Genomic DNA, 62830 nt, shown 5'->3' with positions numbered 1-62830 from the left:
CACCCTTGGAGACTTAACCCCTGGGTCATAACTTTGAAACGGTTAAGATCCCCACCCCAAAACTATATATACAATTGTTGGGCATAAAGAGACGAATGCAGTCATGATATTAGAATTGACCCAAGGGTCTGCCCCACCCTTGCAGACTTAACCCCTGGGTCATAACTTTGAAACGGTTGAGATCCCCACCCCAAAACTATATATACAAATGCTGGGCAAAAAGAGACAAATGCAGTCATGATATAAGAATTTATCCTGGGGTCTGGCCACAACCCTAGGGACCTAGTTTCTGAGTCACAGCTTGGAAACTGTTGAGATCCCCACCCCATAACCATACATAAAATTGCTGGGCATAAAAAATCAAATACAGATATGCTACAAGGATTGGCCTTGAGGTCTGGCATAATCCCTTAGATCTCATTTGGAGAATATTTTGCCATGATTGCTTTGATATCCAGGTGAGCGATACAGGCCCTCTGGGCCTCTTGTTTTATTCATCTATAGCCAGAACAAAAAATTAGGCTTCAGCACAAAATCCATGTTTGGGCATATGAGAATAGTTTCATGAATTCGTGCCCTGGTACTTCAGCAAGCTACAGAATTTTCAATAATAATATAAAGATTAATTATGAGCTAATGCTAGTACAAATGTACACAAAAATCACACATAAATCCTAATCTGGTGCTGGTGTTCAGCAAGCTACACCAAGAAGAGACTTTAGTGTGATCATAACATAATATGAAAGTGGAGATATTTATGTGCACATATTTTCATGCTCATTAAAGCAACACGAAAAACAAAACAAATTCGCTTTTTTATTCCAAAGTGCATCGGGCTTATTTTTTCAATACATAACTTTATGGACTCCAATAAAAAATATCCTTGATCCGATAAGCTTCAGGGTAAGCAAGTTCAAATGTATATTGTATTATGGAATAGCACTTGCAGATCAATTGTTCCGACCTTAAATATTGTGTAATCAATAGTTGTCATTTATGCATAGTCTAGACAAACAACAGGACGATAACATCAAAAGAGTACATTTCACGGCACTGTGTTTTATCTTTGAGCAAGATACTTAACTCCCCTTGTTCCAGTCTACTCAGCTGTAAATGAATGTCGTTGGGCAGTGCTAGAATTGTAGAATGCTAGCTGTTAGCGTCGAAATGGCAGCTCTGGCTGTATGCTCCCCAGGGAGTTAAGGTATTGGCTGGTTGCAAAGGCCCTATAACCACGGGTAATGATTTGTGAACTGCTTTGAGACGACCTACGAACTAGGTTGTGTTGAAGCGGTATATAAGGACTTCAAATGATTATTATTATTAAGAGCCAAAAGCAATACCCTCAGAATTGTAAATAATCAGAAATGTCAAGGGTATAGAAAATCTTGGGAGCAGCAACAAATAGTTATATTTAATAATTTGAACATTTTAATAATCACATAATACATATAAAAAGATTCTTTATAGCGAACGCTCTCGTGTGAGCTTTAAGATAACACGTACAAATACACGTGAAAGAAACCCAGTCAAAATCTACCATGAAATCCAATAGACCTAGCAAGTCAAATCAATAATTTGGGAAATCGCGCGTGCACAAATTCCGTTCATGGAAGCCGCCATTTTGGATCCACCGGATGTAGAACAATTTCCAATTAATTTAATCTATTTGAATACAGAAACAAACAGTCGCAAATAACGTTTCTTTTCTTTTTCAGTTTTAACGATTTCTATGACATAATGTTGATTCCTGGCCCATTTCTAACTATCGAGAACAAACCCAGCACACACAGATAAAACCTGCGTACAACGTCATCAGACATTATGACGCCATAATCGATATTTTAGCGCGTATATATTTTATACTGATGATAAGCGGTGTGGTTTAGTAAAGCAGTACGTGTAATAAAGTATAAATGTCAGACATCTTTGTTTTGAAGTTCTGCTATAGGCTACACAATGGGTATAGTAACATATGAAATACATGTAGTTTATTTTACAGTCAATAGGAAAATTCACAATCATTAAATCAAATGTCAGTATGAGCCGATCAGTTTGTAAAAATAACAACGCCATTATTATAGAAAAGGATCATTGTTTGAGTGCAAGAAATCTGGTCTTGATTTGTCCATGCAAAAGAACAACATTACGCAAGATACATGTATCTGTCAGGAGCAATGTTACATTAAAGTGGGTGCAACAATTTTGGTATAGTTGATCAGACAAAACCGTGTAGACATACAGACAACCTGAACCAGTATCGTCCTGGAGTATCGAGGATGTTATACAGATGAATCGTCCTGGAGTATCGAGGATGTTATACAGAAGAATCGTCCTGGAGTATCGAGGATGATATACAGATGAATCGCCCTGGAGTATCGAGGATGTTATACAGATTAATCGTCCTGGAGTATCGAGGATGATATACAGATGAAACGGCCTGGAGTATCGAGGATGTTATACAGAAGAATCGTCCTGGAGTATCGAGGATGATATACAGACGAAACGTCATGGAGTATCGAGGATGTTATACAGATGAACAGAGAGAAAGGTTGATTCTAGTTTAACCTCCTCCACTAACTTTGTAACAGGAGGTACAATAAATCACACAATCCATCCCATTTTCTGGATATTTATTATTGTCATAACAAATTAACAGGACATTACATCTGCAAGCATCAAGCTGAGGAATCCACTCTTTACATGTCACTGACAATCCATAGGTGTAAACAATATGACATCTACAGTTTCTTATCATTGTTCAAGTCCTAATTCTTCTATTTAAATTCCTCTGCAAATTGAACACTTGAGTTCCTGGTCCAGATGTGACATACAACAGGTGGATCTTATCTATATCCCGAAAAAGCTGGATTGGACCTGAATGAAAAGCAAATCAGGGAAGACATCAATACACGGAACAATTTCTGATAAACAAAATGATAACCTACAATAATAGAAATGTGATGAAACATCTAGCCATTGTTAGGTACAGGTAGAGCGGTAACAAATAGATAGATTAACAGGGGCATAAACAGTTTGGAAATGCAGCCATACAAATGAAATAATATTATGGATCCCTTGTCCCACTGTGTTATTTCCTATATACAGTTACCTCCCCTTAACTTCCGTTAGGATACAACTGTAGTATGATTGTGCTATGATACTTCCAATGACCAAGTAGCTCAATCAATTACAGCAATGGTATATCAATCAGAGTTTTAGGGTTCAAAATCAGCTAATAGAAAACATGTAAATAACATCAATATCACAAGTAGGTTATGTCAATATCACATTGTAATCAAAATTTTATTTATATCAATATCACATGCAATGAATGTCAATATACCATGTCATTAATGTCAATATTCCGTCTTTGCGTATTGCAGAGTTATCTTCTCTTGTGAGCAGGTATTGATTGTTACGTCATTGGTTTGTGTGAGAAAATTACGTTGTTTTCTCAAAAATTGATGACGTGCCTCTCACAAAAAAATGACGTAATAATCAATACCTGCTCACAAGAGCAGATAACTTTGCAATACGAAAAGACGGAATACCATGGTTGACATGAATATCATACATATATAATGTCACATGAACACAATGACAAAGTCAGGTGTAGGTAATGTCAACATTACATTAGAAAATATTGTCGCAATGTCATGCAAAATAGTAAATATTTATGGCACCTTACCCAAATGAATTATTTCCGGTTCCAGCATTTCCAAATCCTGCAAACAAAAACAACATCATTGTATTTTTATCATTTTACACAGAACTATAACACATACAAGAGGCCCTCAGGGCCTGTATCAATTACCCGGAAACTTTTGGCAAGCAATGGTATATATGGTTATAGGTAGGGAATCTCAACCATTTTAAACTTGCGATCCAGAAATTAAGTCCCTAGGGGTAGGACCACACCCAAGGTTAATACTAATATCATGATTGTGTTCATCTCCTGAAATCCAGCAATGGTGTTTATGGTTATGGGGTGGGGATCTCAACCATTTCAAAGTTATAACCCAAGAAATAAGTCCCTGGTCAGATCTCAAGGTCTATTCTAAATCATGATTGTGTTGATCTCTTTATGCCCAGCATTTGTATAAATGGTTATGGGGTGGGGATCTCTAATGTTTAGAGTTATGACCAAGGGAATTTTTCTCCAAGGGTGGGACGAGACCCTGGAGCCATCCTATAAGCAATTTTTTATTTGTCTCTATATAGGGTGGGGAACTTAAAAATTCTTTTAGGCCCATCCCACAGACCTGGAAATCAGCCCTTCAGCTGGTGTAATTTTGAATCCTCAACCACTGAAGAATGCTCCAAACCTAATATGGTTGATATCCATCACTGAGTTCCAGAGAAGAGGTTGTTTAAAGCAATATATTTACACTCTTGATGTTTGTTCTAAACATGAATCTACCAACTGAAAACAACTGCCATTAGACCATGAATACACTATGAATACATCTCGTGCAACCAGTCAGCTGATTTTACATACAATGACAACTTCATATATAGTACCGTTTCTGAGAAGATTAATCTCCCCTTCTCCGAGGTTAATGTAGTTGGATAATAAACATTACAAAAATTAAAATGGTGCACCTTTGTACTATTATTATTATTATTATTATTTTTAATTTGAAATTTAAATATATTTTTTTATAACATTGTCATATTAAATACCGGTACTGACTCCGATTCGCAATCAGTTCCTCGTGGTCACGTCCGGCTGTGTTATCCACGTGACATCAACTTTCACATTAAACCCAGAGAACTTTGTAATGACACAGGGCACTTCATCCATCAACTTATAATCATTTACATCTGCAGTTTTCTTGGCAAACTGCATGTTCAACGGCTGTACATTTAACCTCAAATGAGCTCTATGGTTGATCCATCTCTTAGGTTCAGTAAGGAAGTCACTTAAAGTAATATGGCAAAATTACCCCTTTTTGGCCCTGACCCCAGGGGGTCAGCCCCTCGACTTGTATGATTTGGAATCCCCACCACCTAGGGATGCTTCCAGTCAGTCAAATTCAAACTGGAACACTGACAGGTCAGTAAGGGCCCCGTCAATAAATCCCCCACAATCATCAAGAAGCAATCTGCCCATATAGCTGAGCTTGACGTTTGACATTTGGACTTCAAAAAGAATCGAAGGAAGCAAAATATTTAACATGTACTATGATGCGAGGCTTATTTCCTTCCACCTCCATATTTGCTAGGCTAACAGAAATGTAAATACCGGTGCAATACTCATTTGTTAGCTTTGATTTGTTTTATTTCACCATAAATACCTCCCCCATCAAGAGCCAGGGTCAAAGTCAGTGTTCCACTTTGTCTTTGACCTTTGACCCCAAATTACCTTGACCTTTAACCCAGTGACCCTTATCTTTGGTCAGTTGACTTATTCTTTGATTCGGACCAACTTTGCTTCATAATATCATAACATGATGTTCATTAGTGAAAAATACAAAACTGGACCTTGACCTTGAACCTTTGGACCCCGTAACCTTGACCTTTTGTCAGCTGACTCTGTGTTAAGTTCTGAAGAACTTTGCTTCATAATACCATAAAAAAATGTTCATCAGTAAAAAGATACAATATCTGACCTTGAAATTAAGACAGTTGCTAAATTCTGAAATGCTCATTAGTGAAAGGCTACAAAATTTGACCTTGACCTCTGACCTTGAGTCAGTTGACTCCTTGTTTAATTCTGATCAACTTTGCTTCATCATGTCATAACACAATGTTCATCAGTGAAAAGATGCAAAAGTTGACCTTGACCTTTGAACCTAATGACCTTGACCTTTGACATTGACATTTTACCTCAGTGTGTATTTTTGTGAACTGAACATCTTGACCAAGTTTCATGTAAATCGGGAAATAATTACCGAAGTTATCGGCCAGGAACAAAATTTGTGTACGGACGGACAGACAGACAGCCAGAGTGATTACTATAGGGCACCCGTATCTCTGATACGGGGGCCTAATTAGCAGTTTAGAAGAAGTTGTTATAAAAAACAGTTGACAGACGGATGACAGATGCTGCTTTGGTCCTTCTGACAAGGTAAGCTAGTAATCAACATCAAAAAAGGATTGATGCATATGTATATGCTAACAATCTTGATCAAGAAAACCTGTGGATTCAAAAACCCTGCACTATATCAAATTATTTTGAAAGTATATCAAGGACTATATCTCTGACCTTGAGAAGATGTAGATCCGAATCCAGCACTAGTCCCTCCTCCAAATCCTGGTGTAGTACTGAATCCTCCTCCCCCTACTCCTACTCCTCCTCCTCCACCTCCCTCCATGGAGCCAAAGGTTGGTGTATCTGACGAGCCTGCAAGGCTCCCAAATGTTGGGCTGTTGGAACTGGCAAATCTGTACACAATATGAAAAAATACCATAAGTACATTGATCTCATTGCTTACTTGAAAGTTCAGTATACCTTTCTTACTGTTTATCTTTGTATATGAAAACATCACCATAAAGATTGCAAGAAAACAACATCTGACCAGTAGGTCAGTCCCAACTTCATCCATAATAGCATAGCAGCTGATAAATGTTCCAGGATACATAAACTTTAGATTAATTACTATTAGCCAAATTACATCTGAAATTATTCATATTTTGTATTTCTTTTTATTGATAGTATATATACATTTCTTGCCCTTACTGAAGGGAACCCTGATTTACCAAGGTTAATCATGTTTAACTAGGGCAAATAAGGGCAATAAATACTATTTTAAGAGAGGCCCAGAATAAGGGAAATGTGATCGAGAAAACTTGAGAGTATGAAGGGGAAATCATGTTTAATGACACCCTGTCATGTGACAAGTATCATCCAATCAGACATGTTATAAAGATGAGGTACATGTATAATAAAAAAAAATCTTTTCTATCAGATGATTGATTTAGATACCTAACTTTCGAATTCAGAACTTCTTTGATGCAGGAAAATAGCTATAATGTTTGATACTGTTGACATATTACAGCTAATCAGAGGGAACCATCTATAATATCTTCACTGAGATGACTTGCTGTATAGCTGGAACTATTCACAGTGGATTAATTACCTATTTACTGCTGTAACACCCAATCAACCAAATTTCAACTTGTTTTCCATGCTGTGGCAGTCTTCCTATCAGTTTGATTTTAAATGCTTCTCTACCAGGGTTGTTATAAAACAACTAAGTTAAAACCACCATCATTTTGATGTTTACATACTTTTATTGAAAGATAAACAACCTGCTGTAACTCATAAGATTATTACTTGATTACCTGATTAACCTGTAAACTAAGTGTACCTAGCACACAATTTTAGCCCCACAAAATCAAACAACTACATTGTATATAGTATAAAGCAAATGTAGGTTTTAAGAAAATGTGTCGAACTGTCATGGGCAGCAACACGATGGAGCGGTTTACTGTACACAAAAATTTACCCTGCAAATCCTGTACCTCCCGGGCTGGTACTAGCACTGGTCACAGGACTAGAAAAGGAGGCTGCACTTCCAAAAGCTGCTCCACTCCCAAAGCCTGGTGGACTACCAAACCCTCCGAGTGTGCTCCCAAATGTAGCGCTGCCTCCAAATGATGGTGCCGCCCCAAAACCTAATAAATTCGGAAAGTTTTAATTTCTTCACTTCCTATTTCTTTCTCACACTCATGCCTCATGAGGTGTACAGAAGAATTGTAATCAGTCATACATCAGTTTTCAATCCCTCATAATCATTTATTTATCTATCGTCTATATTTCCTTCGTTTCAATACTTTTTTTTTTCAATTCTCAATCCCTACAACATTACACGTGTAATCATTACTTCATCAAACTAGAAAAAAAGCAATCCTGAATTACCTTGCCCCTGTGACTGGTTGACCCCGAAGCCGGAAGATCCTACCCCTGTACCTCCCATGGCAAATCCCCCCGAGAAGGCCCCACCAGAAGGCGAGTTTGGTCCTGATCCAGTTGTACCAAATCCTGTACTCGTCTGGTTGCCAAATAGTGACGCTGTGGAACATCATACAGAACAAACGTTTTACCAATCTTTCATAATTCAATCTACTATCTCAAACACTAAGCCTGACTCTGTAATGCTGAACATTTTTCGCATATGACAGTTCATCTGATTTAGAAAGTTTAATATTTGCAATTTTATTTCAAATCTAATTGTGACAAAACATGTGTGGCACTGCTTATTTAATTAAATGAATAACATATGGATATGCAATAACTTCGAAAACTGAAAACTGATAAAGTTTTTTGGTTTAAAAAATAGTTTGAGAATTTCAGGATCACAAAAGACTTCACTTGGTAAGTTCAAGCTGTGTCTAAAGTAAAAGAGTCTGTGCTACACCAAACATTGCTGTATACTTCAACGTACCTGTACCAGGTTGGTCAGATGATCCAAAACTGGAGGGAGAACCAAATACATTGGTGTTGGCCTTTTCTGCACTTGGTTGCCCTCCGAGTCCACTGAACAAGCCGCCATCTCCAGATGCCTGGTTTTGAGAGCTGGACTGTGTTTGGCTGAAGGGAGACTGACTTGGTGATTGGCCAAATCCTGCTTGAGTTGTAGCTGCTTGACCAAACAAGGTACTGTAATAAAGATATAAAGCTACTAAGTGATTTCTGTTTCCAGGTGCAGATGCAGGAAGTGTTTACAGCATTTTTTATTATAACCACTAGCATTTCATGAAAGCATTAATTTTCGTTAGGGATAAATTTCATTGTTTTTGTATGGGGATAAATTTGTTGGGATTATATTTCGTGGAATCAATTTTCTAAACCCTTGTATTTTCTTTAGTAAGTAAGAAGTTTAAATTGACAGGCGTGACGACACCGTGCAGGTAAATTTAGTACATGTAAGTTCAGGCGAGATTTACTCACTTAATGAGTATCGGTCAAATCCATCATGCTCTATAGCTTATATACAAAGAGTGATGTACACATAATGTAAACTTTGTAGACTCACGTAAACGTACATGTACCTTGTCAGTAGTTTGACGATATAAAAACTGAATTTCAAAATTTGCAATAAAATTAATAGTTTATGAAATGTTTTTGTTTAGTTTATATTTCATGTGTTTAAAATTTTGTTGGGATTAAATTTTGTGGGTTTTTTTTTATAAAACTACGAAATAAACGAAATGAAATTCCCAACAAAATATCATGCTTTTAGAGTATCATGTATATATCCTTGCTGCTACAGCCAACTCAGAGGTGTAGGATTGGTTAACATTTCTATGCCTAATTGTAGAATATTACATGGACAAAACTTTTGCAGACTTTCACTACATGACTTTGACTTCCAACATCCAAAACCTATTAGATAAATAATTATATATTTATAAGCTCAAGCCTGGGGAAACAATGTTACTTAGAAATGGATACACAAGACTAATAGAATTATATCAGCAAACCAACACGTTCCACATTCAGGACATAACACAGTGATGGAGTAACTCTTAAGAGCATTTTTTGTTGGTACAGATTTTTGCTTTACCTGCTTTGATTCGACTGTGGAAACGTCGCACTCGTACCAAAGCTAGGACTGGTGAATCCTCCAAATCCAGTGGAGGCTGTACTTATGGGTGTACCCCCAAACATGGAAGGGGCTGATGTTGTTGAAGTAGGTGTGCTACCAAATAAAGGCTTAGAAGCTGAAGTGCTTCCAAATATGGGGGCTGATTGAGACACTGCAGGTGCAGATCCAAATATTGACGAAGCTGATGTCGATGCAGATGTCCCCCCAAACAAAGAGGTTGTAGTAGAAGTAGCAGAGGATGAAGCACCAAATGCAGGTGTAGCTGAGTTTGCAGTGGTCACCCCAAATATGCTCCCTGTACTTGTAGTTGAACTGGGTGTTTCAAACATGCCTCCAGGTTTTGTAGTGGAGGCAGTTGTTCCAAATATGGTGTCAGTACTGGTGGTGGAAGGAGCTGTTCCAAACAAACTTCCTGCATTGGTGCTGGAGGTGGCAGCTGTTCCGAACAAGCCCCCTGTACTGGTGGTGGAGGTGGCTGTTCCAAACAAACCCCCTGTACTGGCGGTGGAGGTGGTAGCTGTTCCAAACAAGCCCCCTGTACTGGTTGAGGTAGCCGTTCCAAACAAGCCCCCTGTACTGGTTGTGGTTGGTTTACCAAACAGCCCAGTGGTCGCTTGAGTTGGCTGACCAAAAGCACTAACTGATGTTTCTGACTGACCAGACACATCTCCTGGTGATTGAGTATCAGGCTCTGGACTGGTTACCTCTACCCCAGCTTCTGTTTTTCCAAACAGTCCAGTGGTTGCACTTGTAGTAGGAGTGGAAGTTGAGGAAGAAATCTGAGATACACCCGCTGATGCAGAATTTCCCGACACAATGCTACCTCCTGGTATAAGCGTTGTAGGTGCTGTTACTGCTGGTTTTACAAACAAGCCATTACCTGTAGCTGTGGTAGTTACGCTGGGCACAGCTGAGCTTGTTTGTCCAAACACAGGAGTAGAGGAACTCACACTAAAACCTGGGAAAGAAGATGACACGGTGGAGGCAGGTGTAGACAGAATGGCTGCTGTATTGGCTGTGGATGCAGCACTGCTGCCACCAGCTTTCAAGGCAACAGAGGTTTGGACTCTGAACAAACTGCCTCCAATTGATGTTGATTGTCCAAATACTTTCTTGGGCTCTTGGCTGCTTCCTAATTCTATCAAAAGAAAAAAGAATGTTGATTTTTTAGTTCTTTTAATATACAGGGAATTTATACCATAAGCTGTTTATGTTGAGTATTTTTGTTAAGAATGAACATAAGAAACCTGATTTTCATTTGTTCATTTTGGACAACTGATATTTGAAAGATTTGTTCCAATTACCATTCTAGAAATCTGCAAATTATAGTGTATCAAACCTTGAACTATAACTGACCTTGTTTGAGAGTTCCTGCGGCCGAGACATCAGGTTTTGATTGTGGTACAGGATTAGTGAATGAAAACCCTGCAGCTGCTGTACCACTCGTTGGTACTCTGGGAACTTCCTCCTCAGACAGGGCTGACAAAGCATTCAAACAATGTTAAAGAATGTTAAATGTAACTATTTCAAAACCACTATTGATAATGATCCCTTTTCCTTTAAATAAAGGCAAGAAATTAAAACAAAAGAGAATCCCTCCCACATGATTAGTGGACAGGTGTGACTCTTTAATCTTGACCACAATAATCTTACCAGAGGAAAGAAATTAATGTGACCATACTGTACCATATAAACTAATCTGTGGATAAGTTCAGGAGATATCTGCTATAGAACCTTTTTACTTCAAATGTTGTAAAGTGTAACCTTTGACCCCTTAAACTTTTACCGTTATCACCAAAATTGTATTAGGTTTGAACTTAAACCAACCTATGATTTCTTTTGGAAGGACTTGTGAGTTGTCTTGTACACTAGCTTCTCAGTAAGGATGGAGGATGGATACACACATACATGCATGCACTGTTCAAGCGATTATTATATACCCTTCTGCTAAGTGGAGGGGGTAGGGGGGTTAAAAATATCAAATATCAAAGAGGCTGTGGCTCACCTGGTTATACAGGTGTGGCCTGCATGTTTTGATACCTACCTTCCAATAACAGGGGACTGATAGTTGATACTTCCTCACTTGGCCTGTCTGTGTTTTTAGCCATTTGCCCTCCGAAGTTGAAACCCGTGTCCTTAGCTACTGCTGGACGTTTTGTGGCAGACACGGAGAAAGCTGATTGGTCAGACTTGGTGGTACTGGCTGATGCTACACCTGGTGTTTTAACTCCAGTTTCTGGTTTAGAGGTTCCACCAAATGCAAATGCAGACCCACCAGCATTGCCACCAAAGGTGAAGGAGGTCTGGGACTGTGTTCCACTGCTGAAGCTGAATTCTCCTGGTTTTCCACCAAATGTTGCCACCATTGGACTCACTGTAGTAGCTACAGTACCTGACACAGATTTATTGGTGACAGCAGATCCAAACAAGTTTTTGTTTACATTTCCAGATGTCTGAGCAATATTAAATCCAACAGCCTTAGGCAGTGAAGTGCTATGGCCTGGAAAATAAAAAAGGCATCTTAATTCAACTAGAACACTGACAGGTCAGTAAGGGCCCCGCCTTGTGGCAATATATCCCACATAATCATCAAGAAGCAATCTGCCCATATAGCTGAGCTTGACGTTTGACATTTAGACTTTTAAAAAAAAGCGCAAGGAAGCAAAATATACATTTTACAGTACTATGATGTGAGACTTGCTTCCTTCCACCTCCATATTTGCTGGGCTAACAGTTGATTTATTCTTTAATTCCGACCAACTTTGCTTCATAATGTCATAATAAAATGTTCATCAGTGAAAAGATGTAAAATTTGACCTTGACCTTTGAACCTAATGACCTTAACCTTTGACCTTGACTTTTACCTCAATGTGTATTTTTGTGAACTGAACATATTGACCAAGTTTCATGTACATCGGTCAATAAATACCAAAGTTATCAGCCAGAAACAAAATTTGTGGACAGACAGACTGACTACTAGAGTGATTACTATAGGGCACCCGTATCTCCGATACGGGGCCCTAATTATAGTTTAAGACTTTTGATTTATTTGTTCTTTTCCAAGTTTCTTCTTGCATGTGTTCAACATTATTCATTATCTATCATCTCTCTACTAAAACCATAGGTCAAATGTTTGCCCTACCAAGCACAGCCAAAGTCAACACTGTGTAACCAAAATATGTTTCCTGAATAAGCCCCTGGTTGGGAGCATGTGACCAACTATAGTGCTGAAAAATAACATTTGTTCAGATTCCTGATGTTAGTCTATTTATAGCATCCTTGACCTTTACTTGTCACCTGCATGTAATAACCCCAAACCAAAAGAAATATTCCTCTTTCAAGCTAAAGTATAGAAACCTCCAGACTTTCAAAGAAGTAATATTGTCTCCTCTGTTCCAAAATGTTACATAGGTTATCTGATATTACCGCTGTTTAAATATTCACCTTTAACAAGAATGTTCTCATTGGCTTGTTCTGTCATGGTATATTGGGATCCAAATCCAATACCATTCTCATCTTCCTCTTCCTCATAATCATCATCATCGTCATCATCATATGTGTCATCCTCTTCATCCTCTTCATCGTCTTCCTCATCTTCTTCTTCATATCCTGTGGATGAGGGTGGTGTTATGTCTTCCACAACTATGTGGCCTAGGTTCTTCAGTCCCCCTTTAACATAGACAAGTGGTCCTTTGTACGACTTTAGTAAAAGGCAACACAAACTAAACAAGCCATTAAGATTGATATGTCTTGCCTGTGCCCTGCTTTGACCATCAATGTACATATCAGATAAACTAACTTAAACGCAAAAACTTAATGTTGATGGAGATGCTGACAAAGTCAATGGACCATAAAAGGTAGGCCACATCCATCATTCAATGCATGGGTTGAGATGTACTACCTAAGATGCATCTGTGGTCCAAGTTTGGTTGGTCTAGCACTTAGGCTTTCAGTGAAACTAACTTAAACGCAAAAACTTAATGTTAACGCCGCTGTCGCCAGAAAAGCACCACCTTAGTCTGCTTCCACTACTTTGTGGCAGCAAGACAATTATACTACAACCTTCTGTCTTATAATCTCTTACAGGAAGATTTTTAATGAAAAAAATATTTCTTTAGTAATATTAAATGAAATATTCTATAATCCATGTTTTTAAGGTAAAATCAGTGAATTTCAGATCATAATATAAATCAACTTTAATCATTTTACAACAATTATCAAACAAATCATATCAAATGTAAATATGAATTTAAACTTCATTTATGTAACAACCATTATGAAACAAGTTAGTTCAACTTATATTAATCACTCTTGTTGTCCTGACTGTTAGCGCCTGGGGGATCTTCATGTGGAAGGAAACCAGAGTACCCGGAGAATCCCACGTGGTCGGGCGATTGACCCCATACCTTTTACGTCCAATCAGGGAATAGAACCCCGGCCGCCTTGGTGAAAGGCAAGTGTGCAATCCACTGCGCCACTTGACCAGCGATTATTTTAGATAATATTGATAATGGTTTAATAGGGCCATCCTGGAAGCAAATGTGCATTCTTCTCTTTATACTCAGCAATTGTATGGTTATATGGTGGGGATCTCAACCATTTCCAAGTAATATATTTTTTTTGGCCCCACCCCTTAGCTCAGCGGGTCAGCCCCACCATTTGTGCATTTTTGAATCCCTGCCTCCTATGAATGCTTTCGACCAAATATGATTGGTATCAATGGCATAATTGTACAGAAGAAGTCGTTTATAGCAATATAGCCGAATTGCCCCCTTTTGGCCTCGACCCTCAGCCCCCTTGGGGGTCTGACCCACCATTTGTACAATTTTGAATCTCCACTACCTAGGGATGTTTCCAGTCAAATTTATTTAAATTCCAATCAGTGGTTAAGAAGAAGTAGAAGTCGTTTGAAGAAATTGTTGACGTAAAGACGACGGACGCCACAGTATGGCATAAGCTCACCTTGGTCCTTCGGACCTGGTGGTCAGCTAATAACACAATATTATTAACCAATGAAAAGTGTTGTTACATCACAAATATGGTTGAGTTATACATACCTGGGACAGCTGAAGGAGCACTGAATGTGTACTTGGATGGAAGGTTGTTGTTACCACTCAAAGGGGGCTACAAATAAACACCATTAAGATAGTAAAAAATGTCAAAGTAAATAGTCAATAATGCAAGTTAATCCAGTTGTGTGTATGTGGATGGGTTAGTTATTCAATGTTTTAGTTGTTGCACTTATTGTTTAGGGGAAACATAGTTCAGTTGGGAGGCATATTTTTCTGAATGTAGACCTCAGGAAAATTATTTATCATATTTTGATAAAAAGAAATCTATCACTTTGTAACCATGTTTTGACTGCTTTACAGAACATTATCGATCATATTTTGACAACAAAAGATTATTAAGAGTATTTAAGCTACAAGGCCTTAGGGTATTTCATATAAAATCTTTAATTTATAATCATGCACATAAGAAGGAATTGTTTCCATAATTTGACTGGAAAAGGTACATTTTTTACCATGTTTTGTCTATAAAACATTACTTTACCACATTTTGACTTAGTAACACTGTTAACCTGTTTTGACAATAGAGCATAATTACCATATTATGCCTGCTCACATCCCTTGTTCCAGACTGTCCAGTTATAGTCATGGGAAGTTTGCCTTGTATGGTGGACAGGGCTGACATCTGACCACTTGGCATAAACATCTGACCACCAACGTTTCCCGCTGTATTCATGCCACCAGAAGACATTTTATTTCCGGTTGGTTGTCTGAACGAAGTGCCATAATGTTTGGACCCTCTCTCAGCTGAAACACCATGACAACCTTTATTCTAAGGTCAAAATTTCATAAAGAAAGTCACACGAGGTGAATAACTTTGAACGGGAAAAGCATGTTGCTGTATAATTCCAAACAAAACATGTAAAATTTAAACTAATTACTATATCGGAACATTTCCATTGAAATTTGCGTCTGTCTGATCTAAAAGGAAGATATCTTTTAATCTCCTACTTCTTCTCAAAATGAGTAAATCTCTGTCCACAGCTGTTTCAACTGTTTCAATGCTGAATCGATATCAGGTTGATTCACACATGTTAACGTCTGCTCTCTTCCAGCCCAAAAGCTTGTTTATGTATCTACAGAATAATTTCATGACACCTGGATCATTCCAACCAGTATATGCAACAGCAGCCCCTGTTAATGGCTACACACATACCTATATGTTTTTGGAAGTTTTGCTCCGGTGCATGAGCCACAACAGTCTCTTCTGGGTCATACCTCCGTCGGTCTACAGCAGCTATACGGGACATTGACAAATTCTCTGGAAGCAACAAATTAACATACCATTTTCCAAAAACTTTGCCACATGTAAGGTTTTGGTTTCACCTATGAATCAGAAAAATTCCAAAGTTTCCGAACATAATTCTAATGTTATTAAATTGTAATATCATGTCATACATGTCAACTCTCTCTTATAACTAAAATCTCAAATATAATTCTGATACAGTATGCAATTACATTGAGTTCATAGAAAATGCTATGATGCATTGTAGATATTTTCTACTTTTGTTCCTACCTGGCCTGGTGGACTTAATTCTGGGTACTGCACGTCTAGCTAGGTGGTCACGAAGGCGTGCTTGTTTCTCCGGACTTGGAGCTTTATTGCTGATCTGTGTGGAGGAGAGGCTAGGCTTTGGAGTATCATCCACATCCAACAGACTATCTGCCAGGGTAGACAACTCTAAATCTCTGTTAAGAAAGAAGATAGGAGAATGTTTTTAAGGTTTATGAAACATATATAATATTTGAAATTACTTCCACTTACCCCTGGTAACAAAAATTTGTTTTCTTCATTTCTCAAATATTTGAAAAACAAATGGTTTTACTCATATCTGTCAACCTAAGAAAATTGTAATGTGCCATGACCAGCATTGTATAAGGAAAATGCTGGTCAGTTTGATGTAATCTCTTATTTCTTCTTTCAGCTCTTAAGGAGGGTCACCCCCCATACAGTCAAACTGCCATAAATCAAACTTCAAATATTCAAAACTTGATGTGTCAAATTGAATTGCAACTAATGACAACAAATAAATTGAGGTAAAACAATTACCAGTACCTGTTTGAATATCCAAATATACCTGGGTCATTTTAACACCTAAACTTGCTTGCTAACTATACTAGTGTATATATACATGAAACATAATTTTGTATATATAGATTTCAAATTAAATGCATTCCATCAATTAACAATCATATTTTGGGGGGGGGGGCGCGGGGCCAAAAGGGGGCAATTCGGCTATATTGCTATAAACGACTACTTTTGTAGAACTATGCCATGGATACTAATCATATTTGGTCGGAAGCATTCATGGAAGGCAGGGATTCAAAATTGTACAAATGTTGGGGCTGACCCCCCGGGCTTAGGGGTGGGGCCAAAAAGTCTCAATGTTTCCAATATTTCCTGATGGTCCAGCAAAGTGAGAATCACCAAAGTTTGACTGTATTTGTATACTAGTAATTTTTTATCTTAATGGGCTAAGGATGCTACAACTATAAACTCTTTGAAATCTCTTAATGAAACGAAGTTTATAGCAAATCAATCAAATTGACTCAAGATCAACATGAGCTAAGGATTACTCGGTTTCAAAGAAATCTGCACAGTAAGTTGGGGAGAGGTCATTTTAAGCAAACCTGCTAATTTAATAGCTTTTGATACCAACACTGATTAGATTCCAGTTGGGCGAGCCCCTTTTTGTATATAACATTGAACCCCATGGGTTGATGATGCTGTCATCAGATTGTGGTAAAATTCTGCTCAAGAGTCGATGTTGCTAATGCAAATGTTGACAGAGGACAGATGACAACGGAAGAATCACCATGGCAGAAGCTAACCAAATACACACTACAGTGACTACACACTAAGTGTAGAGTAATAACATGTATGCTGGTCAAGTTTACAAAATCCAGGTGAAACCTGTAGAATCTGGATCACCTTACATGTAAGGTTGCTTGGTACAGCAAGGATGAACCTGTAGTCATGATAGGGGATTTGATTGTATTCCAAAGTTAAGATTCATTGTATATACCTCAAATGAATTTCAATAAATAGAATTTACTTAACCACAATAGGCTTTGGCAAATTATACATAAACACTCTATAAATGCCTGTACTGATTTCATATTGTATGTGTTTTACCAGTATCCAACCTTATGTTCATAAATCAAACAGATTTACTAATTTAAAATTTCATTACATACCTTGATTCATTATTTGAAGAATTGGAGTGTTGCCATGCTGAAGTTTTATTGTAGAGTTTAAGCTCCTTCAATTTCTTTTCCAAGTTGTTGAGGTTAGACTTTTGGTTGCGTATCAGAGAGCTGTTACTCTTCAGGACGCGATACATCACATCTGTTGTCGGCGCCTTGATCCTGACAAAGAGAATTGAAATGACAATGAAACACATGACAAACCCAGAAAGCTATGTGCAGACTCAAGATCTCAAGACTAATTACATTTATGATATTTTATTTATACTGTCAGCAATGTGGGTAAGCAGTAAAACATCAATAAGTCAAAAACTTATGAAAATAACCGTAAGACATGTAATCTGTAAGGTCTTGGTACCTTATCCACAAAAATATATGGCTAACATTTGAAACCAATAATTTAAATCTGCACATTATATATATCGGGTCATACTTGTTTCTGTTTCTGTCCCTATTCTGATGTTCTTTCCACTGTTGATCTAAGATGGCGTCCACGTCTCTGAGGCCCTGGTCAAGCACCTGGTACTGCTGCTGTAGCTGCCGGAGGTGGTCCAGACTGGCAGGGTCCAAGGCCCGTGCTTTTAATAGATGCATGTACTTGTTGTCAGTATTCCGACTCTCTCGTAAACGGCACTCCTCCACCATGGCAAATAAATCCAGACACAGTGACTTCTGCTCATCAACCTCCTTAGTCTGGTCCTTAGAAAAGTAACAAAAGCAGGTTTAATACTACCACATCAATTGTTTCTTTATCAAGCAAATTTCAAAAGTACAATCAATTGACAAAAAAATAGTTAAGAAAAAAACTTTATATATTTACAACAATTATTAAACATGTTTTTACAACTTGAACCCATGACCCAGTGGTGGAGGGCTCGTGATTGTAGACAGTCAGACGCCTTAACCACTCACTCACTACAGCCCTCTTGATGTACAGAATGAGAGTGGAAAGTGACACTGTCTGATACCTCTATCCCCAAGTTTTCATTCAAATTCAATAATTATGGTAAATATGGACCGACTGACAAACAGGGTGCTAACCTATAGTTTCACTGGGACTAATCACTTAGTAAAACGAACTAATGACTCCTATGAATAAAACTGCTAACTAAACTCTAGGCCTTTGTGAGGCCTAGATTGACGGTGAATTTACCTTCGTTGTTGTTATGATCTCTGATGAAAAGTTGGTTAACTCTTCCACCTTTCCTCTAAGCTGGTGCATCTCCGATCGACTGCCCACCAGGACTCCGCCATTACAGGTTTGGGCCCGAAACTCTGACATCTCCTCCTCAAAGTGAGCCAACTGAGTGGTCAATAAAATATATCAGTAGTCAATCGCTCACCTGCATATTTAAGATTCTTAATGAAAGCAGTATGGCAAATGAGATCTTAGGATTGGGCCAGTCCACTGGAGAAATTGTTGACAGACAAACGGATGATGGATGCCACTATCACTTGTCTATAACTAGCACCTGTCTTTATCTACCACCTGTCTATAACTACCACCCATCCATAACTACCACCTGTCTATAACTACCACCCATCCATCCATAACTACCACCCATCCATAACTACCACCGGTCTATAACTACTACCTATAAATACCACCCATCTATAACTAGCACTTATCTATAACTATCACCTGTCTTTATCTACCACCTGGCTATAACTACCACCCATCCATCCATAACTACCGCCCATCCATGACTACCTCCTGTCTATAACTACCACCTGTCTATAACTACCACCCATCCATAACTACCACCTGTCTATAACTACCACCCATCCATCCATAACTACCGCCCATCCATGACTACCTCCTGTCTATAACTACTACCTATAAATACCACCCATCCATAACTAACACTTATTTATAATTACCTGTCTTTATCTACCACCAATCTATAACTACCACCTGTCTATGACTATTACCTTTCTATAACTACTATCTAGCTACAACTACCATATGTCTATATTTACTATCTGTATATCTACCATCTATGAATCATGACATCTGAAAGTAATCTTCTTTTGTTTATAATAACCACTAGTGTCCAGTTTTGCTTTTCTTCTTTGGTCATCGTTTTAGATCACCTAGTTTTTATCCAAAGAACACCAGGAGTTATGCATTCAAATACATCAAATTATTGTCAATATATAACTATTATCAAACATACCTCCTCCATGATGCCCTTTGTGAAAGTGTCTTCTGAATCACCTGATCTGGGGGTCTCAACTGCTTGTACAGGGGCTGGGAATGACATGACAGAGTACTGAGTATTATAATTTATATATAATAAGCATGACTGAGAAAATGTTTAATTTTGTTCATCTTCATTTTGCAATCATTTGATTTCAATATAGTTCCAATGCAGATGATAATTAACTATATAAAGGTGGAGGATAAGTTTTCGATACATTTTGTTATCTTCACATCAGTTAGAGAATTAATTTTATCTGTTTCTGAAACATAGTAAAAGTATTACAGTACCTAGTCTGCTCTCTTGAACTCTTCCAATTGGCTGGACAGGGGCAGTTGGTAGACGATTACCGGAAGGAGGTGTGAATGGTACTGAAGCTGTCGGAACAGGTGCCTTAGAAACAGAAACAGCTGGAGCCTTACCTTTAAACTGAGATGATGCAGGCTGGCCCACACCTGCTGCCTGTCCAGTCAGGTTTGGCATAGCTGCAAGTTAAAATGAAAGTAAAAACTTTGTGTCTGTTGGGGAAGAAAACACAGAATAATTTGAAATATATTCAATTACATATCCTAAAACCTTGAAAATAAGATTGTATCTCTAAAACTAAACCACAATAGCTAAATAAGCTGTCATTAATTTAAGAAATCCAGAAAACCCATTTACTAAAGTAATAAATCACTAGTTTTTATTCCATGTACCAGGCATTTGAAGACATTATTAGGTGCCTATCAACACCTCTGTTACATTTTAAACGATATATAAAATAATACAAATCACACAGATCACTTGTAAAATGTCAAGCACTATGTGCACGGGATGCTTATTTTCCTCTTCAAATATATATTCTGAGCATATCTGAATGAAATTTCATGATATAATTTGTATAAAGCCTGATGTTTTGTCTGGAAAACCAGAAAGAGTCTTTATTAAGAAGTTTTGAAATTCTCATAGCCTAGTGGTCCAATGTAAAAAGTACACTCAACACATCCCCCTTATACCTCTTTCTGATGTGTACAGTAAACAACCTAATGAAGCCCTACACCTCTGCTCAATGTTAAAACAGCTGGGATTGGTGCTTTTTGTACATAAAGAACCAATCAAAAGATTCCCTTTGTTTAACTGATGATATCAACCAGTAACAGGTTTTATAGAATGACGTTTAGCGGCATATAATAATAATGTACCGGGTATTTATGTAAGTGATCAAACACGTTATGGTATGCTATCTCAGGGTTCTGTGAAAATAACTCCTTGATGATTAACATTTTCAAATGTATGAAAATAAGCCTACAAGCTAAGATACCTTGACTATATACTAGGGAAATAAGCTGCTGTTTATTTTTGACTTTTTAGTGTGCACATCTTACCTGTAATGATATATACATGCTCACCCTACTTTTTAACTATACATGTTATTTATATAATGATTTACTTTGTAACAATATCAACGTGTCATATGTTTGTGCACTCTGTAACCAGCTTTAACCAAACAGATAGCCAACAGATGTCTGATGCTCTAGAGTAAAGACATACAGAAACTGAGCTCTTACGTGTTGGGGTGGTGGGCTGTGACATTTGAGGGTTGATGAACCCTTTAAACCCTAAGGCTGACTGAGGTGTTACAGTTGGTGTTGAGCTCTGAGCCGATGTTACAAAGCCTTTAAATGCATGTTGCTGTTGGGGTTGTGCATGCTGAGTCTGTCCTATCCCGGGGAATGCTTGTGCTGCAGGTGGACGAGTCTGTTCTGGTCTCTCAGGGCGTGTTCCTCCTGACAACTGTACACCTGGGGGGATCACAGGACCTTGAGTACCGGGTGCAACATTGGCAAAGCTTGACCCACTAGTCTTGGAAGCTGAGGGTGATGACACGCTTGATGTAGTAAAACTGACTGTCGGTTTTGTTGAATTAACACTAAATCCAAAAGTGGATGTCGGGGCAGGAGCAGTGGGGGTAGTACCAGCAGTGCTTGGTGCTGCTCCAAATATGCCGTTTGATTTGTTATCACTAGTTGTACTAGGTACACCAAACACTGATGTGGCGCCACTGGAAGATGATGTCTTAAAACTGAAAGCTGAAGACCCTCCACTTGGGGTAGAGCTACCCCCAAAGTTGAACCCTGAAGACGCATCGTTCTTGGACAGGGACTCACTGAAGCTGAAGGTAGCAGCCTTAGATGTTGATGTTGGGGTGCCTTGTGAAAAACTGAATGGAGCTGCAGAAGCCACTGTGGATGTTGTATTTGTGCTTGCCGGAGTAGCTTTTGTTGTGGTTAATCCTCCAAAAGACGTACCAGGTCCAAATGAGGCTGGGGGGCCACTGCCAAAAAGTGATGGGGCTGTGGTTTTGGGAATTCCAAAGGATGAAACAGCAGCCTTAGTGGTAGCTGTCGCATTTGGGTTCACAAACTGGAAGCTTGGCCCTGTAGTTAGCCCTGTGGCTACTCCTGTAGATAGCCCAGTGCCAGTACTGGCCAGTCCAGTGGTAGCTCCACTGCCAGTATTAGAACTGATAGGAGCTCTAGCAGCATCAGTCTCTAACTCTCCTGTCATACAAAAATAACTGTAAGTTAAAAATACATCAAACTGAGTGAAACCATTATACATTGTTATTTTAAGATCATCCAAGCCTTTAAAGTGCTCCAAACTTCATTTAGTGTATTTTCATTTAAAAGACAAATGTGACGAAAATCTGCATTTAATTTTACACAAATACTCACACGCTGTCTAAATCTTTGTTACTATTGCCACCATCATTACTTATACTTTAAAAAAAAAAAAAAAAAAGATTGCTGTTAATATGAACTTAAATCTCTACAGCAGTAGATACAAATTTATATGTGTCTTTGATTCAAATTGTTCCTCACCTCTGGGTTGTCTCATCCCGGCCGTGGTGAGTGGTTTGGGAGGCTCTGTAAGGATGGCTGCCCCACTGTAGGTGTTCATCATGTAGTATGGTACTAGTACCCCGTCTGTGGACAGTAGGAGAAGGATGGGGGACGGAGGGTGACTTCCCTCACCTAATTACAGTAGAAGCAAGAAGAAGCTCATTACTTTATGTAAGACACTGCATGTTATACTTAACTGAGAAGCTAACATCTCCACACAGGCCACATTTTATTGTTTCATTTGACTAGGGGAACTTCTCAAAAATTGTGGTGATGGAAACATGATATGTAAACCAACCAGATAATGCAATGAAGAACTAGTTAAATTTTACCGGTTTTTTTACAGGATGTTGCATATTTATAAGGCCCAGACAAGGTTTTGGTGATTTTTTATTGACCTTTGACCTTGAGATGACATAGTGACCTTATTACTTTATATACATGCACCTTGTAACTTCTTTGGGTGATGTAAATATGTTCTTGGTATCATGAGGTAAGTACCAGTTTAACAGTCTAAACATTTTATTACAAGCAGCTAGAGGACACTACTTATGGATCTTCCTTCATTTCCAGTGGTGACAAAAATAAAATAGCAATATTCACCAGGATATGGCATTCTATGTCGAGATATTTTATCGTTGACAAAATATAGAAACACAAAGATTTCCACTGCTTTTAACTTGCATTCAAAGAATAGGTTACTTAATTGATATCTTGACAGCAAATATCTTAATTGCTTCATCATTGTCATGGAAACAAATAACAGCCCACTGACCTAGTAGTATAGGATGCTGAGAGGAGTAGTCAATCGCAACACCCATTGGGAAAGTGTCAAAATGGTTGTCTGTCAAAGGAAGCTCGGCCCGAGCTGAATCATCAAGGTTCCAACGTTCCCAGTCACCCTGGTGACAAAACAGTATCAATCATTACAAACTCGCAAGTCTAGCAGCAAATCTCAATTTTCTCTTTAAATCATTTTTATGGTAAGAAGTCACTCAATATTTTTGCATGATTTTAATAGGAATATTCATAATTTAATACAAAGAAACCTCTGAAAAGCATATCTCACTGGGATCAATTTGGAACACAAAGTTCCAACATATACAGAAATGAATAATAAAGTGAGCAGGGATGAAGACTAGTTTGTACAGAATTCTGACACCTTGGACAAAATTTAACAAAAATATTGCACAGGTTACCATACTAACCAGGTTCAAAAAACCTCTGCCAATGGTGTACAAGAATAAAGGCAATTTTGAAAAAGAAATCTGCAAACCTGACCTATCCACTGTCCATTGACCTATACAATGCACATAGACCTAAACACTGTACATTGACCTAAACACTGTACATTGACCTATACACTGTACATTGACCTATACACTGTACATTGACCTATATACTGCACATTGAAAGTTTCTAAATGCTAGGCTTCAGGTTTGTGGAGTTGTATAGAGGAATTTCGTGTATGGTCTATAAATAGATTCTCGCTCTTTAGGCTTTGATCTGCTTTCAGTTGATGTTCACTGGCAACATGAATGCCAACTGAAAATTACAATTACCATAAAACGTGCTAGTGCTTCACATTTCGTTAGTCAGTTCTAGATAAATACAAGTTGGCATTTATATGAACTAGTGAGAACAATTTAACACTGATATATAAACCAATTTTTTAACATTTTAATCTAATAAAAAGAATAAAAAAAATTACTAATCATAATTCAGCATTTAATACAAATAGGTGTAAATATTGTGCATGTTTTTCAATTGACTAGAACAGCTGGGGAGGGTCAGTGTTATCCAACATTAAAATCATGTCATAGTATTTATCAGAATTTGGGCCCTGACATTCTCAGCTGATATAAATACGTAGGCAATGTGATCATACATTGGTAACTGTAGAGATGACTTATACTCACTTTTTCACTCTGGTGTTTCCCAATAACAGATATTTCACAAGCATTACTTGAACAGGCAAGTAGCATGTCCCTGGAACAAAAACACCCAGTTTATTCATGATCATCCTTAAAACTTGAAATGATGTAGTTCATTGATCAGTTGGCAAAAACATTCCAACACTTTTAAGCGTTTGTGTGTACTTCAAAGCTTACCACAGTAATACATGATTACTGATTGTTTCATTCAACAGGAACAGACCAACAAAGAATTCAAAGTACTATGATTCTCTCCTCCAATGTCAGAGCTTTCATGCTCACCATCTTCCTATTGTACTGGCGCAGAATCAGGGATTCAAAGCTTTTGTTTACAGTGACAGCAACTCACTTTTTGAGCAAGTATTTTTTTAATAAGGATCCATATTGCAGACTTTATGAAGAAACACACTGAACCACAGCACATTCTCAGTTAAGGGGAGATAACTTTGATAGGATTTCGTAAATTTACTGCACCTCCACTAGGCTTGGTTTCCAGTCGTTGTAAATATGGTCAATGAATTGAGAGTATCTTCTCTTTAGGATAGAAAAATGTTCATTGCATAAGGAAGATGGTCGCTAATTACAGTTAAATTATAAAGAAATGTGTCGGGAGGATATCAAAATGGTCGCATAAGGAAGATGGTCACTAAACAAGAGAGGTAGCTTGAGCATATTCGACTGATGAACACTTGATAAAAGTGGGATTAGGTTTATCAGAGGAATGGAGTCAAGCCCAATGTCTAACTAAGATGTTGTATAGACGGATGTACAGACTGACAGATTGACCTGAAGGAAAAGGCAAGTACACTATACTTAATTTCCTCTGTGGATGGGGGCATGAAATCTAATTTCCTTTCTTGCGTGTTTTACAGATCTAAGATCCACTAATATAGCTATAAACAGTATATCTAACAAATTTCACACTCACCATTTTGATAGAACTTGAAACAAAAGCCTCCTCTCTCGCTCTTCCCCATTTCCAAAGCAAGGGTCCTCAAAATTCTGGTAGCGGATGGGCCCGTCTTTCTGCAAGTTACAAGGCAGGCACGTAATATATTTGACAGAAAATTCTACAAGGATAATCAATAGGATAAAAAAAGTGTTCTACATGTTTTTTGTTTAATTTCATGAGTTTATACTTTTAAAAGTAATTTGCTTCTACAAATAATTTCAAGTGATAAATATGACTGTGATGCTTACAGATCCTCTGATAAGGACAATGTCAGGCTGGTCACTTGGCTCAGCACTGTCAGGGATATAGGCTGTCAGAAACTCAAATGTGGACAGCCAAATAACACCAACAACTGCAATACAATAGATTTAAAAGGGATGTATATACAGGTATATCTATGTTTACTACAGCACCCATGGCATTTTGGAAATTCCACCAGGTAGGTTTACTAACTGTCTCTGCACCCCTGAAATATTGTAACAGTAAGCACATATATTTTATCGGCAGTCTTATTTTAGTGCTTATCCTGCTTTAAATTTTGTGCTAAATGATGAATGCATTAATGGAAGTTCGTATATATTGTTCTTTATTGCATATTTTTGGTCGCGCCAATTCATCATTGCACTAATCTGTTAAAATTTGATAAAGTGCTAAAACTTGAGTGCACTAGTAAATAAGTATGTTAACAGTATGTCATGACAAAATCAAAGGCACGCGGTTAGTTATTTGATTGGTTTCAGGTGAAAAATACTGACCAATTGCAAGGCTAATACATAGCTTTTGAAGATAACAGTAGAGTGATATCAGATTTCAAAGCCAGTCAATTTGACCATTATAGTGCTGCCAAATTCTTTTAATGTACATCAAAATATCAAACTAGTGTATGTGTATCATCCACAGGTGGGGGCGCACAGAGCCTGACAGGGTCGCAGAGTATGTAAGAAACCGTAACCCCGGGAATGTCAAAGATCCATCCATGATGGTTTAATATTTTACATCTTTTCAAAAGCTTGGGTCATATGATGATTGTCAGTGTATAGAGAATTGATCCATTCAAGGACGAGGAAAGTAATGATGCAATGAGCCACAAACATATTCTATATATGAAGCATGCCAATGTTTTACAGTGTACATAAAATATGTGTATATTAACTTAAGAGTTATAGGAGATAAGAAGGTATGGTTGAAAGCACTGAGTAATAAAGGTCAGTGCTATTGATATCCATTCTAACAGGCTAATGTAGCAGGCCTACAGTTATACTGAATGGATATCAATACAGGGTATATATTTTATACTACATGTAGTAAACACTTCATAGGAATAAAAATCACCCAATATGTCCACATCTATGTTATAAAGAATATTCTCGATTTCAGAAGAATACTTCATACCACAGAGCCCTCTTAAAACAATGTAATTTGCACACGTACATTCTTCTTTAGCCTGGTTGCTGCCATGATTTGACCTTCTAGGCAGGCCTTAGTCACAGTACAATGTTTCTATATCAGTTGAAATAAAAGTCTGAAGATTGATGTCTTACAAAATGAAAATTTGTGTATAACAATATTTATCATCCCAAATTTTTTGGTTTAGTTATATGGGCAATTTGCAATAACATATATGTGGAAGTTTTCGGATTATACAGGAAGTGAAAACATGACAGATATTTAATTTCCAACCTCAAACTAACCTTTGTAGTTGCCCCTAGTCAGTATATCGGGACATACCCATTCCCGTTTCTTCTTCAGCTCCTGATCATATTGTACCAGTTTTCCGTCTGTCGTACCAACAACTAGCTGCTTTCCCCGTGGACTCCAACACACTATAGGCATGAGTATACTTTGAATACTTGTGTCAAAAACATGGTTTTAGTTTGGATCTTATTTTAACATAAATACACAAAACATAAAAGTCTGTATGTCAGCATGAAAATGTTTTTGTTTCGTGACGGTCAATATTTGTTTCTCACACATTCAGATAAAATAAGAAAATTTAATGTAAATTGTGACAATCTCATTGTGAAAACTAGAAATGTTTGTAAATATTGCATATGTCCTGCTCCAACTGTGATGGAAATGGAGATAATAAAAACTTCTAACCATATGCATGGTCACAGTGACCTATATTTCTCATTAAGGTGTAGTACTCTTATGTATATGTAATTGAATGGGTCAAAGAAGTAATATTGACGGTATAATCCCATATAACACTGGATCCTAATGGAGGTATGTCCGTAGGATACAAATTACTTCAAATATTATATGGGGCAAAGACGTAATTCCAACAGTGGGGACAAGTTTAGGCTAAACTTGTCCACACTGTTGGAATTACTTCTTTGCCCCATATATGTAACTGAATATACAATTTGATGACAGCATAGTATCAGAGGAATGGAGCTTTACACAAAGTCTACAACCAAGAGGAAATGTCGACAGATGGACATATGGACAGAAGGCAAACACTTATGAAGCAGGGGCATACCTACAATGATCTGCATTGATCTTTATCACATGTGTTAAAATTTATAGATATATATCAAACATGTAGGGAACATAGTAACATACCACAGTTGGCCGATGATGCTTTTATGGTTGCCACGATAGTGAGTTTGTCAGAAATATCGTACAGACTAATACCACCATCAGTCTGTACAGTTACAAGAGTGCTTGGCTGGACAGGATTCCAAGCAAGATCCTCAAATCTGGTAGCCCCACCATTGGTCAGCCGAACCGTCATAAAGCACTGGACAGGTGTCGTCTACGGGTGAAAATAAAGCGATTATAGTTACTGAGCACAGCTTTCATAAGACCCTATAAAGCTACAGAGTATGTTTTTTTCAGTCCTAAAAACAAGCTTTGACTTTTAGGTTGGAAAATACATGTCTATTTGACACGTGTTTTGACCTTTCAAAGTTCAGGGGAAAGGTGTTTCTCCAATTTCTTCTAAACTAGTTATCATTAGGATAAGAAATTGACATTGTTTAGTCCTCTCCAGTATAATTTTCACTGCTTTGATCTAGAGGAGCCCTAAGTTACCAATTTCTGTTTTTTTGGCAAAATTCCAATTTGAATTGGCTATTGCAGCGTAAAGTCCTACCATTGCAAAATTCAAACGTCCAATTTTTCCTATGAATGCCCCAATCCTTCTTTATCACTCATGTAAAGGTTAGAAAATATTTCAAATGCTTTGAAAAAATGTTTGTATATATCCAGGAATTACCTTGTCAGCAAAAGCTCTGACATCATATAAATAGGCCTGCACAAGATCATCTCTGGTAACTACCACAGCCAAGCTCAATTCGTCAGCATTGAGGGAAATGAATGACACAAATCCTTGAATTGTTATATCAGCAACCAACGGGAAATTGTCAATAATAACTGTCATCCGGTCTCTAGCATTGGCTTGGTCAATCTTACTGAGTTCTGCAGGCTTAATGACCTTAAAACCTGAACAATGTAAAATGCAAAGGCATCAAAATTAATCACTGACTGCAGTCCATGAACAAGACACTGTCATCGATATCCCCCACTCGCAGTGCAAATGTTATCAATAACAATGAAGCGTAAAATACATGTCAAAATCAGCATCCCCAATATGCATTCAGTAGAGCTTCTGATAATTCTATAATAGTAAAGATACTTTCTGCAAAATCAATAACCATCAAGTTTCTTTATTATTTCAGTATGTTTGTATTGAATGTAAGGAGAATATTAGATTATAACTGTATACATTGTACAATAATGTTGGGCACATAAGTTTTTCAAACAAGAGGCCCATGGGCCTTAACGGTCACCTGAGTCCTACAGTATTTATTTTTGTTGTTGAAATATGTACCAATTTGAGTAAAAAATAGTTAAGTATAACGTTAACTTAAGTTGGTCAGGACCATGAGCTGATCATTCCTAGACCGAGTTTCAGTTAGATCGGCCTATTAGAACTTGTTTTTAAGTTTGAAAGAGTTATTTTCAAAATAGTGGCCATGGCAACCAAATAATTGTATTTCTGATCGACCTGAAAAATAACAACACTTTGTCAGGACCATGAGTCGATCATTCCTACAAAGTTTCACTTTAATCGGCCCATTAGAACTTGACTTTAAGTTTGAAATAGTTTTTCAAAATGGCAGCATCGGCGGCTATATTGGATTTCTGATTGACCCGAAAAATAACAACACTTTGTCAGGACCATGAGTCGATCATTCCTACAAAGTTTCAGTTCAATCGGCCCAGCAGAACTTGACTTTAAGTTTGAAATTTTGCTTACAAAATGGAGGCCTTGGCGGCCATATTGGATTTCTGATCCACCCAAAAAATAACAATACTTTGTCAGGACCATGCATACATGCCATATCTTACGATTTTAGCGTGAGATTCACGAAAAATAGCCTTCCATTTTTCATGCTTTTTATTTCAAATATTTTGATCTCACGAAAAATCGTCCCATGTAATATCCGCCATTTTGACCTGGTAGTTTATAGTTACATATATTTATAGTTACATGTACATGTATTTAACATACCTGTGTCATACCCAACAAAGACGAGCCCATATCGTGATGATGATGCCAGCAATCTTGACTTGTGTTTTGGTAGATCTGATGGACTGTCACTTATTCTAAATCTGCATAACTGCTGGAATTTAAAATCCTAAAACACAAAGCAGATATTCATTGTTCAGGTGTTTAAAACATTAACCAGAGAAGCCAATTTATAACTGATAATGCATCAATTCGCCTCTACAATTATGGTAATTATTTCCCCTGCTTCAGTAAAATTTCATCAAAAACTTCAAATAATCTAACAACCAAAATGTTGCGTCAATATATTACTATTAAATTATGAGTCAGTTCCTTTCAATCATTATGATGATATTTTAAACCTCTTTCAGAGAAAAATTACCCTAAATGCACTCATATTGAAACAATTTAAACAGTTTATTTGTTAGTATCAGCAGTGTCCAGTTTTGATTTGAATAGAAGAAAAACTATAAAAAGTTGTGTTTACCACTATTTTACCTGCTCATTTACACAACTATTTCCCCCATTTTTAAAGTTTAAACACTGGATAAAAAAGCTTCTTCGGTTTAAAACAAATGACATTGTTTCTATGGATTCTACACAAATGAATAAACACAACAATTATAATAATTGAATCTAGATACCCTGTTTTTCAGTAAGATGTCCGACGTTACAGAATTTTCTTGAATACTACAGGTGTTGTTTTCTTGATATATTAGACAATTTGATATATTTAAATATACTGAGAGACAAACCCTCTATAGTCACTTGCTGTTGATTAAACAAGGTAAACTTAAATTCAAATTAGTTAAACTCTTTAAAAATTAATTATAAAATAGAACACATGACTTTATTTATCCAACCATGACATCGTGTAACACATACATTTAGTCAATCAAACACTCAGCCCCGACTCTGAGATCTCTTGTTACTCCACAAACATATCTATGTTTTTCCCATGTTCATATACACACTCAAGTGGAAATCAGTAATAATAAATTTCTCATCATGATAAATGTGAAGTAATTAATCCGACATTTACTTTTATTCTCTCCTTTCTCTCACTCTTATAACCACATGCACATGTCTGTTAATACACCCATAATATTATAGTATGTGTGTATTGACAGACGAGGCAAGTACATGTGCTCTAACTTCCTGAAAATACTCACACACACTTCATTCTTACTGGCTAACATTGGCTCCTCACTCTCTCTGAGTCAAGGCTCACCCTGGACCTAAACAAGAGGTCCAGATGGCCAGTATTGCTCACCTGGATATTTAAGCATTCATGACAAGATATTCTTATTGAAAGAAATACTGCAAACAAACATGCTAATGGCCACATATCATTACACTAGGCTTATTGGTTATTCAGAAGAATTTCTTCAAAGGTTTTTAACACTTTTGAACCCTGTGACCATTACAGAAACTCAAGATTATTTTTTTGCTTTAAATCACTCTATATCTAAAGCATGCTACGTATACTAACCTCATGACTATTCAGAAGAAAAATAATATATAGCACTGCATGCCAGCATGCTAGTGGCAAAATATCATCATTCTAGGCCTTATGGTTACTGAGAAGAAATAATTAAAAGGTTTTTACTTTTTTGATCCGTGACTTTATTTTTCATTTTGGGGGGAAAAATTTTTTGGGGGGGGGTAAATACTATCAGTCTCTCCATCTATGCAGACGATTTTTCAAACTTTAAGACTGACGAAATAACTGAAACTCCAGCTAGGGATAAAGAAGGGACTATTCACTAATTGTATGATTGTAAGCACTAGTTAACAAATGTGGACATCCTTTTGGTCTGAAAATGAATCTGTTTATTAACAGGAAGTTGCAAAGGCGTGACTAACAGATTTGTCGGATTCGGGTTGTGCAGTGGATAGCGCACTTGTCTTTCACCAAGGCGGCCGGGGTTTGATTCCCCAATCTGACGTGAAAACTTTAAAGGTACGGGATTACCTGCCCGGACACATTGGCTTTCTCCGGGTACTCCTGTTTCCTCACAAATTAAGACCCCCCAGTGCACTAATATTAGTTGGAATAACATGTTTCATAATTGTTTTAAAATAGATAAAGTTTATATATAACTGATCGTGACCAGGATTTCAAGAATTACAAAAACAAATGAGGCTTTAGCAAAATAATTAAAAAAAAAAAAAAAAAATACACATGAATAAATCCTTTGCTGTAATTCAGGTAATATGGCAGTTACTAGGATTTTGTATTACTATTCAGAAAAAAATCTGTCTTTTATCTCTAATATATGCATTTTAATTTGTATGAGGCAAGTAGAAATTGTCTTTGGGCAAGTGGATTTGTAAGGTCAACTTGCCCTGGGCAAGTGCTTTGAAATATGATTTTACAACTCATTAGAGATTTTAAACAGTTTTGATGTTCTTAAACCATAACTGTGATTCTAATTTAAAAAACATTTCTCAATTTCCTTCTAATTCTAAGACATTTCACAATCGGAAATCTAAATAGAGACAGACATTTTCTCTGACATGATAATAAGTGCATGAACCTTCATACAAGAAAAAAATATATATCGTAGAAACACTGCACTGGCATTAAATAGTGTACATGCTGTGTGTTTGGCTATAGCCACTAGGGACTTATTGTGTTATCCGGGGACAGCACATGTACAGTGTCCAACCAACTGAAATTCAAACATTTTTTTTTATGTTTCATGATGTCTACCAAATATTATACTTCATGATATATGGTACATCATACATCAATTTAAAGAAAAAATATTTTCCTGTCAATTAAGACTGCTCCCGGCGTAATGTTATGACAAAAAGGCATGTTAACATGGTCATATTACTCAGGGGGGGGGGGGGGGGGGGTTNAAACCTTGATTATTTATTGCAATTAGTACAACTTATTCTATTCATATTATTACGAAAATTATACAATCTTATATAATATATTATATAGTCAAATTCTTAGGACCTTTTGTTGTCTAAGTAATTAAAATCTTTACTAGAGGATCCCATTGGAAATAAGCTGCCATCCAGCTTTCATGGGATATCCTTTGTAAAAGCTTAGTCATCATGCAGATACATTGTATTTATTGTGCTCCAAAACATGTGATATTAACCTTGATGTGATAATCTAAATACTGGGATAAATCTGTGATTATTATGCAATTGAAATCTGTGATCATATGTGATATTTGTACTTATATCATGCTTTTACCGAATAAATTTATAATTATTATCAGTACATAGTCACTACTGTGGTGCCAAATGCGCAGTTTTGGCATTTGAATCATCATTTGTTTCATTTGAATATTACAAAAGATGTATACCTTTACATCTCTTTCTGGAGGTACGCCGTCCTCTTCTGACATCTTGAAATCTTCCCAAATGGTCTTCAATAAATTTGTGAAGCGAGGAAGAAGCCAGAGAACTCGGACCGATTATTTTTTTCCTCTGGATGAATGACACGCATAGTAAACAGACTATACGCTACATTCATGTAAACGTTCTACCGACCCCGATGTTGATATTTTTGGCGGACATCTGAAAATGAAAGTACATTTTTTTTATTATAATTAAAATTATGTTTATATTTAACGTTAAGTGTGATACCTTCGGCTATTCTTTATTAAAAGATAATATATCGTTGACGCTAAAATGGCTAATACGAATGTGTTTGCTTACGCACACATCCAAAATTTGACGAAACACGAAAGCTACCGAACATCGTGACTTACACTATGGAAAAGTCTAGAAAAGTTCTGAATAGGTAGTCAGCAATCGGGAACCGTCGGCATTTCCCGTTAACAAACAAATCAATCGGATGATTCCGGTACTCTTATTCAAATCTAGATACGGAATTTGCCGACTTATTACGAGTGGGGTTGTCAGGAAAACTTGTACATGCGCACCTGTTATTGCTGTACATATTTCGGGAAAGGACTATCGATATACAACAAAAACACCTTTATTCCGTCCAGTTCACAGGTATGGTAGACTTTAGATCCAGAACAATAAGTCAATAACTGGAAATGAAACAAATATTATAAAAAACGCATGCGAGACAGAAGAGTTCAATCGGCAGCAACAAAACTGCAATGTCAGTGTCAAAACAAGGGTTTTGTTGAGATCGATTAGCAGAAAAATTGTATGTAAAATGTTGGAGTGCTATTTAGATAATAACATTTACATTCACGGCAAAATAGCCCTCCCAACGTGTCTTGAGTTTTTGGGATTCGGTTAAAAAATCATTCCACACAGGTCCTTGTGGTCAAACTACTTCCCAGCTGATAAGGAAAGCACCCGGTGACCCCAATGTTGTGATTATCAAATTGAGACCGGCATAGAATGATCCATTGAATACCTACATTATTTATATGAATTAAATATTAATAGATATTTAGTGGAGTGCTACTAAAATAGTTATAATAATGACAGGGTTCAACACTAGCTAGTCTAAGAATTAAATTTGTAGATTTCAGCAAGGATTGACTAGTGTATCACCAAACCTAACTGTAGCCCAATTCTTTTGGCCCTAACACCAGACTTTATGACATATAGATATCTGGTGTTGGGCCAGAGCGCACTGACCTATATGAAAACGTGGAATTCTCCGCCACCGTTTGGTATCGGATAGTTATGATCGAGGTGCTGATAACAAAAATAAACTATGACACAACACATCCCTCACATTATATCGATAAATGGATTATTTATTGATCCAAATCAACTCTTTTTATCACCAACAGCTGCTAAATTCCGTCAGTAGATTCCCCGATTTTCAATCGTTCAAAATGTCCCACCTGAGCGAATACCATTTTTGTAGGTCATGGGGTGACTAATCAACAAACCGTAGTGATCCAGTGAGTGACTGAAAACGGAATATATTATTCTTGTTTAAAAGATTTCCCGACCGCATCTTTTTGTTGATAAGTCACTCCCCGATACCAAACCGTGTTGGATAATTCCACGTTTTCATATACATGTAGGTCATGTTGTTCTGGCATCTATATATATGTCAAAAAGTGTAAGTCTGGTGTTAAGGCCAGAGAAAACTCGGGCTAACCTAACCGGTCCTTTAAATTTGGACTTGTCAAATGATACCTTATCACAACATCATTTGAAAGACAGATTATAAAATAAGAATATTCCTTTTGGAAAACCGTGAAACAAAGCAGAAAATCTGGTAGCCCCATGCAGGAATCAGGCTGAAATCGGGTAGTCCTGCATGCATGAGCAATGGTTTGCCATATGGGTGTCGGGCAAGCAGAAATTGTACGAACCTGAGGATGAAATTGGAAACAGTCATCAGGAAATACTGAATCATCCAATGTGCATCAGATATTTTTTTTGTCATATGCATGGCGTCAAGGAAAAGGGCATGGTGCAGCCCCATACTAATCATTCTTGTGGGAAACACTATTCACAGTTTGGCACTTTTTCTTTTAAGTGAATCCCCATTTTGATGGAGATTATCAAAACATTCTCGAAGCAATGTCTTAGAACTAATTTTATCTCTTCTGATTGCATTGAGCAGGTGGATATAGGCCATGGAGCCTATGGATCAGGACGAAACCCTCCAACAGGCCACAGTGTACCAGAGAGACAGCGTATATGGCACTCTAGGGAACTTTGAGATTGAAAAAAAAATTGGCAAGGGTCAATTTTCTGAGGTTTACAGAGCACGATGTAAGGTTGATGGAAGCGTTGTAGCTTTGAAAAAAGTTCAGGTAGGTCTCCCACCCAATATTAATATATCCATTTGTCAAAAGTACAAAAGGGTAGGCCTAATTTGTTTTTCTTATGACATCATCAGATTGAATATAGGGCCGAAATGTGAAGTGATGAATCTTTTCTCACATTGTGAATTTAATTTAGTGCTTGCTCAAAATGCAAGTTCGCTCTATCGTAGTCATATGGATGTGTTACCAGTGATATCTATCCTCAGAAGTGGTGTACATGTACACATTGGTAATAATCTGTATACCAGGCATCCTGGTCCCACTTTTGGGGTTCAGGTAAACTGTCATATTTCTAAAACAAGTTATTAATCTTGAGGGATATTTCAGCAAGTATTTAGATTAAAAGATATAGTGCATGTACAAATATACTGAAACAATTTCACACATATACACTAAAAAAATGATAGTTCATTTTCTCTGTTTCAGATATTTGAAATGATGGATGCAAAAGCAAGACAAGATTGTATAAAAGAGATTGACCTCCTGAAAGTAAGTATTTTACTTGTCATAATACATATATCTATGTCGTTCTTTTGTATATAGTATATGTTTAATACAATCATGCATATATAATTTATAGTGTGGAACAAAATAGTAGTAACCATTTTCTTCTATTATTTGAAAATTGAATCTGCTTTGATTTGAGATAGCTTTGGTGTCTCTACACTGCGAGACCTGCGATATGATAAACACTCACTTTGTTTTATTTGAGTGACAGAATAAACTTATAAGTATGATAATAGTGCTTTTATATGTCAAATTGTTTTTTAGAATAATAGTATACTGACGATTTACCATTGCAGTTTTCCTAGTTTATTATTTATGTTTGATTAATATCATTTACTTCTTTTTCAGCAATTGAACCATCCAAATGTGATAAAATACCTGTCGTCTTTCATAGAAAATAACGAGCTTAATATTGTACTAGAGTTGGCAGATGCAGGGGATCTGTCTCGTATGATTAAGGTAGGTCATCATGATCAGTATATTGTGTGATTAGTATGAAAAAACTTGTTTCTATCTACAAGTTTTCATACGGGTACATGCAAGATTGTATCCCAACTGATTCACTAAATAGAAATGTAAACAATTTTCTGAGTTTTGGCCCTTTTTCCTGAAAGAATGTGAAACATTTAATGTCCATTTACATGTACAAGGTAGTTGAAATATTCTTTATTCTGCAATTATATAACAGACTTGTCAATCATGAATTAATATTGTTGATTGTACATATCAATTTACAAATAATACCTGGTAAGTATTGCATACAATGTTTATGAATCTACAATCTGTATTTTTCAGCATTTTAAAAAACAGAACAGATTGATACCAGAGAAAACGATATGGAAATATTTTATACAGATATGTGGAGCTCTGGAACACATGCACTCCAGACGAATCATGCACAGAGGTAGGGACAGCTGTGTCAGAAACAGGATTTCCAACTCTCAACTTCATAATATTCATATTAACCATCTTTCATGGTAGATGGACATTGCAGGTCTCCCAAATTGTAGCCTGTTAGTCTGAAGCTAGTGAAATTCCTAATGGGACTTAAATGGTTCCTTGTTTATGACCGGCTTACGAAAAAGGAATATAAATCATTAAAGTAAAAATAATGGAATAGGGCTAGTCTGAATTAATGAGTAACATCCGATAAGAAAATCACCGGCCTGGCCAAGGCCATCCTTGATACTCCAGATGTTACACTCACTTTTGCTCTCTGCACCCCTGGAATATATCATAGCAAAGTCGAAGGCTCCATGAGCATCACCTTGTGGATGAAACGAGAAGACTAATTTGATCCTTTGATGTACATCAAAAGAATCTTTCGGTAAGATTGACTGGCTTTGAGATCGGGTGTTGCTTCCTGTAATCTTCAAAGGACAGGTATCAGCCTTAGCGATTGGTCAGGTTTTTTCACCTGAGACCAATCAAATACCTAGTTACATGCTTTCAATTTTGCTATGACAGGTACAGAGAGCGAATGTGAGCGTAACCCCTGGAGTATCTAGGATGGGCCCTGGGCAGGTGAAAATTGGTCTGTTAGCTTTATAATATTATTGACCAATGAAAATCGGACTACACAATGTATTACTGTATTCATGTCTAGCTGAAATATTACAAATGCTGTTGACAGTTAGAATAGCTTTATTTCATTAGAAAAAAACACTATCGATATTATAAAGGATATTTCCATGAAGTATATGTGTATATGAATATATATGAGCATTTTTGAACAATTTTTGAAAAGCACTTGCCTTAAAGACAACAGGTTTTGAAAAAAATACTAGCTTTGCCAGAATGATGAAGGGCTCTCAGTTTTGTTAAAATACTGGTACATTGCCTGGGCTCATATTCCAGGTGATATGGGTGAAAGTATTGAAATATTTTAATCAACATTGAATAAACCATGACACTTGTTAAAATGTGATGGCACTTGAACTTCAAAAAATGGATGCGATAGCAATTTTTCTGCTATTTCATATTCCTTTCATTATTTTCAAACTTTGATTAATATTTTTCAAAAATTCCTTTTCAGACATAAAACCAGCCAATGTATTTATTACAGCACAGGGCAGAGTAAAACTTGGGGACCTTGGATTAGGTCGTTTCTTCAGCTCAAAGACCACAGCTGCTCATTCCCTAGGTAAGTTGCATGAGCCTAAATTATGTGGTTATTTTGTTGATTAGTACAATACTTTGTTGTTTCTGTTGGTAATTTGGACCCCTACTGTCCCCATGTCATACTACATGTGCCCCCCCTCCCCCCTCCCAACTCACTCCAATTTCCATTTCTCCACCTTCCTCATATATATGTATTGGTTCTGTAACGATCTGGACATTGATCTCCCCCCCCCNAAACGACATCTCAATAACCAAAAGGCCCAGGATACTGAAATTAGGCCTGTAGCATGCTGGGATGAAAGACTACCAAGTTTGTTCAAATGAATAACCTTGACCCACTTTCAAGGTCACAGGGGTCAAATGTCGTAAAATCTTTAAACGACTTATTTTCAATCACCAAAAGGCCCAGGGTACTGATATTGGACCTGTAGCATGCTAGGATGAAGGACTACCATGTTTGTTCAAATGAATAACCTTGACCCACTTTCAAGGTCACAGGGGTCAAATGTCTTAAAATCTTCAAACAACTTCTTCTCAATAACCAAAAGGCCCAGGGTACTGATATTGGGCCTAAAGCATGCTAGGATGAAGGATGACCAAGTTTGTTCAAATGAATGACCTTGACCCACTTTCAACCTAATGTTCTTGTTCGACATTCCAGGTCACAGGCATCATATGTTTAAATCTTTTAATAGGTTCTAATGAATCAAACACTGATATTCTGCCTGTAGCTGTATTTAAGTCCAATTTTAAGATTACAACTGTGAGATTAATACCAGGTGAGCAATGCAGGCCCATTGGGCCTCTTGTTTCTATTACCCCTTACAACATGCATTTTATCACTATTTGAAACCACAGAGGTTTGTTACAAATGTGACCCATATGAGTATATATAGCATATGTGTATTAGATTTGTTTGGAACCCTATACTACTTGTATTAGATTTGTAACCAACCCCTGTGTCGGAACCCTATACTACTTGTATTAGATTTGTAAACAACCCCTGTGTTGGAACCCTATACTACTTGTATTAGATTTGTAAGGGACCCATGTGTTGGAACCCTATACTACTTGTATTAGATTTATAACCAACCCCTGTGTTAGAACCCTATACTACTTGTATTAGATTTGTAAGGGACCCATGTGTTGGAACCCTATCCTACTTGTATTAGATTTATAACCAACCCCTGTGTTAGAAGCCTATACTACTTGTATTAGATTTGTAAGGGACCCATGTGTTGGAACCCTATCCTACTTGTATTAGATTTATAACCAACCCCTGTGTTAGAACCCTATACTACTTGTATTAGATTTGTAACGGACCCATGGGTTGGAACCCTATACTACTTGTATTAGATTTATAACCAACCCCTGTGTTGGAACCCTATACTGCTTATATTAGATTTGTAACCAACCCCTGTGTTGGAACCCTTTACTACTTATATTAGATTTGTAACCAACCCCTGTGTTGGAACCCTATACTACTTGTATTAGATTTGTAACCAACTCCTGTGTTGGAACCATATACTACTTGTATTAGATTTGTTACCAACCCATGTGTTGGAACCCTATACTACTTGTATTAGATTTGTAAGGGACCCATGTGTTGGAACCCTATACTACTTGTATTAGATTTGTAAGGGACCCATGTGTTGGAACCCTATACTACTTGTATTAGGTTTGTAACCAACCCCTGTGTTGGAACCCTATACTTCTTGTATTAGATTTGTAACCAACCCCTGTGTTGGGACCCTATACTACTTGTATTAGATTTGTAACCAACCCCTGTGTTGGGACCCTATACTACTTGTATTAGATTTGTAACCAACACAGGAGTTGGTTACAAATCTAATACAAGTAGTATAGGGTTCCAACACAGGGGTTGGAACCCTATACTACTTGTATTAGATTTGTAACCAACCCCTGTGTTGGAACCCTATACTTCTTGTATTAGACTTATAACCAACCCTTGTGTTGGAACCCTATACTTCTTGTATTAGATTTGTAACCAACCCCTGTGTTGGAACCCTAATTATATACTACTTGTATTAGATTTGTAGCCAACCCCTGTTTTGGAACCCTATACTACTTGTATTAGATTTGTAACCAACCCCTGTGTTGGAACCATATACCACTTGTATTAGATTTATCACTTTATGGGACGCTATACTACATTTGTACTTACTCTTTTTTTTGCTACTAGTTGGGACCCCATATTATATGTCTCCGGAAAGGATCCATGAGACAGGTTATAACTTCAAGTCAGACATGTGGTCCTTAGGATGTCTGTTATATGAGGTAAGTATTATTTGACGGATCAAATAAATCAGTGTACTTGTTCAAATAGAACTTAAAACTTCAGGTTCACCTTATTCCAAGTTAAAGTGAGTGAACGAGTTATTGCATATTCTTTTCTTATGTATTGTGTTGAGATTAAAAAGATGTAATGAGGATTGGCAGGGATTGAAGGTCAGCATTTGGTTGGTCTGATTGTGCCGTGGATAGCACTCTTACCTTACCAAGTTGGCCAGGGTTTGATTCTTTGATCCCCTGCCACTACCATCTGAACCAATAAAAGCAATTACAAATGTACTAACAGTTGATAATTGAGGTAAAGTACTTACAAAGTCATCTCAAATCTTTGACCTTGACCTACTTTCAAAATGGTTCAGACTTAAATAGCTTTTTTAAAAATGTTACGGTCATAAAAATTGTGCAGTGGTTAAGTATTCTATAATTTTACAAAATAAGGGTCCCAGTTAGTATTGGAGGCCAACTCAGTCTCTTGTCGGCTATTAAATCTGTCAACGGTACGTGTGGCTAAGAAATTAACCACGATAAACGAACGCACTTGGACCGTTCTATAAGCAGAGCTATAAATGCACAGTTTCGGAGAATAAAAAACAGTGTATCAAGAATAGTATGACCATCTTTCATCTGTCCACTGAATTACATAACGTATCTTAAAAACTACATGTAAGTTGAATTGTTTTAGAAAGAAATAACGCAAACTGGCAATAGTCAGCATTTTAGTTTCAGTCAGGTACATCTGGACGCCTCAATCTACCCGTTCAAAATTTTCCTGAGGTCAGCCTTGGTCCAGATCTGTGCCTGTCGTTTTCTTTACAGGTTCAACCGTTTCAACCGGATACGCGAATGTACTCTAAATGTTTAAAAGTCTAGCTTAACTCAACCTTAAAAATGTGTCTTCACTAGATGGCAGCTTTGCAGTCCCCTTTCTATGGAGACAAGATGAACTTGTACTCTCTTTGTAAAAAGATTGACCAGTGTGATTACCCACCTTTGCCAGCCGATTGGTACTCAGAAGATGTGAGTATAGATGATTCGTGTTGTATTGGTTGTTATATTTCTTTCAGTGGAGGATTTTTTATGATTTTCTTTTTTCTTTCTTTTGCACAAAGTAGATATAAACAAGTATTTGTTCGAGATTGATGCCTCATGTTACAGCATCCCATTAGACACTGGTATTCACTGTAACATACATTTTCACTACAATCAAGCAAGTTGTTATTTGGAAGTTTGTATCGGATGAACATATAATAGTTAATTTGTACATTTATTGTGGCCATGTACTGAACATGCTTGAGGTAAGTATATTATATTCTCTCATTTCCGTGTGTGCAAGATAGCGCTGTGCATGGTAAGAAAAGGGTATAGAAAATTTCTATCTTACACTCCATTTCATGTGACGTGACATCACATTGGCTCAACAACAGCGTGACATCACGAATTCGAAAAAAACACCGATGCCGCAATGCGTAAAAGCCAACGTGATAAAATTAAAATTATTAACCGTGCACGTTGGAAAGATGAGATTATTTTTTCTTTGCAAACTCTGTTTGCAAATACAGAGTATGCTAAAATTGATATTTTCAAAATGGTAGCCAGTCCAAACGCATTTTCATGGTTATTCTGGTAGTTGGAATTAGAGAAAAATACCCATGCCCTGTGTGAATCATTATTAGAAAGCTAGGCTTCACAGGTATAACAACAAATTGACACAGACATATTATATACTGGCCCAAGTGTTCCCTGGGAAGTGAAGGTTTTATAAAACTTCCTTTATTATTTTAGCTAAGGAACCTGATTGCCATTTGTATCAACCCAAAGCCAGAACAGCGGCCCGACATTACCTATGTAAATGAAGTGGCTCAGCAGATGCACCAACGCCACAGTCAGGCCACACCCACCATGCCACAGGCCCAGCATCCACATCACCCCCACCTCCAGCAGCCTCCAAACCAGACACAGTTCCAACAGCATCCAGCCATGGTTGCCCAACAACCACAGTTACAACAACAAGAGATACCCCAGCAACCAACACAGCAACCACAACAGGAACAAGTTGTGTAAAATACATCACCAGAAATGATCCGTCTCATATTCAAAACCATATTAAATTCAAAGGAACAGTATTACATTTTTATTTGATCAATATTGCTCATTTGAAACGATCACATTTATCGCTTTCCATTTGACATGTGCATCATGTGTCCTTCTAAACGGTTGTTAATTTTAGTGAACAATCTACATGATTGACAAATTCATGTTCCTTAGCCATTGTCGGAAGTGTGAAAATTGTATTACCACGTAACCCGTAGCTGAACACTATGTTGAAAGCTGATGTTGAATAGTCACGGGTCTCAATCTTAATGCATGAATTGGAGAAATGTTTTGATCAGAGAAATAGTAGAAGGCAAGATTATGAAATCTCTCTGGGTTTGTTTATTCAATTTTTTTATTTAACTGTACAGGTTATTCAAGAAATTCAGGCCTTGGGAATAAATGGGATTTTTCATCCTTTAAAATTAGAAACTTTACATTTTAAATTTGGAAATCTTTATACATTTTTGTAGCTAAATAAAATGATTCCATTTGATCAATCTAAAACTTAAGGCCTTGTGGAACTATATAATAAATGGAGTTAGTATTTAAGATCCATTCTTCTGGAACTAAAGCACCAGTATAACATGAAACATCACTTTCTTTTGTAATTTTCTGCTGCAGCCACGAAAAACTGAAAGTAAATACACAGTGATATTGTATGCATGTTTGATATCCATCGTATCAGATCATTGTATAGTTATCACTTCTCTGTACAGGTTCAAGGGAAGTAACTTTAATATCAGCACGTGTCTGAACTCGCTACATTCCACATAAGTATCTACTTTATTGACAAAGTGGATTCGGTTTTGTTATATATGTGTTTGTTCATTCATAAAATCATGTGTCAAAACTCCCATCAAACATTATTGAAATGATACAATAAACACAAATATGATATGAAAGGTTATAGATAGTTTTATAAGAGATTAAACATTTTGTGATGCCTATTTATGAAAAATTCAAACCAGGCTAATAAGGCCATTTATGAAGTAATAAAACTTTCCTAGAATCACATTTAATATTTTGCAAGTAAACTTTTGAAATTAGATAATCAGTATATTTAATGCAGAATTAACTGGTGTGTCAAAAGTAAAACTGATCAGTATGCATAGAATACTCAATACATTTGAGTTGGTCCAGTACAGGAGTACAGTAGATCTACACATGAAGTAATTTGTAGGTTAACTAATCAATTATAGTTCCTCAGTTAATTAACTGGTATTGTTAATTGTGTGATGTTGTAGATTCTGTCATCAATGTGTTAAGCTCAGTTCTGTTGATCTGTTTTAATTGAGCAGAAATGTATCATTAGTCTGGTTCTATCAGATGTTTTGATTGAGTAGAAAAGTATCATTAGTCCGGTTCTATCAGATGTTTTGATTAAGTAGACTGAAATCCATCATAAGTTTGTTTGGCACTATGTTATAGTTTTATTTGCTAAGCATCAAATGTTTGCATAATACTGTAGACCTGCTGTTGTTATCTAACCCTCATGGATTGTGTATAGGGAGGTCATTCACAGACTAAGGATTATCAGTTGTTAGAGTTATACATTTTTTCTTGTCTTTCATTTTTTTTTTATGGTGGTTAATAAAAAAAAAATGAGGGCTTTGTTAGCATTCCAGATCACTATACTATGTTTTCTGCTGTTTATTAGATCTGTAAGAAGTGTTATAATTTATTCATTTCATTTGTCCTCAGACTTGGAAAGATCTGCTTTAGAAATATGAAGGCATGGCCTCAAATAGATTCTGAAGTTGTATACCAGTATTTCAGTATGTTTTACATCATGGAATTATGGGACCATGAAAATACTTAAACAATGCTGTCCTTATGGTTAGTGTCTGGAATAGAAAACAGAAGCATCTGGTGTTCATTATTGACTTTTTCTGTTATATCAGATCACTCAACAACAGTTCCCTATAACTTGTGAGAGTCATTTTAGTTTACAGCATTCATCATCAATTTCAACTTTAAAAGACTATTAGGTTAGAACCACTGGACTAAATGAAATGTAGGCCTGCTGTGGACTGAGAGGCAGGGCACCTATTAAAGTTTGTATGAAGCATTCCGAAACCAGGAAATTGGTGTTGTATAACTGGGGGCTTAGACTTTGTCCCCCATCCCTGCCCTACCTAAAGCAGAGGTGTGAGACTCATGTGGGGCATTTGAATAGCTGCTATAGGCTAATATATATGTATTGTATATGTTTGACATTTTTTGAATCCAATTCGGTATGAAGCTCTAGATCAATTTTAACCAAAATTGAAAAATGCACTTACATTCCCCTCTACAAGTACCAAACATTGTTGTTGTAAAACTCCTAGGGTTGGAAAAAGAAAATTGCATCCATTTACTCGGATAACAAATAAAAACAGCCAATAGATCCAAAATCCTCTTTTTTGGTTTAAGATAATATCCAGAAGTTTCTATTTACTGAAGTAGTTTAGCATTTATGATTATTGTGATTTTCAGCATTATTATTTGTTAATTATTGCAGATTTTTGTTTTACTTAAGCATTTTAATCTAGCTGATTTGCTGGCTCGTGTGAAACCAACACTGTTATTAATATATATTATTGATTCACTAGATTAGCTGTGATGTTTTAAAAATAGAAGTCAGAGAAACTGACTGACACTTGGTCCATAGATAATTAATGAATAGTAAGGCATTGTATTATCTGGACAACCCTTAAGTTCATCCTACATAGTTAATTTTTGTTTGTACAAGCAGATCTGTTCAAATTAAATCATGTTTAACATTTATGATTTTGTCAGGGAGAAATATTATTATGTACCTTGATTGAAGTTACTGATCATCATGTTATGAAGATGAGAAATGAGAAAATAATTTAAAGAAAAGTGTTTATGCAGGAATGTGCACGTGTTGTTATGAATATTTTGAAGAAGAAAAAGAAATGTGTCTGTGTTGGAATGTGTTGTGATATGTTGAAGACAGTTTTAAATGAAATTTGTCTATGCTGGAATATTTTGAGTTACAAAGATGTTGAAAGGATTTAAAGAACTGTTTTTCTATGCTGGAATATTTTAAGATGTGAAGGTGTTGAGAGTATTTCTGGAGAAAAAAAATGTGTCTTTACTAGAATGTGTTGTTTATGCAAAATTTGAACTGCATCTTTAGTTTTCCTACATGTACATAATAGTACTGTAAGTTAACTCTAAAAACTTAATAATTCTTAACACAGAATTATTCCGTCCATTCAAACTAGAAGAATAACATATTTTTTGTGTAAATAAAAGGTTAATAATTGAATATCTAAATTTATTAATTTATATTTTCTTCTTGATGTTTTATGTCTTAATGATGTTACTGTTGTAAATAATGTACAGGTGTGATAATATTTTCTCATTAAACCATCCTTTTCTTCCCAACCACACTACACCTGCAATGCACTCCATTTAAACATGTTCAGCATACAGTTTGCGTTTGCCAGGAAGTTGATTTTTATATTCAGGATTATTTTATTTTAATTGAGTAACAATGGTTCCCTGGAGGAATTTCTGTGTAGATCAGACTCCTGGGGTTTTGATGTGTTTTTAATTTTGATCTGATGTTTGTTATCAGGTACAGTACTAAACTACTTCCACATGTATTTAAACTGAACCTTCTACTTTGATCTATTTTAATGTTTTGGGATTGTGATGGACACTCATTTTGCAGTTGGACCTCGTTATTACAAAACAAAACAAGTATTAATTCAGTATTTATTTCGAAATGTTTTGCGATTTAACCTGGCACATTTAAAAGGTCAATCAGATTGTTATGTGGTCCCAGCAATACTGTAAACATACCTATCAGTATTTCAGTGTTCACCTTATACTCGTAGCAGTTTTCATTTTGATTGGAAAGCTCTACATTTTACCTACCACCAAATGTAAAATCACTTTATCTATGCATTTTATAGATAGATTTAACACTGAACATATGATACTTGTAAATGCAGTCACTACCTGGTAAGTGAGTGCTTAATCATATTATAAAGTAGGTTTTCATTACAATAAGGTTGGATGGTAAACTTGCTTAGACATTTGAACCAACAGTTGCTTTCTCATTTAGTGCCTCACTAGTTAGTGTACAGTGTTCTATTTAGTGTATCTTAGCTTTGGCTCCATAAGTGACAAGTCTACTGTTTAACCTAGAAATGTATGAGTTGACAAAAAAAGTGCAATAAATTGTAATTGTCACTTGGGTTTAGATCTTGATATAGGTTGAAATTATTCAGGCATTAAGTCCTTTCAACTGTTTGAATAGAATGATCACTTTTTAACTGTATGTTAAAGATACTTATACATTGTATAAAATGTGTACATAAACATTGATGAAAACAATACATTTATTTAAAAAAAAAAAATGTGTATGATTATAAAAGGTGTATTTCACTGTCAGGTGTTTTAGTGAGTTCATCCTTTGCTTGATGTGGACACTTAATTGTACATTATAGGAGTGCTACTATCTTATATTTTATTGTTATGAATTCCATTTTGAGGTTTGAAATTAATTTAGATAGATTGTCCCATGACCCACTATTGTGCAATTTGTACATAATGTATTGTGTTGTCTCCCCTACGATTAAATAAGATGACACAAACTCTTACACTAAAACCCAGTATCTTACTATCTATGTTTAATCTTAGATACACTGAGTACACTTGTTAGTTGATTGTTAGTATTGTTAAATCCTCTAAAGTATTTAGACTACATGTACTTGTTGTCGTTGTTAAAATAATTCTATAAAATCCTTTGAAATATTGAATTACAGTTTACAAAAACAGAAACTTGTCTGGTATAATAGAAGTGTTTGACATCGCATTTAGTGCTAAAATTTTAAAAATGAAAGTACCAATGTCAAAGGTTAGGGTATATACCGGTAGATACTGCTACATCAGTGTTTCCTTAGGTTCGGGTTCATATAGATCCTGTTCCATCAGAATTCCCTAAGATACTGCTACATCAAGACTCATGTAGATTGGGCTATGTATATACTGCAACATCAAGAATTCTTTTTACAAGGTCAAATACATGTAGAAACTGATACATCATGGGGTAGCAATTAATATTATCTACATCAAGTGTTACAATTAAAAAAAGATGTTTTTATTCTGAACCCATGTTGACTAATTATTCCTTGTGTGCTGTATTGTTTGTTAAATCTTCCAGTGTTTCCCTGGTATTGTCTATATGTATTGAAAGAGACAGACAGAGAGAGAGATAGAGAGAGAACCAAGTGATTTTTGAATGAGAAATGTTGCATTGTCAAGACATGCATGTTAAGCTGATGTTTGCTATTCAAAAGATATATAGAAAATAAAGTCACCTTTTGAAATGTTATCAAACCTGTTATCATTTTTATTGACCACATGTGACATCAACTGTTGTAATAAACTCCTTAATTTAGCAACAATTAAAAAAAACATGGAAATAAGGAATGGACTCTACCTTGTTTTCCAGATTTCATTTCATTTCATCTCCTTGAAGATGCACATGCTCTAATCTTCAGACAACAGATCAGTCTTACATTTTGTTTGTTCCTTCATGTGTACAAAAATGCAAAACTGTCTCATTTGTTTAATTTGATAAACATTGAACTTTCAAGTTTGTAGAAGTTTGTGTATTAAATGACTTCATAGCAGAGCAGACCCATGTACCACATTCACCACAATGCATAGACATGATTCCTTGCATTTTGTTTACTAGAGTTTGATTATTTGATTGTATAGATGGTAACGGCAAGCTATTTTGTTTCACAGCATTTATTTGGTCAATGATTTCAAAAAGTAGAGTGAAAGGGATCATTTTGGCCATTTTCCAATAATTGTTTACTTGGACTTCGGCAACTAATTTCATAGTAAGTTTGTCCTTGTATTTTATGGTAAAACTAATAAAAAAAACATTGGGTGCACATGATGGTAGTTGTTAGGGTCTACTATGTGAAAATAATTTTGTGAAAACTATATCTGTTTCACAAAGACAAACTTTAAAAATAAAACTGGTCCCTGTAGCTTCAAAGACTATGGTACAAAATATGGACATTGCGGTCCGTGTAAAGGGCATTTACTCATTAAAACAAAATTAAAACAAGAGGCCCAATGGGCCTGCATTGCTCACCTGGTATAAATCTCACACTTGTAACCTTAAAGGTGATCTAAAATAAAGCTACAGGCAAAATATCGGTATTTATGATTTAAATTTATTCAAAAGAACCTGTTATTTTTTTTTTAACATTTCATCCCTGTGATTGAAAGTCGAACAAAGTCATTATGTTGAACACATTTTATAGCCTTTCATCTCAGGATGCAACTTGCAAAGTATCAACATCCTGGGACCCATGGTTATTCAGAAGAGGTTGTTTAAAGATTTTAAACATATTTGCTCCTTGTGACCTTGATATGATTCAAAGTCATCCATTTAAACAAACTTGGTAGCCCTTGATATGCTACTGACTAAATATCATCACCCTGGGCATTTTGGTTATTCAGAAGAAGTTGTTAAAAGTTTTTAACATATTTGACACCTGTGACCTTGAACATGGGTGAAGGTCATTTATTTGAACAAACTTTGTAGCCCTTCATCTCAGCATGCTGCTGGCCAAATATCATCACCCTGTGCATTTTGGTTATTCAGAAGAAGTTGTTTAAAAAATTTAACATATTTGACCCCTGTGACCTTGAATATGGGTGAAGGTCATTTATTTGAACAAACTTTTTGTAGCCCTTTATCTAAGCATGCTACTGGCCAAATATCATTACCCTGGGCATTTTGGTTATTCAGAAGAAGTTATTTAAAGTTTTTAACATATTTGACCCCTGTGACCTTGAATATGGATGACGGTCATTTATTTGAACACACTTGGTAGCACTTTATCTAAACATGCTACTGGCCAAATATCATTACCCTGGGCATTTTGGTTATTGACAAGAAGTTGTTTAAAGTTTTTAACATATTTGACCCCTGTGACCTTGAATATGGGTGAAGGTCATTCATTTGAACAAACTTTGTAGCCCTTCATCTCAGCTTGCTTTTGGCCAAATATCATTACCCTAGGCCTTTCGGTTATTAAGAAGAAGTCGTTTAAAGTAAAATATTGAAGCCAGACGGACAGCCGGACGGACTCAGGTCGCCGCGCCACAGCATAAGCTCACTAGGCACTTCGTGCCAGGTAAGCTAACAATATTACATACGAAATTGGATGGAAATTAAAATTACTTGTCAAGATAAATTTAAAATTGCCAACAAAGGGTAACAAATCATAAGAAAATTGGTTAAGGGCAGGCCCCACCTGCACTATGGTTAAGAAAATTGGTTAAGGTCAGTTTCTAAGTAACTATTTGTTGCACATCAACTAAATTTGCATGGCTTATGTATCCAAGGATACTTATCACATGGGATGCTTCAGATGCTGCTTCTGAACTTCATTTTCCACTTGACTGACCAGGTTAAGAAGGTTGGTTAAGGTCAGTTACTAAGTAACTACATGTTGTACATCAACTAAACTTGCATGGCTTATGTATCTAAGGATGCTCATCACATTTGATGCTTCAGATGCTGCTTCTGACCTACATTTTCAACTTCAGTGACCAGGTTAAAAAGAATGGTTAAGGTCAGTTACTAAACTACTACTTGTTGTATATCAACTTAACTTGCATGGCTTTTGTATCTTAAAGGATGCCTATCATATGTGATATACTGTAGCAATCCAGCCATATCGCCATTGTTATATATATAATAGTGGGAAATCCTAACAAGCTACAAGAGAATCAGATCCTCAGTTGTCCAGGTAGTGTCATATTCTTTCCTACCAAGCTGTACAGAAATTTGCTGCATAAAAAGGCAACCGTGGTATTCCAGAACAGTTTGCAATTGTCCTACTACTCAAAGGCAAGACAATGTATATAAATTATAATGATATTGATATACCTCATACACATGCACAACCATGTAAAATATTGGTAAACTCTTCAACATTTAAAGGAAACAGGATTGAAATGAAAGGGCTAATTGTCCCGACAAAAACTTAACCACTTTATGGGCAAATGCTGATTTAATAATTAAATATTTAACCAACAAGAGTAATCTGCAAGTCAAAAGTCAGAGAGGAATTCTCCTAGGACACAAGTGAAGTTACTAGCATTCGTGTTTTAAAGTTGTGCAGCAATCAAAATATATTGTAACTGATATACATTATCACTTATGAATTACATACAATTGTAAACATATCAGAATAACAACATCTAGCAAAGGGAGGACATGTGATCCCCTGCCGTTATGAATGCCAATGGTTCATATGCAGTCACAGATTTGTTTTAGTTCCTACAGCAAAGATCATAAGACCATGATCCTGCTGTTTTCAAAATGTCATTGACAGGTATTTAAGCAGTTTAACACTGACATCTAATCTTGTGCTGAAGAATATGTCCCTACATTGATAAACATACACAAGAGTATATCAATCATAAGCTAATAACAACACAACATTGATGTGATTTTCTGAATATTTATTCAATAAATATGCAGTGTATTACCTTTTTCAGATTTGAGAATAGTTCTTAACTTAAATTAAAATAAAATTGACTGAATAGCAATAAATTAAAAAAATTGAATGTTGTAAAATTTCAAAATTTGTACCTCAAATTTAAATATGATTTATTGGGTGTCACAATTATTTATCACAGAATCAGAAAAAGACTTGCATGATTGCTGATAGTATTAAAGAACCTTGATTGTAAAAATATAATTTATAAATTACTTACCATTAATTACAAAAAGCATTAAAAATATATATTATAGTTTCCTTCAAAAGTCAATATATACATATAAAATAAAGTGTAAAACTACATCATATAAACTCTATTGGTATCCAGACCTCAAGAAATGTAAATATGTAATCTTTAAAGTCTGCAGAGTTTGCTATCATATTTTCGCACTTGTTCTTCGACTGGAACATCATTCTGCCATACAGGAGGTATAACACACAATGGTCGTCCAGTTGCTGGCCTCCAAACAAGCATTTGAGCACTGTTGGCATTAGGGGGCATCAAGGCACATCTTGGTAGAGGAACATTCTCTGTTAGTAGCTCTGGCTGTTTAGGGATTGGGTTGCTGACTAATTCTGCCCTTTGTCCTAATGGTTTCTTTGGATCAACTTTAATGTCCAACCGCATGTTCCATCGCACAGTTTTGAGGATGTAAGCTTTTTGTTCCGACATATTCCAAGCAACAAGCCAGACATTAAAGGACTGATCACGGACAATCTTTGTCAGGTTTGGTTCATTCTGGCCACGGTTTGCTGGATTACGCCATGTCACGTGAGGATGGAAGTTGTCATTCATGCTGATATTGGCGGATTGATACATGGTGCATGGACCCTGAAACACAACAGTCTCATTGCGGGATCCATACCATGGGTAGTGATGACCATCACAGTCGCTTATCATTACTTGTTGTCCGCTGGTCAGTTCTGGAAATTCCCAACTTGTACTGAAAGATTGAAAGAGGAAAAATACAGTACCGCACATCATGGTGTAAAAGACACAGAAGAACTCTGATTGATGAATATTTTAAATCGTAGCTTGTATCCAAATCAGACTTAAAATTTGTGGTGTGATTTTTTTCACGAACGCCTAATAATTTTAAGACACTCATTTTATGTACTTAGCATGATATTGTACACTGATATACATTGACTCGTTATTTTTTTTAATACAAAGTATACAATTTATATAATGTTGATATGGGTTAAAACAAACAACAATCTAGTTCAGTGCACATGAAATCAAATCTCTATCAACATTGGAGAGATTTAACCCCAAAATCAAATTGGTTTGCAATTAAAGTGAGTGCTGATAATTTCTTTAGCAATTATTATTGATATATAATTATTTAATTATTATAGTGATATAAATGAAGTAAAATGTACTTTTGTTAATGAGTTTAATCTTACCATTAAATTATCATTTATTACCATATTAAAATGATCGTTCCTGTTCTCAGAAAAATATTAACTGCTTTGACTGTTTTTGTGTTAAAACTTAAATGCATGTATGCACATGTACAGTTAAACTATAATACATGTACTTAACTACTTACTATCCTTCATCTCCATATGTATTGTGAAACATCATGTCTGTACAAGCCTGGATCCAACCAACCTTCCATTTATGATCTTCAGGCATTGGGGCCATCTCTATGGTGGCCGAGACTCTGAAAACAACTTTGATTGATTAGAAAAGTGGCAATTGTAATATATACATTCAGCTGTGAAAAATGTTAGTTCAGGTTTAGAATCTTATTTATCTTCTTGGTCTTCAAAGTTCAATGAAAAACCAACATTGAGAAACGAACGGACCGTCCTTGCAGGCCAGGGGTGGCCCACCCCTGTGTGCGGATCATATTGCAAGGACTGATACTAATTTCAAATTATTATGTACGACGGAAAAATAAATGATTATGCGTAGGAAGTTATGTCAAGTGCCAAGTTGACAAAACGTGGATGTTTTAAGTTCTATTGCCTTACCGGAAATTTGGAGTCTGGTACTTCAAAACAGCGTTTGAACTTTCATCTATTGTAGTTGGTTGGTTTTCAATTCTTGCATTCAAGTTCAATACTCTAATCTTCGATAAAATATCGGGAACCACATCTGCTCCTATGGCGTTTTGATTACACCAAGAAGGGCTGTTTTCCGGCTCAGTTTTTTTCGACATGTTTTATATTCTTTCCTTACGAGTGACAGTCTCTTGAAGTTTTCTTTGGCGCACTCTTCTTACTTGAAATTAAGCTGTGTTAATTTTCTTCATATTCAGGAAAATATGTGGTCAATAATTGTTCTTTCGTATACATTTTGAGCTTGCTGTCAAACGCTAAACTATCATATTGTATCTCCCGCTCCCGAAATACTCTCCTTGACGTCATAGATGGAAATCACGTGACCATTAAACAAATTTCACAACTAAATTCTTTCCAAACTAAGTATATTCAAAATATATTGTTGCAATATGCATTTTTATTTAGTACAGATATAAATTGATATCATTTGAGCTTATAAGCATTGTTTCAAAATAATTTAAACAAAAAAGACATTGCAGTCATGGAAACAAGCACGCCTTCTATATATAGTGTTCTACCCAGAGTTCCTCACCGAAAGGGATTTCCCGGGAGTTCGACGTCGACCAATGAAATCGTGAGATTATATTGAGCCTGGCTAGAACTAGCCGATTGAGGAACGAAAATGTCATCCATTGCAAGAAAAAAACGAAGGCCCAATGGTTCTAATAGTCGCAATAAGGACTTGCAACACCAGAAACTGATTAAAACAGTTGATTCTTTTTTGAAGTCTATAGCCTCGGTCGACCTTAGACTGACGAAGAAATGCAGTATTTGTGCCGACAAGGATTCCTCGGTTGGAAACCTCCGACCTCTGATGAAGGCATTGGAAATATCTTGCCATGGAATTCCTTGGCTATTAGGAACCGTTGCCTTGCTACTGACTCTCCACAAAGCAGCACACATCGAAGTTCTAATTAATTTATTAATAGGTAAATAGCAAAACTAGGGAGTGTAATTTTATCATGAGTATGGACCTAGTTTATTACATATGTATTGAACATTACCCCTGCCCCCCCCCCCCCCCCCGCCNTACACAATCAACAAACAGTGATCACTTCACAATATAAGTTTACTTACAACGAAGCAACCGACCAGAAGGTAGACAACAAAGTATCTGCTCCATTATTTATTAAAGAGATAGTCATTTATTTTGGACTAGTACCAGTAATCTGGTCACCTGTCTCATTCTTACATCACTCAGAGACGTATATAACACATAAACATGGCTTTATACGTCTCTGCACCACTCTCCTTTTACTAAGTCTCCGCCCCAGAAGATAACAGTTAATTTATAACTGTTAATTAGATTTTGTTATCCCATGCCAAATGGTGCACACATAGCTGCGATATTATGTAGCTTCTAATGACGAGACATTGTTTTTTTTACATAGTCAGGGGTTGACACTAACGCTAGCTAGACTAGTAGATTTCAGCAAGAACTAGTGAATCACCTTAGTGATTAGTAGCAGCTATTTTAAGTCCCCTACAGTCATCCTCGATATCCAGGGGTTATGCTCACTTTCGCTCTCTGCACCCCTGGAAACCTGTTAATATATATATAACTAGCTCTGGACACCAGACATCTATCTATCAAAATGTACAAGTCTGGTGTCAGGGCCAGAGGAAACTCGGGCTACACTGTAACAGGAGAGGAAAACAAAAATGGGTCCAGATCGGAATTTGAACCTGGGAACTCCAAATAGACCTGGCCAAATCTTTACCAATCTGCAGGTCTTCACACAATGGTCAGGGCTCAATCCCTTAAGATGTTATAGCCTGGATTTTCAGAGAAATTGTTACTGTTCACACAATTCATATGCATTAACCAAGGGAGTATAAAATAGTCTGAGGTAGATGCTACAGTGTCTTTGCTGCAGCCTTCTAATTGTCAGGAAAAATAAATTCTGCTGGAAGCATGATCCTACCAGCTACTACAAAACAAAACCCTTATATTCCACACATAAACTTACACACTATGGAGGTACTTTGTCAGGTGGCATAGGACTTGTAGTTGGTGCCCGATAGGCAGCTTCTGCAGAATAATAAATTGTATTACCTTATCTGCCAGAATTAATTGAAATTTTATCATATCGCAGATAATAGCAATCGCAAGATTTCAAGTTGAAACTGTCCTGAAGCTGACGTTATTTGAATAGTTTTCCTAATTGCTGATTAATATATATCATATAGATATTTAGGATTCATTTTTTTCTTGCAGGTCTTCTTGGTGATCTGATAGTAGTGGCATTTCTGAAGTTCCTGTTTCAGCGACCAAGACCAGCACACAATAAAATGGACATGTTTGCAACACTTTCTGTTGACAACTATTCCTTTCCATCCGGCCATGCTACACGAGCAGCAATGGTGGCCTTCCTTCTAACTGAAAGACTGGTTGTGAATTCGTCATTCCCAGGACTCATATTGCTGTGGTCAGTTTTTGTCGCTGCATCCAGACTGATGCTTGGGCGTCATCATGTTAGTGATGTACTGTTTGGTTACCTGATCGGATATATACAATACAAGGTGTTGTCCAGTTATTGGCTGTCCGAGCAGACCTGCATGTATCTTGTTGAACCAATATTCAGGAATATTCATCATTAACGTTGTAGGCGGATTGGCAGCTATATTTCTTGTACAGAAAAAAAATTGTAAATATATATTCAAGTCACTTTGAATTAACTGTTTGCGGTATCTATAGGTTTGTAGCACAAAGTATTTCTTCCTTCAAATCCTGAACACTATAAAGTCCCATCTTTATTGAAATGTATTTGAGAACAAATATGTAGTTACAATGTATAAAACATTTGGAAATATAGACACAATCAATATTTTCTTTTGATGAAACTGTCTGCATTTCAAACATCAATAAATTATAATGTGACATGTAATCTGATTGGTTAATATATATGGTGTGCAATGATATTTGTTTTCTAACTTCAAATCACTGTTGAACTTTTTCGGCTCACAAGTTGTCACTTTAAATAGGAATCATGTAATCAGAACGAAACCATCAAACTTTTTGGATCAATATTATTGTGATGATAGCGCTATGTTGAAAAATGTAAGGATACTATTACTTTTACCTGACACTAGTGACTTAATATACCTGGAACATAATGTCCCACACGCTCTAGGATATGGATTTGCATTGTTGAAACTTTCTAGTTAAAATCATTACATAAATGTATAAAACCTACATAGTAGAAAAGCATCAACAGAAATACCTGTTCTGTATATATAAATGGAAATTAGAATCTATTTTGAAGTGATTTAACACTTGTGTATGAGAAAACAATCAAAATTAGAAAAAAATATTTTTGGAAATTTTAACATTTGTGATCAGCCTCAACGGTAAAATAAAATATCTTGCAGGATGTGTATTTTATGCAATCATGAAAAAGAAAATGGAATTTGATCCTTTGATTAATACTGATGTTTATTATAGTAAAATTGCAAACTTAAGTGTTTTTATTATGGCAAAATGATATTAAGATACTGCAATATACTATTACTTTTCTCTTGCCTTTACATTGTTATATAGGTTCATATCCAATTTCACATGCTTACTCAAGAAAGCTTTGGATAATCAATGTATGATAGCTATTGGTTGTGATAAACTACTGTAAAAACATATCTTTTTGTTGGATATCCTGTTATGCTATCAGTGTGAAAAGAAATATCTGTAATAAGGAGAAATTTTGATAAGGTGCATGACTTTCTGCCACCCTAAAATGTCAGAAATTTTTGAATAATTCTTGTGCAACGCTTCACAATTCATAACCTGTCTTCTTGGGTGAATTGTTCACAATCTGTTCCCCATATCTGTGGGAACTGTCCACAACCTGTTCCCAATCATATCTGTGTGGGAAGTGCTTACAACCTGTTCCCCATATCTGTGTGGGAACTGCCCACAACCTGTTCCCAATCCCATCTGTATGGGAGCTGTTCACAACCTGTTCCCCATATCTGTGTGGGAACTGCCCACAACCTGTTCCCTATATCTGTATGGAAGCTGTTCACAACCTGTTCCCCAATATCTATTTGGAAACAGCTCTACCTGTTCCTCATCACACATGTGTGGGAACTGTCCACAACCTGTTCCCCATATCTGTGGGAACTGTTCACAATCTGTTCCCCATATCTGTGGGAACTGTCCACAACCTGTTCCTCACATCTGTGTGGGAACTGTCCACAATATGTTCCCCATATCTGTGTGGGACATGTGCTCTACCTGTTCCCCATATCTGTGTGGGAACTGCCCACAACCTGTTCCCTATATCTGTATGGAAGCTGTTCACAACCTGTTCCCCAATATCTATTTGGAAACAGCTCTACCTGTTCCTCATCACACATGTGTGGGAACTGTCCACAACCTGTTCCCAATCATATCTGTGTGGGAAGTGCTTACAACCTGTTCCCCATATCTGTGTGGGAACTGCCCACAACCTGTTCCCAATCACATCTGTATGGGAGCTGTTCACAACCTGTTCCTCATATCTGTGTGGGAACTGTCCACAACCTGTTGCCCATAACTGTATGGGAGCTGTTCACAACCTGTTCCCCATATCTGTGTGGGAACTGTGCTCTACCTGTTCCCAATATCTGTGTGGGAACTGTTCACAATCTGTTCCCCATATCTGTGTGGGAACTGTCCACAACCTGTTCCCCATATCTGTGGGAACTGCCCACAACCTGTTCCCAATCACACCTGTATGGGAGCTGTTTACAACCTGTTCCCCATATCTGTATGGGAACTGTCCACAATCTGTTCCCCATATCTGTGTGGGAACTGTCCACAATCTGTTCCCCATATCTGTGTGGGAACTGTCCACAACCCGTTCCCTATATCTGTGTAGGAACTGTCCACAACCTGTTCCCCATATCGCGGAACTGTGCTCAACCTGTTCCCAATGTCTGTGTGGGAACTGTTCACAATCTGTTCCCCATATCTGTGTAGGAACTGCCCACAACCTGTTCCCCATCACATCTGTGTGGGAACTGTCCACAACCTGTTCCCCATATCTGTGTGGGAACTGTCCACAATCTGTTCGCCATATCTGTGGGAACTGTCCACAATCTGTTCCCCATATCTGTGTGGGAACTGTTCACAATCTGTTCCCCATATCTGTGTGGGAACTGTCCACAACCTGTTCCCCATATCTGTGTGGGAACTGCCCACAACCTGTTCCCCATCACATCTGTGTAGGAACTGTTCACAACGTAGAACTGTGCTCACCGATACTCTGTATAACAAAGACGAAATAGAACCAAATGTTTCCAAAACATATTCTTTATGCTGCCGTCACCATTACCATTCAAGTCCCAAAAGCAGTATTTGTGTACATTCATATGATGTAGTCATTTAATTGTAAAGTAATCATGTCATTGATTCATCTGTGGTCATGAACTGTTGAAAGTTTAGAATCTAAACACAAACCATGAAGGTGTATCAACCAGGAACTAGTGTTGGGAATTGCTTCATCATTCATGATCCGTTATCACCATTTCTCAAACAATTTACGATCGATTCGTGTTCGATTATAAAATGAAAGGGAAATAAATGCAGAAATGTTTTTAATACCTACACATGTAGCTTCAGTGTATATGTAGTAATGTTTAATGCAATTAACTGCAAAATTGTTTTATCATTTTATCGAGTCTCAAAATCTATATTAAACTCTGGCCCCACCTCTCAGCCCATTGGGGGTCATCCCACTCTTGGGTATAGATTCTGATCTGCACCTCGGTTGAAAGCATTTGCCATATTAAATTAAAGCCATGATTGATTATAGAAAATCATTCTTGGTTAGTAATTCAATTTCAAGTCGGGTTTAAAAAAAAAAAATGGTGCGCAAAATATTTGTTTTTTGGGGATTTTCAGCCTCAAAAAGTACCTGCGTAAATTACATATGTGTGCAAATTACCGGTATACATTAAGTATAAATGGTGGTAATTATTATCTTTGTAAAAAAAATGGAACAACACTACCAGTTATTTGAAAAAATATGTCATTTTAAAATTGTGTTTTGAAAAAATACTGTGTAAGTAATTACAAATGCCAATGTTGATGAAATAGTTACTCAGGTACAAACATGCAGTATGTGTTTTAATATCCAGATGTCATCATGATGTCTGTCATTTCTTATTTTGTAGTGTCTATTTAAATCATTTGTATTGCTGTAATCGGATACACATTTTAATTGTATTGAAATAAAACTGAGTACAACTGCACTGCATTGATTTGTGTGAACGTACTGTATTGACAAGAACTATTTTTCGAAACTTCTGCTAGTTAAACCATATGATTTAAGGTTTCTGACATAGTCATTTTGTAAACAGAGATATGTTGATAAATGATACATGTATAAGAGAGAAAAAATGTCTGGTGTTTAGTGTTCGATACATTTTCACTTGGTATAAAGCCTGTAAATATGTTGCCGCTATTTAAAATGCTGCTAGTCATTCAATAATTTTGTTTTTACAATAACACTGTATTTGGTGACACCATCATTATACAGGTGTGATCATTGTTACCTGTTCTCTGGTGTGGGTGTACAGGTGTGATCATTGTTACCTGTTCTCTGGTGTGTGGGTGTACAGGTGTGATCATTGTTACCTGTTCTCTGGTGTGTGGGTGTACAGGTGTTTATTTGTGTGCAATAGATGTAGTCGACAACTGAAATGATGACATTTTTCAGAAAACTAAAAGAAATGAAAATAAGGCGACAAAATTTGTGATAAATTGCTCCCAACAACAAAGGAGTATGAAAAAACTCACCATTGTCGATGTCATACCATTAGTCTTTGACTACTACTGACACATCTACTAATTCTACTGGTACGTATGAAGACGAGTGTTTGCTAGTCGCTGGCATTTCTATTTGTATTTCATCTGGCTAGACGCCATGATGGTGCAAGGGGTTTGTATTCTATAACAGCTGTACATTAAAAGTCTCAAAATTGTTTCAACTGATCTTGTAACATTCTTATGGTGAATTAATAATGAGGCTATTGTACTCAGATTGAATAATAGAATCCAGTTCATATTGACCAAATATGAGAACATCAACTTTTAATATTCTTGAAGGCCATTTTGTACATAATTTTTCTTTCTTTAGGGGTGGTTGGGGTATTACAACTTTTGGTAAATTACAGTTGAAGTAGTGCATTAAAGTGACATATCACAACGTGTTCAGCAGAATTTATTTTATGTTTGCATAGTTTTTTTGGGAATTGTGTGTAATGTTTGATGCCATCATTATAAATGATGCCTAGTCACTCAAGATTTTATAATAGGGGCTGTGGTTTGTAAAGGATCCCTTTGAGTTTCCTACGGTTCATACTTATCTAGTTGTAAATATTGCCGGATTTTTTTTCTGAAAAAATCTCGCTTAAAGGTCCATTTCCATTTTAAAGTCTCAAGTAATGACTCATTGCAATACTTTTAGAAGTCAGTCCAGACTCAAGGGATGTGAAATGATTTTTTTTTTTTTTGTTAATTGTATTTTTTCTCTTTCACTTTGAGGTCCTCTTATATCTGCAATCACTAGCTTCCCTGTCTTGAGAATTTACTTTCTTTAAGATATGGTTGCCCTGATGTTATTTTTAGTCATATATCATTTTTGGATGACGTTTGCAATATCCATAAATATTCATATGCATTATGTGGGACAGATGAATGTTGATACTTCCGATAAAGGCCAAAGTTAAAATACTCCTAGCCATAACAGAACATGCTCTCCCCTCATTCACCTCCAGGAAACTAATTAATATAAATATAGTATCCAGGATACAGATTTGACTTCACAAAGTGATACTCCGACCCAGTGTTTATTGCGGGACTTTTGGTACAGTACACACTCCTGTATAATGATTGAGATTGAAAGCTGTGGGGTAACCTAATAATAAATGGAACAATGAAATTAATTTTAACATGTTTTGTTAAAAGAAAAATATAATGTCTTGCAATGCACAATATAATATAATATAGCTGTAAAATTAATGTTATTTATTGTAACTTTGTACAGAAATCGTTCATGTACAATTGTGTACTTCTATGCAAATATACACTGCTCAATTGCAGAATAGCCTGATTAATTAGAATTTTGTAACACTGAAAATTATATGTAAATATGTGCCATATGGCAAAGGGATTAAAATTATTGTTGACATCAGTATTTAAATGTCTTAAAATAAACAATTTGGAATGTGATCAATTAGAATTTTTTCAGTTACCTATATTTGATACCATGGTGAAAACTTAAGTCTACACTTTGTATATGTCTAAGTATTATTTCATTAATTTCATTATCAATGACAGCAGTATGAAAAAAATATTCAAATACTGCCATTTTTTCAAAGTCATTTTGCATTTCTGTTTGTCCTTTACTTGTATGGTGTGCAACACACGTTGATATATATTGTACACAAAAACCGTTACAAAATCATATTGATGTGAACAAAATAAAAATAATCTTGCAGAGTATGTAAAGGTTTGAATAAGAGTATGGATACGCGTGGCTATTAAAGTCGTCTGCACATATTTACCAGAACCTGAAGTCAGTTAAATTAAACCCCTCTTTATAAACAAGCGGGGCAAGTCTTTAGAACAATTGTGACAATCTTTCATTTTCTTTTTCAGAAACCATTATTATGTTTACATTATATGTTTAGACATCATCTAAATGAAATCCAATACACATTCCAGATTTTACAAGCATAAAAATAATTCTGTCTTCACTTCAAACGTTTTGTGGGACACTCCAAGACCTGTAGCTTTTTTGTGAGAACTAACATATGAGAACATTGATAATATCTTGCTGTATCAATGGTAACTGTAAATGCGGTAGCATATTGGTATATGTGTATAATACAATTAGGTTTTATGTCATAATGTTGAGCAAAATATACACAGGTCAATGAGTTATGGTATTTACAGATATATTGATGTCTTTCAAGGAAATCCTATGTCAATGCAGTATTTTCAGTGAGAGAGTACAATGTTTAGATGTAGCTAACATAGTAAAACAAATTTTCAGTGTTATATTGTGATGTTTGTTTTGTAATCCTGTTTTTTATTTCGGTAATAAAAATGTTGAATGGTAAAGTGGG

The 62830-nt window shown here is 36.3% G+C and overlaps 5 protein-coding genes across 7 annotated transcripts; 3 read left to right on the top strand and 2 right to left on the bottom strand.

Moving 5' to 3' along the window:
- Window positions 1-2619: 2619 nt before the first annotated feature.
- LOC110449861 (nuclear pore complex protein Nup214-like) lies at window positions 2620-33821 on the bottom strand. Of its 2 annotated transcripts, none has more exons than XM_021496995.1 (30): window positions 33651-33821; window positions 30325-30451; window positions 29026-29252; window positions 28371-28563; window positions 27497-27628; window positions 26054-26157; window positions 25782-25879; window positions 24839-24908; window positions 23695-23821; window positions 22899-23051; window positions 21585-22577; window positions 20325-20519; window positions 20011-20084; window positions 18987-19136; window positions 18267-18532; window positions 17825-17995; window positions 16143-16315; window positions 15783-15887; window positions 15165-15373; window positions 14615-14681; window positions 13002-13226; window positions 11602-12057; window positions 10914-11036; window positions 9516-10695; window positions 8394-8608; window positions 7868-8020; window positions 7455-7623; window positions 6212-6390; window positions 3692-3728; window positions 2620-2877 (listed from the first exon to the last, which is right to left on the bottom strand). In XM_021496995.1, exons 1-30 carry the CDS (start codon window positions 33690-33692, stop codon window positions 2847-2849), a joined length of 6444 nt encoding a protein of 2147 aa, XP_021352670.1. In that variant the 5' UTR covers window positions 33693-33821; the 3' UTR covers window positions 2620-2846. The 2 variants fall into 2 exon arrangements, with proteins under 2 accessions (XP_021352670.1, XP_021352672.1); XM_021496997.1 differs by having other exon boundaries at window positions 20457-20519.
- A 384-nt stretch (window positions 33822-34205) lies between these two features.
- Window positions 34206-48447, top strand: LOC110449860 (serine/threonine-protein kinase Nek7-like). Its single transcript, XM_021496994.1, has 9 exons — window positions 34206-34308; window positions 35858-36050; window positions 36489-36551; window positions 36918-37028; window positions 37365-37473; window positions 38605-38712; window positions 40894-40988; window positions 41907-42020; window positions 42786-48447. The coding sequence occupies exons 2-9, from the start codon at window positions 35871-35873 to the stop codon at window positions 43062-43064; spliced, it is 1059 nt and encodes a 352-aa protein (XP_021352669.1). The 5' UTR covers window positions 34206-34308; window positions 35858-35870; the 3' UTR covers window positions 43065-48447.
- Window positions 48448-51594: 3147 nt separating this feature from the next.
- On the bottom strand, window positions 51595-54030 carry LOC110449868 (protein FAM78B-like). Its single transcript, XM_021497008.1, has 3 exons — window positions 53630-54030; window positions 53203-53316; window positions 51595-52593 (listed from the first exon to the last, which is right to left on the bottom strand). Exons 1-3 carry the CDS (start codon window positions 53815-53817, stop codon window positions 52005-52007), a joined length of 891 nt encoding a protein of 296 aa, XP_021352683.1. The 5' UTR covers window positions 53818-54030; the 3' UTR covers window positions 51595-52004.
- A 249-nt stretch (window positions 54031-54279) lies between these two features.
- LOC110449867 (phospholipid phosphatase 6-like) lies at window positions 54280-56545 on the top strand. The gene is made up of 2 exons (XM_021497007.1): window positions 54280-54648; window positions 55938-56545. The coding sequence occupies exons 1-2, from the start codon at window positions 54342-54344 to the stop codon at window positions 56318-56320; spliced, it is 690 nt and encodes a 229-aa protein (XP_021352682.1). The 5' UTR covers window positions 54280-54341; the 3' UTR covers window positions 56321-56545.
- A 1164-nt stretch (window positions 56546-57709) lies between these two features.
- LOC110449859 lies at window positions 57710-62825 on the top strand. 2 transcript variants are annotated; one of them, XM_021496993.1, is made up of 2 exons: window positions 57710-60237; window positions 60278-62825. In XM_021496993.1, the coding sequence occupies exon 1, from the start codon at window positions 57725-57727 to the stop codon at window positions 58982-58984; it is 1260 nt and encodes a 419-aa protein (XP_021352668.1). In that variant the 5' UTR covers window positions 57710-57724; the 3' UTR covers window positions 58985-60237; window positions 60278-62825. The 2 variants fall into 2 exon arrangements, with proteins under 2 accessions (XP_021352668.1, XP_021352667.1); XM_021496992.1 differs by having other exon boundaries at window positions 57710-60277; window positions 60362-62825.
- Window positions 62826-62830: the final 5 nt, after the last annotated feature.

Source organism: Mizuhopecten yessoensis, unplaced genomic scaffold, assembly GCF_002113885.1.
Source record: "Mizuhopecten yessoensis strain PY_sf001 unplaced genomic scaffold, ASM211388v2 scaffold4835, whole genome shotgun sequence".
Classification (NCBI taxonomy): Eukaryota; Metazoa; Mollusca; class Bivalvia; order Pectinida; family Pectinidae; genus Mizuhopecten; species Mizuhopecten yessoensis.
This window is presented reverse-complemented; position numbering and strand designations above follow the sequence as displayed.

Coding starts and splice junctions, on each gene's coding strand:
- LOC110449860 (XM_021496994.1), top strand. CDS start 35,871: ATGGAGCCTATGGATCAGGACGAAACCCTCCAACAGGCCACAGTGTAC. Junction 36,051..36,488: donor TAGCTTTGAAAAAAGTTCAG/GTAGGTCTCCCA, acceptor TCTCTGTTTCAG/ATATTTGAAATGATGGATGC. Junction 42,021..42,785: donor CCGATTGGTACTCAGAAGAT/GTGAGTATAGAT, acceptor TTATTATTTTAG/CTAAGGAACCTGATTGCCAT.
- LOC110449861 (XM_021496995.1), bottom strand. CDS start 33,692: ATGTCAGAAGAGGACGGCGTACCTCCAGAAAGAGATGTAAAG. Junction 11,037..11,601: donor CAGTCCCCTGTTATTGGAAG/GTAGGTATCAAA, acceptor ATGCTTTGTCAG/CCCTGTCTGAGGAGGAAGTT. Junction 2,878..3,691: donor ACCGGAAATAATTCATTTGG/GTAAGGTGCCAT, acceptor CTTTTCATTCAG/GTCCAATCCAGCTTTTTCGG.
- LOC110449859 (XM_021496993.1), top strand. CDS start 57,725: ATGGAAGCTGTTCACAACCTGTTCCCCAATATCTATTTGGAAACAGCT.
- LOC110449868 (XM_021497008.1), bottom strand. CDS start 53,817: ATGTCGAAAAAAACTGAGCCGGAAAACAGCCCTTCTTGGTGTAATCAA. Junction 53,317..53,629: donor TACCAGACTCCAAATTTCCG/GTAAGGCAATAG, acceptor AGTTGTTTTCAG/AGTCTCGGCCACCATAGAGA. Junction 52,594..53,202: donor ACATATGGAGATGAAGGATA/GTAAGTAGTTAA, acceptor TCAATCTTTCAG/TACAAGTTGGGAATTTCCAG.
- LOC110449867 (XM_021497007.1), top strand. CDS start 54,342: ATGTCATCCATTGCAAGAAAAAAACGAAGGCCCAATGGTTCTAATAGT. Junction 54,649..55,937: donor TCTAATTAATTTATTAATAG/GTAAATAGCAAA, acceptor TTTTTCTTGCAG/GTCTTCTTGGTGATCTGATA.